Genomic DNA, 72,089 nt, shown 5'->3' on the forward strand with positions numbered 1-72,089 from the left:
TTCTATATACCATTTATAATGCACTCCCATTGATAGCAGTGATATAGGCAACTTTTTCTAAAACATAACTTCTCTATAACTAGACACTGCTTCTTTTAGTTTTATCTTCTGTGTCCTAGTGATTCTTAGAAATTCTTTTATCTATTTGCGGGTGTATATTAGTCAACACCTGAAATAATACAGAAGTCTTAATAAAATGTTTTATAGTTATAACGCTAATTTTATCTGTTTCCAGACCTTGTGGACTTTCAGAATTTTTTTATTGGGTTGGAAGCCGATAAATCAAAAGCGATTTTATTTTCCAACATAGCAAGCTTTAGCTCCTCCATGTTGCCTCTCCATTTTGCTTATGACATTAACAGTTCTATATCTAGCTTATCTCTCTCTTTCTGTATCTTACCATAGATAGTTAAACTCAAAAAAAAAAAAAAAAACACTTTACCTTTGGATTATAAATCAGCCTTACAAGTTCAGGTATTTTCTGTCTTCCAAGGTACAGCATAGGACACTTTCGTAAATTATTTTGGAATTGTATATCATGATTCATATTCTTCCATTTTTCCATAGCAAGGTACATGTCATTTTCCAGCCTTTTCCAATAATTCTTCTTCTACTTTCCAGGCTTTACCACTATCTGCTTTAGCATTTTGCTACCAATATCTGTAATTATCTGCATCTTTTTTTCACAAATTAAAAGCTTATTAGGCATGCCCTGGAGATTATAAATTCAGTTCCAGACCATTGCCGTGGAATGAATATTGAATAAAGTGAGTCACATGAAATTTTGAGTTTCCCAGTGCATATATAATTTATTTTTATGATATAGTATAGTCTATTAAATGTGTAATAGCATTATGCCTAAAACATGTACACACTTTAATTAAAACACTTTATTGCTTAAAAATATTAACCATCGTCTAGCCTTAGCAAGTCATAAACTTTTTGCAGCAGTAGCATCAAAGATTGCTAATCACAGATCTCCTTAACACATGTAATAATTATGAAAAACTCTGAAATATTATGAGAATTACCAAAATGTGAGACAGAGACACAAAGTGAGCAAATGCTCTTGAAAAATGGCCCAAACTTATTCAGTGCAGGGTGGCCACAAACATTCAATTTGTAAAAAAGGCAGGATCTTACATGCATAATAAATTGAAACACAATGAAATGAAATATGCCTATATTTACAATTGGAATTCTTCAACAAAAGGACAAAGCAAATGAGCCTGAAAGAAGAACTAAACTGTTGTCTAGAATATCCTCAGGCCATTTCAGTACTTCAGTATCTAAGGTGCCTTTGCACCTGGACAACATAACAGCAGTGACTCAACATATATAACAGTGCATTAACAGCAGCATAAATTTTCTCTTTAAAACTTGCCCAGAGAAAAGGAAGAGAACAAGAGGAGAGCATAAACTCTGCCTAAGTAAGTTTATTTGCATAATGCATGAAATTCTTAATAGCCTGAACCTTTCCCCTTTTTTTTTGGTAGTTGCAGATTGATGTAATAACTATCATTTAGCAAATTTAGCATGCGTGATGAATGCTATAGCACTTTGCTACCCATAATGTAAGTGTTAGTTTTTCCTGTGTAACCAATTACCCCCAAAAAGTCAGTTGGCTTAAAACAAAAGCCACTCATTCAGGTTGTGATTTTAAAGAACAGATTCTCTGGAATGGACTGGCCATAGATGAGCTCATTCAAGCTCAGACGTTGGTCACAAATGGTCTTCCTCTAGTGTCTCGTGGTAAGTTGCCTGTCAGCTGGGTCAGTGGACTGGGACCATATGTTTCTTATCAAACACCAGCTTTCGTGGCCTGTTCATGTCAGCTTTCTAAGAGCAATTAAAGCAAAATTAAGCTCCAAAAACAAGAATTTTCATATGTCTGTTTCATATTTGCAGCAGTGCTTTGAACTGAAATGCATTGCATGGTTAAGACTAGAGTCAATGTAGAAGTTACTGTCTAAGTATGTAGATGAAGGGAGGTATGAATGAGTTGACAGCTTTTCATTTAACAATATAAGTACAGGATTATCTCACCTTCCCCATTACACTTAATTTTTTTGTTACTGGTATCATCATTTTTAGTTCATTATTAAGTTATAACTTACCAGTCTAATGTTTCTCTGATTCTTGATTTTGAACATGAGACAATATTTTTTGTCTTTCTGTGTATGCCTAAGTCTAGGTGAAGTTATCCTGCAGTAATAATCAACATAAACATCTCTGTTAATTAAAAAAAAAGTTTATCTTTCACTTACTTAGAGCATGAGTCAATACATGGGGAAGGGTGAGGAAAAGCTTTTCCTTCATGTTGTTATTAGGGCAAGAGAGTACAGTTCTACCATGTGCCTGGGAGGGGAGTGAAGACTGATATATTAGCAAACATTAAGAATTATCACACTATGAAATGCAAGAAAATTGCAACCTATACATTTTTCTCTAGTTGAATTCCTTGAGTCCAACTTCTGTAATTAGCTATTTATTTTATATTAAGTATTTTATAGCAAATTATTATTAAGGTGATTATAAATCTTATTTACTACTTCAATGATAGGGAAACTAATTTGGAACATCCAGTCATGTTATCGTAGTTTTTTTAGCCTTTTACTGGACCCATTACTTCACTGATAGAAATTATCTATTTACCCAGTTTATCTTTATAGCTAATACAACCTCCCCAGTAATTGCTCCTGATATTACCACATCTTTCAAAGATCATTTTGTTAAAAATTATGCAAACATGTGTAGAGACTATTGAATATCTTGCCTGCCAGATATTTTGTATTCAGCTACAGAATATCCTTGGGTGGATAAATTCCTGATTTGGGGAATTTTCTTCCAGTGAATTGAAAAGAGAAATTTTGAATAGTTGACTATCTAAATCAGTTTTCCTCTACTTTTCCTGATTAAAATAATATCTGAAATTCTTCTTATGTATTCTGTGTTTTCATTCTTACTTCTCCAAAATATATTTTAAAGTCCATGGTGGGTCCCAGAAACTTATGTATTTTTAACAAGCACCCCAGGTAATCTGTCATATTAAAGAAACTGTTGACTAGATAATTTGGGAGATTTAATTCATTTTTAATAATGCCATTCTTGTACTTAATAAAGAATGAATTGCCTTTCAAATAGCACTGCAAGGTTAAGAGCAGTCTCTTTCTTAGTAAAGGTAAAAGCACTTTGGGATTATGCCTTTCAGAGTTTCTCATGTTGATGAAAGTTGAAAACTAAATTTTTAATATAGTGCACCACAAATAAACTCTGATCATAGCAGGGATGCTCCATAACCAACCTAGATATGTATTGGAGTGGTACTAATTTAGTTTTTCTTAAGAATATGTGCTCGTCCATGGGATATGTAAAGTTTTTGTATTTGCTTCATGGTACTTTAGTACAAGTATAACTGCTAGTGTGTAAGTGTAGAATCTAAAGCATGTTATGGCCGCTTATTTTGAGAAGTGCAAATTCTAGTTTCAAATAACTTTTCCTAGTCTATAAGATAAGATAGTGTAGTGTTTTTTAATTTCTTTAAAAGCAAATCTAAGACATAATGTACAATTTCCGCCTTCCTCAGAAGAGTGCCTCTTGCCAAATCCTGTTACTTTTTATTGAACTGATGTTATTGGTATACTAAATCTTATTAAGTAGGCCATTTTTGGTAAATTTTATGCAAATGTAATATTTACAGAGAAAACTTTACATATTCTAAGTGCAGGGCTTGTTGAATTTTCACACTGTGGAGCAGAACTGCATAATCAGTACCAACACCAAAAATTAGAATATTACCAGTACCCAAAGTTCCCCTTCAACCCTCTTCGAGTCAGTACATCTCAAGAAAAAAGCATATATTGTGACTTCTAACACAGTGTGTTAATAAAAATAAAATCATAAGATATTAAATTTAGCAAATTAGTTGAGGAATACTTTGGGAAGAGTTTTATTTAATATAAACCAACTATGATATAAATAACTGGATGAAAAATAACATGAAAGGAAAGCTGACATAAAGGGCAAGTTGAACTTGAAAAGAACAAAAAACCCCACAATATTTCTATTTATTCTCAGAGGGAGGTATATGATGTCAAATGACCAAATTACTTTTGAAAAAGTGGTCCATAGGTTAGGTTATAATAAGTGTGGTCTCATTTTTACAATGCCATTTATTTCCTCAGGGTAGTGCAAAACAAGGACAATTTTTAGCAAAACTAATAATGCTTAAGGAACAAATCCTTCCTGTTCAAGCTGTTAGGGGATACAGATGGCATGGTACAGATAAACACAATTTTAACCTTGCATTTTTCAAGGTTTTATCAGCTATTATACTCATCTATGCTTTGGGGGAGTTCATTTTCTAGGAGCATAATAGCAAAGATTTTCCTCCCTAATATTCTGGTCCATCTAATAGAGAAATTAGAGTCACCATTAGTCTGAAAAGAGCTTTGCACAGTGAGTCATTTAATGTCTAATAGCTGTAAAGCCTTTTGCCCAGATGGATGATGGGTATACATGTTGGCTAGCTTTCCAAAGTATGACTGATTAAGCTGGAACCTTTTCTGAGTGCTTTTCTTTCTATTTTAAATCTCAGCAGGAAGGTCATGCTTCCAGAGAAGAGTGTCTAATCTTAGTGATTCAGTCCGGATATGGGGATTGAGCAGGCCCAGGGCAAGGTTCTTTGTGATGCTGGTTGAGCATCTAGCCTGTATCCATGCAACACTGTGCTACTTCACTGAAATAGCTTTCAGTTAGTTTAAGATATTTTAGCAATATATGTTGATTGGATTTAACTTGTAATGCTCCAGTAAGCATCTCTGCTATTGTTCCTGTTGCTGAAGAATAATTTGGACATCACCATTTCAACTGGGACTGATTTCGTTGCCTCTTATCTTAGTAAGACTTTCTGACTTTGGAAGTGACAGAGATGGGGCTTTCAGAGTGACCTGTCTATACTGGAATGCTAGTTGTTCAATTTGAAAACTTGGGACTGGCTGACGAGTATAATAAGAGAGGCAGCAGACAGTTGCAGTGTTCTCCCTTGGTTTCCCAATGGCAAACGCCTGATTACCAATGACTCAGATGCCCTATAACATTATGGGAAGCCTTTCAGGATGGTGGCTAAAAGTAAGTGATCTGAAGTTAGACTGTCTGTGTTTGAATCTCAGTGCCAATATCTACTAAATTCATACTGTGGCCATTAATATCCTTATTCACAAATTAATAATAATAACAATATTGTCATAGAATACTATTAAAATAAATGAAGTGGTTAATTCGTGTATTTTGTTTACAGTGATGCTTGACATATGTTAAGCCCTGGAAGGTATTTTTCGTATGCTTCTTAATGTTATGTAGGACTCTGTGGTTATATTCGTCTATTTCTGACCTGGGATTGGATCTTGACTTGACTTACCCTTTCATCCTTCTCATGAAATACACTGATTCTACTCTCTGCTAGGTAAAAATTAGTAGATTGTCCATAGCATATTTCTCTATTCCCCAAAATAATGCCAGTAAATATACATATATATTTTAAAATATGTTTTGTAAATAAAATGAAAATTCACACAATACATCAGTGTGAAATTGACTTTAACTCGTGGCATTTTGATAACACTCGATTCTCACTATGTGTTTCTGTTAGCAATTCACAGGGGAGACCCTGAACAAAGTATTTGGATGAGAATTCTCTTTAATACAGTTTTAAATTCCTGTGTCTTTTAAGTGATTTTATTAGATTCAATTAATGATTCAAAAATTCTGAATAAAAGTGTGAATGTTTATCACAAGCTTGAAAACTGCATTCTTTACATGCTACACTACAAAAAAATTTCAATTATAGAAGGGAAACTTGATTGCCATCCATGATTTTCTTCCAGACCACTGCCTTTTCTAGCCAAAAAGAAGAGATAAACAATAAAAACAAAAAACAAGCTCAGGACAAGAAATTCTGTCAATAATGAAATGGTGAGGAATTCGCATACATTACCAGCTATACTCTATTGCAGCCAGTGGAGTCACAAAACTGCATTTTGCTGCTGTAGTGTCTAAGAAATAAAGTTTTCAGCTGTGTAGCTATATTTTAACCTTAAACTGAGGTGAGATTGTGAAGAGTAGAATCTATTATTGAAAGTCAAAATTATACCACGGTTCGTAAATGTATTTCAACTATTTTAACAGAACATCCTATAGATATATAAAACTGTATAAAACTGACTCAGCTAGTAGGGCAATAAGAGAAATACAAATAATATACTTTCTTAATATGTTAAACAATATGAATTTCATAGACTGTGAGGCAAAAAAAGCTTAAACAGTATAAAAAAGTATACTATATATATATATTTTTATTTCCAATTGAATTTCAAATAGAATTTTAATATATTAACTACTATATATATCCTTAACCTGCTGTGCCACAGTGGGAACTGCTGCCACAGTACATTTTGTGTAAAGTTTTATGATTCTAAGCCTTGTCCCTTTGTAAATGAACAGTTGAAGATGGTATGACCCTAAATTAAAATCTAGTCGAAATTTTGGATATTTCAAGATACCCAGTTATTCATTGACACATATTACAGATAAACATAACTATTTTAATTTTTATATCATATTTGGTGAAAACAAATATCATAGTAAACTATGATAACCTGTATTCATGTGAACTTCATTCAGAAGCTTTTCTATTGGATATTTCACTGAGAATGGAGATCAACTTTTAGTTGTAAGAAAGAAAAAGCATGGTATTTTAGTATAAAATTCTAATATAAACTATTTCTTAATTTTCTTAGTTATTTCTTAGTTGTCTTTGTTCTTCCCTTATTGCCTACTAGCTGAGTCAGTTTTATATATCTGTAGTATATTTCTGTTAAAATAGTTGAAATATATTTATGAACCATGGCATATATTTTTTGCTTTCAATTGAATTTCAAGTGGAGTTTTAATATATTTATTACTATATATATTATATATTTACATATATTTTAAATAATATATAAAATTATATAGGTTTTTAATTCTCATTTGGAAGACAAAAACTAAATTATCAACATTAAATTATTGCAAGGAATATTTGTCATTTTAACAGAAACATGACTCACATTTTGGGTTACTTTCTTAGTATCTTTGTGGAATGTGTTGGATTTTTTTGGTAAATATACAGCGTTTGAAGTAGTAATAAAATGTGTTTCATTTTTTGAAAAGCACCTTGAGTAAGTGTTGTCAATTTTTTATATGTGAGGCGTCAAATCATCAAATGGAATTTCAGTTATCATCTAATCATAATACGCATCTTAGTGAAAATGGATAGTCAATGCTCAATTTAACATGGCTTTACAGCTGATCTCTCATAAAAGTATTATGGCATAGTTCTAATTCTTTCTAAACCTAATATTTATTTTTAGAGATTATTCATTAAGAGCTCTACAGAGTATAAGCCTTTCTTTGGCAAAGTGTTATGACTGAAAGAATATCACAAATGAGAAGATTATTAAATGTATATCATTCTTTTTTTCCTGCTATCTACCTTATTCCTTAGTAAGTGAAATCATTAAAACATCATTTACATTTCCCAATTCAGATGCAAATTGTATGTTGGACATATGGTGTGATAGCAAATTTGGCAGTTAGTGCAGAGATGGAGTGTTACGGATTTTAGATTAAGTGCCTGAAATTTGTGTGGAAGGTCAACTAATACTATATTAAGTTTTCTCAAAACAAGTGAATAGTAAAATCTAATCAGAGATGCTTCTAGAGAAGAAAATTTTAAAAAGGTTATAGAAATGTCTTTCTCCTCATCATGAAAACAGAGATCATTTCTCTGTATATAAAATGTAGGTAATTGGACATTTTTACTGCTAATCTTGATTTTAAAACTTCTTTTAGCAATCTAAGAGAGATTTTACAAATTTTTGTTATAAAGAAGGTATTTCCTATATTAACACATTGGAAGGTAGGTAGAAATTAAAAGCAATTTTGAATAAGCTAGTATAAAAATAAATAAAGGCCTAAAAATCTTTCTTACATATTAAGTCATCTCCAACTGAATCAGAGTTAAATTGAACATTTTTAAAATAACAATTTTATACAGTTGTTTCCATTTCCGATAATAAGTCATAACCTTTAAAAAAAATTTTTATTGTTATTTCCCCGATGCATTTTTTTTCCTACTGTATAGCATGGTGACCCAGTTACACATACATGTATACATTCTTTTTCCTCTCATTATCATGCTCCATCATAAGTGACTAGACAGAGTTCTCAGTGCTACACAGCAGGATCTCATTGATAATCCATTCCAAAGGCAATAGTCTGCATCTATTAACCCCAAGCTCCCAATCCATCCTGCACCTTTCCCCTCCCTCTCCCCCTTGGCAACCACAAGATTATTCTCCAAGTCCATGATTTGCTTCTGTGGCTTGGATCCACAGCATTGCTGTGGCTATGGTGTAGGCTGGCAGCAGCAACTCTAATTCGACCCCTAGCCTGGGACCTTCCATATGCCGTGGTGCAGCCCTAGAAAGGACAAAAAGACCAAAAAAAAAAAGTATATAAAGTATATAAATTTTAAATATTTGTTGTTAAGTATTTGTTAATAAAATATACATATATAGTTGATGTTTATATATTTACTTTCCTTCCATCAAATTTGATACATTCAAATTATTAATTCAAACAGATTATTTAGATATTATTTTGGATTCCTGGATTCCAGAATGAAGCTATGATAGGAGAAAAAAAAAATCCCAGGCAACGGTGATAGGAAAAATACTATGCTAGATTGTTTTGATTTTAGAAATAAATCCCTACCTGATTCCTTCTAGTTTTTCATTATTCCATACTACCTTTTAATCAGAATGTTTATGCACTTTCCTGTCTGCTCTCCCTACTTGGACGTCTAACACCCATTCCATGTCTCAGACTTTCTGTCCCCCAACTTCATAGTAGGTATTAAAATATCTTTCTGTGAGAATTTATTATTTGAGATACTATCTCATGAACATTCACAAATTAACTGTTCAGAAATTTTCTATAAAGTCATTATCTTAGTCCTAATGAATGGTTCAAAGAGTGGAAATTTCTTTTTCTGGGCAGGATGGTGGGAGAGCTTTGGTTGAAGGGACTTCTTCAGGGTTTCTTTGATTATATATCTTTAACCGTCAATTGTTCTTCCTTTGCTAGACAAGATAAAAACTTTATCTTTTAACTTGTAAGTTATATCAAATAGAATATTTTATGACTGAAATTTAGCATAGAAGGTGCTGTCAATCATCTGCATTGGGAAGTTGTGAACATCTTTCACTGATTGGAAGAAAACAACAGGGGAAGAATATGAAACCACAAGAGATTACATGTATAGAATTTGAAAAATAGCTTTTTTCTGTTATATCCGTGAATGAACGTTTTTCAGCACATGACCATAATACCTTTGTTGAAATCCTCAGAATGTAGACAGAAGGCAAAATAGCAAATGCTGGTGAGGCCTAAGTCTGCTGTCATGACCAATTACCTGGTCTTCTCACTGATCATTATAGTTTCTCACTGTCTTCCACATCTTAACTATAGCTTGACATTCTTGATAAGAAAACTTCTAAGGCATAGTGGTTTACTAAATTGCATTGCTCCTTAGGTGTGCTTTTACTACAAAATGAAAAAAAAATGACTTTTCATAAATTATTCTAATAATGATTATCATTTATAGGTAATACCTTTATGTATTCAGATGGAAATTTAATAGTTTTATAAGCCTAATTTTAAGAAGTCAAGAATAAAAATTTAAAATAAATATTACATTTATTATGCAGTTATGTTTTTCATTGGCATTCAAAGGAAAGAACGAACCAAGTATTTTAGAGTAGTATGCTATTTCAGTATGTGCAACTGGGGCTGCAGATTATTTTTTGCAACTGCTCTTAAAGGTGTAGTGATATGAATTGATTTCTTTTGGCACCAGTACAGGAAAAAAAGTCTTGTTCAGGAAGATAATGTGATAGTCTATGGGTATATGAGAAAGCTGGAGTCTGGAAAAATAGGGTAAAACAGAGAAATTATAAATTTCTTTGAAATCAAAAGAAGGACATAGAGCAAAGATCCAAAAGTGAAGAGAGAATGAGGTTGTCTTTGGTGTGACAAAAATAAGAAAGTGAAAAATTAATAGTGGTAGGAGGGCTGAATTAACTTTAAGAAATAGTGAAGCTTATAATTAAAATTTAAGTTGCTAATTTTTCTATTGTTATTATCTTGCTAAACCTTCAGTGAAGTCTGATATACATAGAGAAACCTTGAGTGAAAGTGTATGTTTGTGCATTTGGGTCTGTGTTGGTTTATATGGGAATATAGAAGTATTTATGGATGTATTAAATAAATAGGTTACATGATTCTTTTGTTTATATCTAGCAATAAAAAAAAACTAGGAGAAAAATGGTTAATGCAGTGTCGTAAGTTTACAGATGCATGAACTTGAAGGTTGTTAATGAGCTTGGAGGTCGCCCAAGTGGCATAAGACCCTTAGATTTTTGTAGAAATTTTACGGTACTATATGGTTATTCACAAGCAAGGAAGCTTAAGCCAATTATATCAAGATGTTAATGGACATAGTGACCTCAGTTGACACGAAAGTGTTTGACTAATCCATTCAGCAATGTACTTGCACTTTGTTGTTTTTCCATTTATAACTTATTGACTTTAAATCCCTTAAAACTATCAAAGGAAATTTACACATGCAATTAAAAGAGAAAACTTTACATATATGGGAAGAAATGTTTCTGTTAAAGCAGCTTCATTTTTCTAACAGTTTTCTGGTAGCATCTTTAGGATTCTCTAGGTATAGTATTATGTCATCTTCAAATAGAGATGGTTTTACTTCTTCCTTTCCAATTTGGATTTCCTTTATCTCTTTTACTTCTCTAGTTGCTATGGCTAGAACTTCCAAAACCATGTTGGATAGTAGTGGTGAGAGCAGACATCCTTGTAATGTTCCTGATGTCAGCGGGAATTCGTTCAGGTTTTCACCATTGAGAATGATGTTAGGGAGTTCCCATCATGGCGCAGTGGTTAACGAATCTGACTAGGAACCAAGAAGTTGCGGGTTCGGTCCCTGCCCTTGCTCAGTGGGTTAACAATCCAGCATTGCTGTGAGCTATGGTGTTGGTTGCAGACGCGGCTTGGATCCCGCGTTGCTGTGGCTCTGGCATAGGCCAGTGGCTACAGCTCTGATTCGACCCCTAGCCTGGGAACCTCCATATGCCACAGGAGCAGCCCAAAGAAATAGCAAAAAGACCAAAAAAAAAAAAAAAAAAAGAGAGAGAGAGAGAGAATGATGTTAGCTATGGGTTTCTCAAAGTCACAGGATACAAAATTAATACACAGAAATCAACAGCATTTCTATATACTAACAATGAAAGATCAGAAAGAGAAACTAGGGAAGCAATCTCGTTTACCATCACATCCAAAAGAATAAAATACCTAGGAGTAAGCCTACCTAAAGAGGCAAAAGACCTGTACTCTGAAAACTATAAGACACTGATGAAAGAAATCAAAGAGGACACAAACAGATGGAAAGACATACCATGCTCTTGGATTGGAAGAGTCAATATTATCCAAATGACTATACTACCCGAGGCAATCTACAGATTCAGTGCAATCCCTATCAAATTACCAAGGACATTTTTCACAGAACTCGAACAAAACATTTTAAAGTTTGTTTGGAAGCACAAAAGACCCAGAATAGCCAAAGACATCCTGAAAAAGAAAAATGGAGCTGGAGGAATCAGGCTCCCGGACTTCAGACTACACTACAAAGCAACAATCATCAAAACTGTATGGCACTGGCACAAAGACAGAAATAGAGATCCATGGAACAGGATAGAAAGCCCAGAATTAAGCCAACGCACCTTCAGCCAACTAATCTATGACAAAGGAGGCAAGAATATACAGTCGAGAAAAGACAGCCTGTTCAATAAGTGATGCTGGGAAAACTGGACGGCCACATGGAAAAGAATGAAATTAGAACACTCCCTAACACCATACACAAAAATAAACTCCAAATGGATTAAAGACCTAGATATAAGACCAGACACTATAAAACTCTTAGAGGAAAACATAGGCCCAACACTCTCCGACATAAACGACAGCAGCATCTTCTCAGATCCACTTCTTAGAGTGACGACGGTAATAACAAAAATGAACAAATGGGACCTAATCAAACTTAAAAGTTTCTGCACAGCAAAGGAAACCCTAAACAAAACAAAAAGACAAACCCACGGAATGGGGGAAAATCTTTGCAAATGGAGTGACTGACAAGGGATTAATCTCCAAAACTTATAAACACTTCCTGCAGCTCAAGATCAAAAAAGCAAACAACCCCATCAAAAAAGATCTAAACAGACAGTTCTCCAAAGAAGACATAGGGATGGCCAAAAAACACATGAAAAGATGTCCAACATCACTCATCATTAGAGAAATGCAAATCAAAACCACTATGAGGTACCACCTTACACCAGCCAGAACGGCCATCATCAAAAAGTCTACAAACAGGTAAGTGCTGGAGAAGGTGTGGAGAAAAAGGAACCCTCATACACTGTTGGTGGGAATGTAAATTGATGCAACCACTGTGGAGAACAGTATGGAGATTCCTCAGAAAAGTAAACATAGAACTACCATTTGATCCAGCAATCCCACTCCTGGCCATCTAGCCAGAGACAACCATGACTCGCAAAGACACATGTACTCCGATGTTCATTGCAGCACTATTTTCAATAGCCAAGCCATGGAAACAACCTAAATGTCCATCGACAGAGGAGTGGATCAAGAAGATGTGGTACATATACACTATGGAATATTACTCAGCCACTGAAAGGAACAAAATACTGGCATTTTTAGCAACATGGATGGACCTAGAAATTACCATGCTAAGTGAAGTCGGTCATACAGTGAGACACCAACATCAAACGCTTTCACTGACATGTGGAATCTGAAAAAAAGGATAGAATGAACGTCTTTGCAGAACGGATACTGACTCAGGGACTTTGAAAAACTTATGTTTCCCAAAGGAGATAGTTTGGGGTGGTGGGGGGATGCGCTGGGGTTGTGGGAGGGACATCCTATAAAATTGGATTGTGATGATCATCGTACAACTATAAATGTAATAAATTCATTGAGTAATATAAGGAAAATATGATGCACACACACTAATATTATCTATGCAAAAAGAAAGAAATCTTAACATCTACCATAACGTGGATGGATCGTGAAGGCATCATGCAAATATAATAAGTCAGAGAAAAAAAGGCAGATACCATACGATCCCACTTTATATGTGAAATCTAAAGAGGAACAACCCCCCCCAACTTGAACTCATACATACAGTGAACATTTCTTATAGGTTAGACCTGAAAGGGTCTGATAGAATGTCTTATCATCAATTATATACTTCACCTAAATGTGAAGAATGTAAACAAGTTTACTGTTCAAGAGAAAAACAAAACAGACTCGGTGCAAGGAGAGCCTTGGCCACTATAGTTTTCTCTTTGTTCTCTAGATTACTATGTCACTTCTTTCAAACTGAAAAATACACCTCCTCCCAGAGACTGTCCAGTGTTTCCAAAGCTCACTGCTACTTGTGGAGGAGGACAGCAAGGGTAATTTTTATATACTATTAACATAACAGAGCTTTTATAAAAGCCAAGACAACTCACCAAAAAAGATATGCAGATGGAAAATAAGCATTTAAAAAGATTCTTCACAATGTAGTCATTAAGTAAATGCAAATTTAAGCAACAAGGAAAGAGTATTGCACACCTATTCAAATGGTTAAAACCTAAAACACTGACAGCACTAAATGCTGAGGAGGATGTGGAACATCAGAAACTCTTACTCATTGCTGGTGAGAATACAAAATGCTGGTTTGGAAGGCAGTTTGACAGTTTCTTACAAAGCTAAATTAACCATGGGCTTACCATAAGATCCAGCAGTGGAGCTTCTAGCTATTTACTCAAATGATTTGAAAGCATATGTTTACACAAAAGCCTGCACCTGAAATGTTTATAGCAGCTTTTTAAATAATTGTCAGAATTGGAAGCAAGAAATTTCTCCTTAAGTAGATGAGTGGATGAACAAATTGTAGTGCACCCACCATACAATTTGATATTATTTTAAACCAAAAAAAAAATCAGTTATCAAGTCACAACACACACACACACACACACACACACCAAAGAATCCTTAAATGCATACTGAGAAGTACAAGAAGCCAACCCAAAAGCACTATAAGTTGTGTGCTTCCAAATATATGATATTCTGGAAAAGGCAAATGTATGGAGATAGTCAAAAGATTAGTGGTTGCCAAGAATTCAGGAGAAAGAGAGAGTGGGTGAATAGATGGAGGGTATTTTTAGGGTGGCCATACTATTTTGTATGATATTCTAATGATGGATACATGGCATCATGTATTTGTATTTGTGAAAACCCACAGAATGTACAACAATGAGCCCTAATATAAATTATGTACTTTAATTAATAATTAATGTACCACTATTGGTTCATCACCTATAACACATGTTATCCTAATGCAAGATGTTATGAGGGAAATGTAGGGGATGCATGGAAATTCTCCCTATTGCTATCATCTAAGCAATTTTTCTGTAAAACTACAGCTGCTCTAAAAAATAAATGTTTTTAAAAATTAAAAAAAAAATTTAGACTGATTTAAACTTTCTGATAATTTACCAACAGACATTTTAAAACCTTCTTGAGAAAGGAAAGTTGATAACTAAGGTAGGATATGGGAGACATATTGCAGAGAATCCTTAGTGGAATTTGAAGTAAGAAGCCTCCCAATTATGCAGAATGAAAAAAAAAAAAACTTTCTGGGAAATAAGTAAAAACACAGAACACCTGTTCACAAAGTCTTCATCAGAAACTGCTTCATTCTTGTATAAATCATCAGCTGTTTTAAGCAGTTCTTGTCTTGTTGTGGAATCTCCAACACATGTCCCACTTTAAATGAAGCTTTTACCACCCTCGGTATCAAACCATTTATCTTCTCAACCATCTCGTATCTTTCACAATAAACATACAACCAAAATTCAGTTAAATAAACTAAACTATTGCCATGTAAAATGGATATCTCTGGATTTCCAACTCAGCATTTTTTTTTTTTTCTTTTGTGGGCATGAGGATTACTTGGTAGCCTTATAGGAAATAAGGTAGGCATTAATAAGTGACATTCCTTATGGTCTTAGAAAATTCTAGGCAATAAGGCTACTGATTAAATAAATTTGACTTTTAGCTCTCAATTATTTTCAGTTAAGCTCCTAAACAAAGACCTAGCTAGACTAGCGAGTAGTATTTGTGTGATGTTTCCTTTAATTGAAACTCCATTAGAACCATGTTTAAATTATTTATCCTTGCACCTAAAGCATTCCTTCAGAGTAGGAAGTTGGTACATATTTGTGAAGTAAATACAATCCAAGTGCATTAGAGACTGCCCCAAAATGTGTTTTATTCTTTCTTTGAAATGTCCATCCTAGATTTTGAACACTCTTGATATCAGTCTATAAGCATACCTGAGCATGGCTTTCCAACTTCTATGTTCACTGAGTTTCCCTCCTGAAGGAGACTCTCTGTCCTAATAACTGCACAGCCATATTTTAGATTAGCAGTAATTTTTCACCAGTTTCCATGTCATGAATTAGATGAGGATTTAAAGAGTTAGGCTTTCTTTTTACTGCATATACTGTGTGATACATTTGCTTTGCAAAGGCATTTTGGTACAAAAGTGGAAAGGCAAATGACATGATCTCTACTATAAATCAGTGAATATAGATGTTTTTATGTTCACTGCAAATATGTTTGATCATGAGACACTATCACTCAGTCCTTTGGCTTTAAGTATATGAAAAAAATAAATCAAACTCTTTAATCGTGGCATAAATTCATTCGATTTAGGGTATAAAGGGTAATACTATTATGGGGATTATGAATTGTTTCATACTTTATATTTTCTTTAGTTTTTTAAGCTATTACAACAAACTTCCATATATTTCTTCAATTCAGATTATGAGTATCCATAGAAGGCATGAATACAGATAAAGTAATAGTTATTTTATTAATTCTAGAAGTAACTTTAGAATTTTTTGTTAGAAAAAAAAACTGTTAAATAAACTAATGGATGTAATTGCCAACCTGAATGAAATACCATTCATTTTTTAGTTGTGATCTAATTGACACACAATATGTTAGTTTTGGGTGTACAACATGATGATTCTATATATACAGCCAAATGATTGCCACAATAAATATAGTTAACATCTATCACCAAAAATATTTTTTCTTATGAAGAGAATTTTAAGATCTATTCTCTTAGTAATTTTCAAATATAAAATACAATAAAATTAACTATAGACATTATGCTTTATATTACATACCTGTGACATTTATTTTAAAATTGAAGTTTGTACCTTTTGACCACTTCCACCCATTTTGCCTACTTTCTGCCTCTTATAACCACCACTAATTTCTCTGTATGTATGAGTTCAAGTTGGGGGGGGGTTGTTCCTCTTTAGATTTCACATATAAAGTGGGATCGTATGGTATCTGCCTTTTTTTCTCTGACTTATTATATTTGCATGATGCCTTCACGATCCATCCACGTTATGGTAGATGTTAAGATTTCTTTCTTTTTGCATAGATAATATTAGTGTGTGTGCATCATATTTTCCTTATATTACTCAATGAATTTATTACATTTATAGTTGTACGATGATCATCACAATCCAATTTTATAGGATGTCCCTCCCACAACCCCAGCGCATCCCCCCACCACCCCAAACTATCTCCTTTGGGAAACATAAGTTTTTCAAAGTCCCTGAGTCAGTATCCGTTCTGCAAAGACGTTCATTCTATCCTTTTTTTCAGATTCCACATGTCAGTGAAAGCGTTTGATGTTGGTGTCTCACTGTATGACCGACTTCACTTAGCATGGTAATTTCTAGGTCCATCCATGTTGCTAAAAATGCCAGTATTTTGTTCCTTTCAGTGGCTGAGTAATATTCCATAGTGTATATGTACCACATCTTCTTGATCCACTCCTCTGTCGATGGACATTTAGGTTGTTTCCATGGCTTGGCTATTGAAAATAGTGCTGCAATGAACATCGGAGTACATGTGTCTTTGCGAGTCATGGTTGTCTCTGGCTAGATGGCCAGGAGTGGGATTGCTGGATCAAATGGTAGTTCTATGTTTACTTTTCTGAGGAATCTCCATACTGTTCTCCACAGTGGTTGCATCAATTTACATTCCCACCAACAGTGTATGAGGGTTCCTTTTTCTCCACACCTTCTCCAGCACTTACCTGTTTGTAGACTTTTTGATGATGGCCGTTCTGGCTGGTGTAAGGTGGTACCTCATAGTGGTTTTGATTTGCATTTCTCTAATGATGAGTGATGTTGGACATCTTTTCATGTGTTTTTTGGCCATCCCTATGTCTTCTTTGGAGAACTGTCTGTTTAGATCTTTTTTGATGGGGTTGTTTGCTTTTTTGATCTTGAGCTGCAGGAAGTGTTTATAAGTTTTGGAGATTAATCCCTTGTCAGTCACTCCATTTGCAAAGATTTTCCCCCATTCCGTGGGTTTGTCTTTTTGTTTTGTTTAGGGTTTCCTTTGCTGTGCAGAAACTTTTAAGTTTGATTAGGTCCCATTTGTTCATTTTTGTTATTACCGTCGTCACTCTAAGAAGTGGATCTGAGAAGATGCTGCTGTCGTTTATGTCGGAGAGTGTTGGGCCTATGTTTTCCTCTAAGAGTTTTATAGTGTCTGGTCTTATATCTAGGTCTTTAATCCATTTGGAGTTTATTTTTGTGTATGGTGTTAGGGAGTGTTCTAATTTCATTCTTTTCCATGTGGCCGTCCAGTTTTCCCAGCATCACTTATTGAACAGGCTGTCTTTTCTCGACTGTATATTCTTGCCTCCTTTGTCATAGATTAGTTGGCTGAAGGTGCGTTGGCTTAATTCTGGGCTTTCTATCCTGTTCCATGGATCTCTATTTCTGTCTTTGTGCCAGTGCCATACAGTTTTGATGATTGTTGCTTTGTAGTGTAGTCTGAAGTCCGGGAGCCTGATTCCTCCAGCTCCATTTTTCTTTTTCAGGATGTCTTTGGCTATTCTGGGTCTTTTGTGCTTCCAAACAAACTTTAAAATGTTTTGTTCGAGTTCTGTGAAAAATGTCCTTGGTAATTTGATAGGGATTGCACTGAATCTGTAGATTGCCTCGGGTAGTATAGTCATTTGGATAATATTGACTCTTCCAATCCAAGAGCATGGTATGTCTTTCCATCTGTTTGTGTCCTCTTTGATTTCTTTCATCAGTGTCTTATAGTTTTCAGAGTACAGGTCTTTTGCCTCTTTAGGTAGGCTTACTCCTAGGTATTTTATTCTTTTGGATGTGATGGTAAACGAGATTGCTTCCCTAGTTTCTCTTTCCGATCTTTCATTGTTAGTATATAGAAATGCTGTTGATTTCTGTGTATTAATTTTGTATCCTGCAACTTTGTCAAATTCATGGATGAGCTCTAACAGTTTTCTGGTAGAACATTTAGGATTCTTTAGATATATTATCATGTCATCTGCAAATAGTGATAGTTTTACTTCTTCCTTTCCAATTTGAATTTCTTTTATTTCTTTTCCTTCTCTGATTGCTGTTGCTAGGACTACCAAAACTATGTTGAATAGTAGTGGCGAGGGCAGATATCCTTGTCTTGTTCCTGAACTCAGAGGGAATTCTTTCAACTTTTCACCATTGAGAATGATGTTAGCTGTGTTTCTAGGAGGTACACATTTATTTCTAGAAGATTTTTTGGGGAGGGACACATTTATTTCTAGAAGATTTTTTGGGAGACACTGCAGATAAGGAGTCCCACCATAAAATTATGAATGATAAATATACATTTGATCTCTATCTCAGCAATTCTAAATATGTTCTCTTAGAAGTGTAACTTACCCCTTGATGGCTATATAAATGGATAAATACATAAGGGACTTAATTTTGGCATGAAATATTCATATGGAAATATGCATGGCATGCAAATAATACCCAAATCAGTGATAGTCATTGAGGTTTGGTAATTATTTTCGTCTAATTCCTGTGTTGGATATTCCTGTTGTTATTTATTCTTTTAATTTATCTCTTCATTTTTTTCTATTTTGTTCTTTTTATTGGTATAGAGATTCATTTGATATCTGCAAATTATTTGCTCTCTTCTGTAATAGCATATTAACACATATTCTATAGATATAATATCATTTCCATATAACTCAGACATTTGCTTAAGTAAATTACATCTCATAATCTATAATATGTTGCTTTTGACCTGTTATCACTTAATATCAAAGAACATTCATTGTGGAGTTTCTGCTGTGGTGCAACAATATTGGCATCATCTCTGCAGTGTCAGCACACAAGCAGTTTCAATCCCCAGCCTAGAACAGTGTGTTAAAGTAACCAGATCTGTGATAACTGCAGTATGGGAGCTCCATATACTCTGGGGCAGGCAAAAAAGAAAAGAAAGAAAGGAAAAGAACCTTTATGGTTGAACAGGTGAGAGACCCTGTTCAACCATAAAGATATTACTAGATATTGCTAACTGGTTTATCCATGTGAAAATCATACACAACTGAAACTTCATGAATCATATTAAAACACATATATACATATGTGAATATATACACATATAAATCTGTGAAATCTAGTATTGCCTTAAAGTATATTATTAACCATCAATATTTGAAAAAATATGATCAGATTATTGAGTCTCCACCTAAATACCCATAGCTTCCTCAGGTCTATCACAAAGGTATAGAAAGTATATTTTTAAAAGCTTCAGAAGTTTTTATTATTAGTAAAGATTTTATATTCAAAACACATTTCATTTTGTTTCCAACTCAGTAACTATACTGTATCTCAAGCACCTAATGATGACTCACATGCGGTTGAGATTCCGTGTTTTTTGTTTTGTTTTTGTTTTTTTTTTAATGAAAGCAAAAGTAAATGACCATAGTTAAGTTGTCAATGCTTTTTGACTGGCTGTAAGTTCTTTTTTTTTTTTTTTTTTTTTTTCAGGGCTATACTTGTAGCACGTGGAAATTCCCAGCCTAGCGTCCAGTGGAGCTGTAGCTGATGGTCTACGCCATAGCCACAGCAGCACAGGATCTGAGTCATGTCTGTGACCTACACCACAGTTCACAGCAACACTAGATCCTCAACCCATTGAGCAAGGCCAGGGATCAAACCTGAGTTCTCATGGATACTAGTCAGGTTCATTTCCACTGAGCCAAGATGGGAGCTCCAGAACAGTTCATAATTGTAGACCCTGGCTTACATGCATATTTTTGGCATTTCCGATGTTGACTGTAATTTCCATTTGCAGAATAGACTTGTGGTTGCCAAAGTGGAGTGGGAGGGAGTGGGGTGGTTGAGGAGCTTGGGGTTGATAGATACAAACTATTGCCTTTGGAATGGATTAACAATGAGATCCTACTGTGTAGCACTGGGAACTATGTCTAGTCACTTATGATGGAGCATGATAATGTGCAAAAATAGAATGTATACATGTATGTGTAACTGGGTCAACATGCTGTACAGTAGAAAAAAATGTATTGGGTAAATAACTGTTAAAAAATTATTCAAACAACTATTTAAAAATAAAAAAATACTATTAACTGATTTGGCATTGAAGCAAAAAGTTATTGAGAATGTAGACAGTCATGGAAAATAATAGGTTATGCATTATAAAAATGAAACAAGCAACTACAGAGTAGTTTATGAGACCTAAAAGTAGAAGATATGAGTAGTTGAAACTATGTATATTTTGTTATTGAAATGAAATTGAAGGCATCAGAAATTTCAAATCTCCCAGAAGAGAGAGAAGACTTTTCAAAGCAAGTAGAAACTAATGAGACCAAATGGATTGCGCTTATATATTAGTGTCATTGTTTACTTGCCTTTCTTTAGAATAATGTGTCTTACAAATTGTTGTCTTGCATTCAGTGAAATTAAATTTAAAATTTATGCTAAACAATCTATGGCATTATTTATTTGTTTCAGGAGAGATTTAAGGTAACTGTAAACATTATATTTAATTGTCATGCCATGACTAAAATAGGTCTTAACCCTATCCATTTTATGTTTAGGTAGAAAAGGAGTCCATGAACAAAGTATATAAAAAGTATACACTAGAAGAAGGGATGGAATCTAGGGCTTTTTGACTTAAACTCATCTTATTTCTACCATATTCCACTACCTCTTTGAGAAAATCATGCAATACATTTATTCTAATTGAACTTAATGCCAACATATTATATATTATTCTAGTGGCTAAATGTTAAATTTAACTAGAGTTTGAATTTTACTTATATATACAAATGCACAAATACAAGAAAACATACATATTCACACTCTTTCATATACACAGGCATTCAACATTTTCCAAAAAAAAAAAAATCTTATTATTTGGCATATCATTGTTTTGAGTTTTTACTCTCTTCACTGATTTGTTTATGTAGGAACAACATATCATCAATTTAATCAGTTAAGTAAATTTTAATGATTTTAAAATTTTCAGAAGAAAATACATGACTGCATAGTTGTTTAAGATTTCCAAAACTAAGTTTTTCCTTATCTTCCTGGATTCTGGAAAAGTCAATGTATTTTCTAAAAACATTAAATGCATCCAAATGAATCTCATTTAGGTTCAGAAAGAGAGTACTCATGTTAGATTAAATAGCAGTGCCACTCAGAGAACTGGGAAGTTTTGTAGATTGGGACTTTCCACAAAAGAAAACTTATTTCCATGAATTTTTACTTCTGATTATAACCCATTAGAAATCCCTTAGGGCTTCCATCTGAAGTGAACAAAAATTCCATGAAAGCCCTATGCTTAAAAACTCTCAACACAATTAGATTTCTTGTGTACAATCCACTCCTCTTTTATGGAGAGTGATGACATTAGTTTATCTAAGTGTGTGGTGGAAAAGCTCATTTAAGGCCAAGGGATATTTACTGGTTTGTAGTTTAGCACTTGTCCTTTAATATAGAATTTTGTGCTATTAAGATGAAAATATTTTCATCCCAAAATAACTGTCATCAAATATATTATGTTGCATTCTTATTTTAGGATTCCATGGTTCTCAATTACACAAGTTTTATTTTGCATACTAGTTCAGGATTCCAGATTAATTAAACTTAGTAGAAGAAAGAACTGATTTCTTAAGCCATAGACATGAAAGAACTACAATTTGTTCTAATGGTTTATCTTTGTTTCTAACAATTCTTACTTGTGTATATTTCCACCTGTTAAATTACTCTATAATTTACTATTTCCTGCTATGTGACAAAAAAAATTACAATCACAATAAAAAGTAATTTAAGGCTATTACCAATCAATGAAATATGTCTAAATCTAAAATGAGATGGAAATAATTTATGGGAATTTTACAGTCAAATTAGAATGGAGATTACTCCACAGGGGGGAATCAACTTGTGCAAAACTGCAAGCATCACATGTTTCCTAATAAGTTCTCACAGCTGAAACAATGTCATTATTCAAAGACAGCACAGGAAATTCAGTGCAATCAGATGAATCTTACAAATAAATGCTGGCAAAAAAAAAAAAAAAAGGATATTTGAGGACCCATAATTCATTAATGGATTTGAAGTTAATGCAAAATGAAGTTAACACAACATTAAACGTAGGAGGCACATTGGGTTTAGTACCATTAGATAACTCAACACAAATATTCTTTGTTGACTGACATATTATACTTTTAAACCTAGGAAAACTTTTCTAACAGTAGTTGGCAACTTAACACCGGTACCACCTATCTCCACTGCCTACTAACACACAGGACTGAAATGTCCTAGAGAGGAAGCGTTTTATTTCACTTTTGAAAAGCAGCTACATTCAGTTCCCCTTTTTTTGACAAATGTAACTTCTGAGTTTGAAGCCTTTATGAGCAATGACAAGATTTGAATGTATTTGCTTTTTGTTTCATGCTGAGATTTTGTGTGTTGAATTTTACTTATTTATAAATCAACTTATTGTTATCAAAAAAAGGGAAATATTTGGAAAAGACAAAAATTTTAAGACAATGAATACTTAGGAACAAGTTGGTCCAATAGACATATTGGGAAAATGAGCAAATCTATTATACTATTATTTTGTTTTCCTAACAAAAAAACACAAAATACTTTATTCTCTACTCACCTTCTCCTTTCCCTCTTCCTCTGCTTTCACCTTCCACCTTTTAACTGCCTGATGTTTTCTTCATTACTGTATTAAGAGTAAAGGGTTTAATTCTCCAAATAATGTAGACTAAATTATTGAGGGTGGGAGTAAAAGATTGTTAACTAATCATATTCCTTGAATGCGGATTTACTAAATTCACTCATTTTTTCAACTTAAAACTGGGCTTTTCCTACTTTTTATAAGATATGTTAAAAAGAAGAAGTGAAGAAGCGAGAATTAGTGGAATAAGGTAGGGAATGATACTTAAATGTCAAAAGGAGTCATGGAACTTCTTAAGAGAATACAAGTTGTATCAAGTAGGCAATTATGTTAAGCAGTTGCTTTTAAACTAATTTTCACTCTCTTGAGGAAATACTGTGATTCAATTATTTGTATTTACATTAAGAAAACTCTTTCTGCACACACACACCAAAAATCTAAAATTAGTTATTTCTAAATATACACAATGTCTGTTGCTTTATATTCCTGTACACTAACCAGGGTACTTATACCATTTAAAATTTTTTAAAAATCCAGTTATACTCTGGGAAAAGTGAACATTAATTTATTTGTTCTTTAACTGAGAAGACATTTATAGTGCTGCTAAAGAGTAGTAGACAAAAAGACAAAGTGTGGTTTCCACCTTCAAGAAAATGCTAAGAGAGGAGTTTCCTTTACGGCTCAGCAGGTTAAGGACCCAATGTTGTCTGTGTGAATATTCAGGTTCCAGCCCTGGCCTTGTTCAGTGGGTTAAGAATGCAGTATTACTGCATGTTGCAGCTGTGGCTCAGATCCGCTGTTACCATGGCTGTGGCATAGACTTGCAGCTGCGGCTCCAATTCCACCCCTTCCCAGTAACTTTCATATGCTGCAGAAATAGCCATAAAAAGAAAAAAAAAAATGCTAAGTGATAAGAATGCAATGATACAGTGAACATAAAAATGTACAAGATCTGTTTTATGTTTTCCTATGGAGTGATCTGAACTCTCAACTCTCTTTGCTTGATGTTTGAACAAACATGCTTTGGCAGGTTACACCTTTGTATTTTCTGATTTGCACATTAGTAGCTAAACTGTTGAGTAATTCCTTTATAATCATATGGACACAGACTGTTAGAAAAGATTAGATTTGTCATCATTTTTTTTCAGTTCAGTAGAGTTATCTGTGCAATTATTAGAAGATAAAGATTGCCTGAGAGGATGTAGCCTGAAGCCGCTTTCAATTTGCCACAGGATTCGCAAAGAGAGCCCCACATAAATGACTCCAGAGTGCTTCCTAACGCATTGATTGTGACGAAAATTAATGAAGCTCACAAGTTCAGAACTGTTGAAGGAGAAAAAGTTTATTACAATTCTGCAACCATAAATAAAGGCTTCCATCCTCCTTTCTTATGACCTAAATATCAAGAAATTATATTCCTTTATGCTAAGCATCTCAAACCCACTAGTGACAGATTTTAGTTGCCTATAAATGCTATTTTATTGTCTATATTTTGTGAGTGGAATATTTATAAAATAATAATGATATATTCTGTTTATTATTTGCCAAAAATTACATCTATTTTTCCTTTAATTCTCACAAGAGCACTACCAACCACGTATTAGTGTTATTCCCAATCTATACATGAGAAAAACGGGATATACAATTAAGAAAATTGTCCATACTCATATATTCAATAAATGGATGAATTAGTGTTGTTGCAAATTCCCCAAATCCATATGTTGAAATCCTAACCCCACAATGTGCTGATATTAGGAGGCAGGGCCTTTAGAAGGAAATTACAGTTGACCTTGAACAACACAGGTTTGAAGTGAAGTGCAGCAGATCCACTTACATGAGGATGTTTTTTCAATAGATGCATACAGTACTACATCTGGGGTTAGTTGAATCTGAGGATGTGGAACCATATAGAAGGCCTGCTGTAAATCTATACTCAGATTTTGGAATATGCCCCTAACCCCTATGCTATTCAAGGGTCAACTGTAGATCATGAGGGGTGAATCTTTAATGAACAAAATTTATATCCTTCTAAGAAGAGACGTGACAGATGATCTCTGTCTTGGCCATGTAAAGATAAAATTAAAAGAAAACCAACTGCAACCCAGGAGGAGTGTTCTTACCAGATACCATGTCTTCCAATACTTTCATGTGGGAGTTCCCAGCCTCCAGAACAGTAGGGAGAAATAAATGTTTTTTGTGCCACACAGTCCATGGTATTCTATTATAGCAGCCTAAGCTCACTAAAACAAGGTCTGTGCTCTAAAAACAATGTTGTATGCTGCCTCATATTAAGCTTTATTAAGTCATGTGTAAAGTGGATAACACTTCTGTAACATAAAATCCAAATTGTTTTACCTGAAACATTTTGTAATACTTTTCAATTCCTTGGAACCTTGGATTTCTATGTTATACTTTGGAGTTCTTTCTCAGGAATGCAGTACATATTCAAGAAATTGAGAATGATTCTATAAAGATCCTATAGGCACTAACAAAAGCTATCCTATTCAATACTTCTAATTGGGTTTTGTTTCCCTTCTGATATATAAAATATATGGGTTATATAAGATCAAGTAAGACACTTACTAGATCAAGTTAACATATTTCCCTAGACAGAGAAGGCATTTAATAAATTCCTCTAAGTTGAACTGCATGTTTTATATTTTTCAATGTAATCATGAGAGAATGCAATTCAATTCCTTGTTTTAAAGAAGATGAAAATATAATACACTCAAGTAAAAACTGCTGTTTATGATAGGAAAATCCAAATATTGTATTCCAATTACACTGCAATTCACTGCTTGTGTCTAAAGATTTGATCTGCCATTTATTCACTATTACCTTGGGCAAATTACTTTTCTCTGCTTAATCTCCTTATCTAATAAATGAGAAAAATTGTAGCTTACATCTCATAGCACTGTTCTAGTAAATTAAATAAGGTAATATATTTAAATGATTTAGGATTGTATCACAGAAAAAATAGGAAGTATGCATTGCAACAGCTTGTACATCTCTTACTACTAGTAGTACTACCTACTCTGTTCAACCCAGCCTCTATTGATTAATTTTATTTTCTCTTTTTCACAATAGCCATGTAAAGTTCAAACTTATTTTTAGAATATTTGAGATATTTACAGAGTATTAAATAGCCCCAGTTCCATTAATTTTTAAGAAAATGCATAAACATGTTTTTAATGTATGGCAATCTTTTCTTCACACATGTGTGTGTGTATATATATATATATATACATTCTGATTTGACAAAACATGATTTTGAGAAGATATTTGAAAAAAGAAAGAGATTAATGTATATTATAATATTTTATATATTTTTTTGCTTAATATTCACCATTATTTCATTTATTTATACACACAGATGTCACTTTTTTTAAATTTTTTTTTTATTTTCCCACTGTACAGCAAGGGGGTCAGGTTATCCTTACATGTATACATTACAATTACATTTTTCCCCCACCCTTTCTTCTGTTGCAACATGAGTATCTAGACATAGTTCTCAATGCTATTCAGCAGGATCTCCTTGTAAATCTATTCTAGGTTGTGTCTGATAAGCCCAAGCTCCTGATCCCTCCCACTCCCTCCCCCTCCCATCAGGCAACCACAAGTCTTTTCTCCAAGTCCATGATTTTCTTTTCTGAGGAGATGTTCATTTGTGCTGGATATTAGATTCCAGTTATAAGTGATATCGTATGGTATTTGTCTTTGTCTTTCTGGCTCACTTCACTCAGTATGAGATTCTCTAGTTCCATCCATGTTGATGCAAATGGCATGATGTCATTCTTTTTTATGGCTGAGTAGTATTCCATTGTGTATATATACCACCTCTTCCGAATCCAATCCTCTATCGATGGACATTTGAGTTGTTTCCATGTCTTGGCTGTTGTGAATAGTGCTGCAATGAACATGCGGGTGCATGTGTCTCCTTTAAGGAGAGCTTTGTCCGGATAGATGCCCAAGAGTGGGGTTGATGGGTCATATGGAAGTTCTATGTATAGATTTCTAAGGTATCTCCAAACTGTTCTCCATAGTGGCTGTACCAGTTTACATTCCCACCAACAGTGCAGGAGGGTTCCCTTTTCTCCACAGCCCCTCCAGCACTTGTTATTTGTGGATTTATTAATGATGGCCATTCTGACTGGTGTGAGGTGGTATCTCATGGTAGTTTTGATGTGCATTTCTCTTATAATCAGTGATGTTGAGCATTTTTTCATGTGTTTGTTGGCCATCTGTATATCTTCTCTGGAGAAGTGTCTATTCAGGTCTTTTGCCCATTTTTCCATTGATTGATTGGTTTTTTTGCTGTTGGGTTGTATAAGTTGTTTATATATTCTAGAGATTAAGCCCTTGTCAGTTGCATCCTTTGAAACTGTTTTCTCCCATTCTGTAAGTTGTGTTTTTGTTTTCTTTTGGGTTTCCTTTGCTGTGCAAAAGCTTTTCAGTTTGATGAGGTCCCATGGGTTTATTTTTGCTCTAATTTCTATTGCTTTGGGAGACTGACCTGAGAAAATATTCATGATGTTGATGTCAGAGAGTGTTTTGCCTGTGTTTTCTTCTAGGAGTTTGATGGTGTCCTGTCGTATATTTAAGTCTTTCAGCCATTTGGAGTTTATTTTTGTGCATGGTGTGAGGGTGTGTTCTAGTTTCATTGCTTTGCATGCAGCTGTCCAGGTTTCCCAGCAATGCTTGCTGAATAGACTTTCTTTTTCCCATTTGATGTTCTTGCCTCCCTTGTCAAAGATTAATTGACCATAGGTGTCAGGGTTTTTTTTCCGGGTTCTCTATTCTGTTCCATTGGTCTGTCTGTCTGTTTTGGTACCAGTACCACACTGTTTTGATGACTGTGGCTTTGTAGTATTTCTTGAAGTCTGGGAGAGTGATGCCTCCTGCTTGGTTTTTGTTTCTCAGGATTGCTTTGGCGATTCTGGGTCTTTTGTGGTTCCATATAAATGTTTGGATTGTTTGTTCTAGTTCTGTGAAAAATGTCCTGGGTAATTTGATAGGGATTGCATTGAATCTGTAGATTGCTTTGGGTAGTATGACCATGTTTACAATGTTGATTTTTCCAATCCAGGAACATGGAATATCTTTCCATTTCTTTCCATCTTCTTTGATTTCTTTGATTAAAGTTTTATAGTTCTCGGCATATAGGTCCTTTACCTCCTTGGTCAGGTGTTTTCCGAGGTATTTGATTTTGTGAGGTACAATTTTAAAAGGTATCATATTTTTGTATTCCTTTTCTAATGTTTCATTGCTGGTATGCAGAAATGCAACTGACTTCTGAATGTTAATCTTATATCCTGCTACTTTGCTGAATTTATGAATCAGTTCAAGGAGTTTTGGGGTTGAGTCTTTAGGGTTTTCTATGTATAGTATCATGTCATCTGCATACAGTGACAGTTTGATCTCTTCTCTTCCTATATGGATGCCTTTGATTTCTTTTGTTTGTCTAATTGCTGTGGCTAGGACTTCCAAAACTATGTTGAAGAGCAGTGGTGGGAGTGGGCATCCCTGTCTTGTTCCAGATTTGAGTGAGAAGGCTTTCAGTTTTTCCCCATGGAGTATTATATTTGCTGTGGGTTTATCATAAATGGCTTTGATTATATTCAGGAATGTTCCCTCTATACCCACTTTGGCAAGGGTCTTGATCATGAATGGATGTTGGACTTTGTCAAATGCTTTTTCTGCGTCTATTGAGATGATCATATGATTTTTGACTTTTTTTTTTGTTAATGTGGTGTATGATGCTGATTGATTTGCGTATGTTGAACCATCCTTGTGAACCTGGGATGAACCCAACCTGGTCATGGTGTATAATTTTTTTGATATGTTGTTGGATTCGGTTGGCTAAGATTTTGTTGAGGATTTTTGCATCTATATTCATCAATGATATTGGGCGATAGTTTTCTTTTTTGGTGGTATCTCTGCCTGGTTTTGGAATGAGGGTGATGGTGGCCTCATAGAATGTCTTTGGGAGTATTCCTTCTTCAACCTTTTGAAAGAGTTTAAGGAGGATGGGCACCAATTCCTCTTTATATGTTTGATAGAATTCACCTGTGAAGCCATCTGGTCCTGGACTTTTATTTGTAGGGAGTGATTTTATGACCTCTTCAATTTCATTTCTAGTGATTGGTCTGTTCAGTTGGTCTGTTTCTGCTTGATTCAGTTTTGGCAGGCTGTAAGATTCTAGAAAATTGTCCATTTCTTCCAGATTGTCAAACTTGTTGCCGTATAGTTGTTCATAGTATTCTCTTATGGTTTTTTGTATTTCTGCTGTATCCGTTGTGATTTCTCCTTTTTCATTTATACTTTTGGTTATTTGGGTTCTTTTTCTCCTCTTTTTAGTGAGTCTGGCCACGGGTTTGTCAATTTTGTTCACCTTTTCAAAAGAACCAGCTCTTGGTTTTATTAATTTTCTCTATTGGTTTTTGAGTCTCTATTTTATTGATTTCTTCTTTGATCTTTATAATTTCCTTCCTTCTGCTGACTCTAGGAATTTTTTTGTTCTTCTTTTTCTAATTCATTTAGGTGGAGGGTTAAGTTGTCAATTTGGGATCTTTCTTCTTTTTTGAGAAAGGTCTATATTGCTATAAATTTCCCTCTGAGCACTGCTTTCGCAGCATCCCATAGATTTTGAGAGGTTGTGTCTTCATTATCATTTGTTTCAAGGTAGTTTTTAATTTCCTTTTTGATTTCCTCATTGACCCATTGGTTTTTTAGTAGCATGTTGTTTAGTCTCCATGGAGTAGGTTTTTTCTCTTTGCTTTTCCCATGGTTGATTTCTAATTTCATGGCATTGTGGTCAGAGAAGATACTTGAGATAATTTCTATGCTCCTAAATTTATTGAGATTCGCTTTGTGACCCAATATGTAGTCAATTCTTGAGAATGTTCCATGAGCATTTGAGAAGAATGTGTACTCTGCTTTTTTTGGATGTAGTGTCCTGAAGATATCAATGAAGTCTAACTTTTCTATTGTTTCCTTTAGGATCTCTGTTGTTTTATTGGTTTTCTGTCTAGAGGATCTGTCCATTGATGTGAGGGGGGTATTAAGGTCTCCTACTATGATTGTATTCTCATCAATATCTCCCTTTATGTCTGTTAATATTTGTTGTATGTATCTGGGTGCTCCTATATTTGGGGCATATATGTTGATGATAGTAACATCCTCTCCTTGGATGGATCCCTTAATCATTAAATAGTGTCCTTCTTTGTCTTTCTTTATGTCTTTTGTTTTAAAGTCTATTTTGTCTGATATGAGCGTTGCAACTCCTGCATTTCTGTCATGTATGTTGGCGTGAAATATTTTTCCCCACCCTTTCACTTTCAATCTATATGTATCTTTTGCCCTGAGGTGAGTTTCTTGTAGGTAGCATATTGAAGGTTTTTGCCTTTTTATCCACTCAGCCACTCTGTGTCTTTTGATTGGGGCATTCAGTCCATTGACATTTAAGGTGATAATTGATAGATGATTATTTATTGCCATTTGAACCTCGTGTTCCAGTTGATTCTATGGTTCTCCATTCTTCCTTTCTTTTTTTTTTTTTTTTTTTTTTTTTTGGTTGGATGGTCTCCTGTTATTATATGCTTGAGTGTTTTTTTTTTTTTATTTTTTTTTTTTGCAAATGCAATATTTGGTTTTGGCTTGTGGTTGCCCTGTTTTTTAAGTATGCTAACCCCTTCCCATAATTGTGTGTTTTAGCCTGATGGTCCTGTAAGTTCAAACACTTCATTACTATATTAAAATTAAGAAGTGAGACATACAAACAAACAAAAAGGGTTATTTACTTCCTAACATCCCTTGCCCACATTTTATGGTTTTGATGACTCTTTTTTATTTTTTCTTTTTAATTTTATTTTGTTTGAAGCATGTTCATGATTCAATCTGTATTGTGGCTTATTTGAGTGACTGCTCTCTGACTGTGGTTTCCTCAGTCCTAGTTCTTCCTCTTCTTCTTCTTTTTTTTTTTCTTTTCTTTTTTCTTCCCTTTCCTTCCTTTCTTTTTGGTTTAGAGAAGCCCTTTCAGTATTTCCTTTAACCTGGGTTTTGTGTTGCTGTATTCTTTAAGTTTTTGTTTGTTGGGAAAAATTTTTATTTCCCCTTCTATTTTAAATGATATTCTTGCTGGATAGAGTATTCTAGATTGCATATTTTTTCCTTTGAGCACTTTAAATATCTCTTGCCATTCCCTCCTGGCCTGTAGTGTTTCTGTAGAGAAGTCAGCTGATATTCTTATGGGGGTTCCCTTGTAGGTAACATTCTGTTTTTCTCTTGCTGCCTTTAGGATCCTCTCTTTATCACTAACTTTTGCCATTTTTATTATGATGTGTCTTGGTGTGGGTCTGTTTGGGTTCAGTTTGTTTGGGCCCCTCTGTGCTTCTTGTATCTTGAACCCAGTATCCTTTAAATTTGGGAAGTTTCCATCGATAATTTCTTCAAATATATTTTCCATCCCCTTATCTTTTTCTACTCCTTCTGGAATTCCTATATGCATAGGTTGGCCCACTTTATATTATCCCATAGGTCTCTTATATTGCTTTCCAGTTTTTTGATTTGGTTTTCTGTCTGTTGACCGGATTGAGTGATTTCCATTATTCTATCTTCCATATCACTGATTCATTCTTCTGCATTATTCATTCTGGTTTTTACTGCCCTTAGTTCAGTTTGCATCTCTGCAAATGAATGTTGTAGTTTTTCTTGGCTCCTCCTTATATTTTCTAGTTCCTTTCTGAGGGTATCTGCATTACTGTTCATATCTTCTCTTAATTCCTTCAGTATTTTCACTATTTCTCTTTTGAACTCCAGGTCTGTTTCATTGTTGACTGTATTAGTGAGTTCTCCTGTTGGTTTGACTGGGGGTGGTTTCTCAGCTTCTTCATATTGCTTGTTGTTTTCTTTCTTCTGAGGGAGTTGTACTCTCCGTGATCGGGCAGTGTTTGCCTTGTCACTGCCTTGGAATATTTCCTGAGGGCTGGCATTGTTGGTCAATCTTTTTTGAGGCAGTGTGGCTTTTCTGGAGTGTTGATGGGGCTAACAGTGTTTCTTTGAAGCAAAGGAGGACTTCCTGGAGGGCAGACAGGACTGGGAGGTCCACACCACGATGGTAGCAGATTTCACTTGGTCATGCAGAGCTTGCTCTGGTGTTTTTAGGCTGTGGGGTTCTTGCAGGGGGTTGGTGGTGTTGGGCAGCTGCTCCTCAGGAGTGCAGCACCCCCTGGGGGCTGGAGCAACTATCTGGGTCACTGAGAACCTAAGAGGCTCTTCCCTAGGGCAGCCCAACTTAGAAGGACAGCCTGAGAATGTAGGCGGATCTTTTCACAGTCTGGCCGAGCTTGTTGCAGCTTTTCTGGGCTGCAGGGGCTCTTCCAGGGGGCTGGTGGTGCTGAGCAGCTATTCTGCTGGAGTGGGGAACCCCCTGGGGGCTTGGGCGTGTAGCAGGGCCGCTGGAAACCCAAGAGGCTCCTCCCCAGGGCAGCCCGACTCAGAAAGACCGTTTGAGATCTTTTCCCGACTCGGCCAGGCTTGTTGCAGCTTTTCTGGGCTGCAGGGGGTCCTGCCTGGAGCTGGCAGTCCTATGCAGCTGATCCACTAGGGCACCCCCTGGGGGCTTGGGCGGGTAGCAGGGCCGTTGGAAACCCAAGAGGCTCCTCCCCAGGGCAACCCAACTCAGAAAAACCATCCGAGAATTAGGCTGATCTATTCACTGCCTGGCTAGGCTTGTTCTAGCTTTTCTGGGCTGCAGGCCTTTTCTCGGGGGCTGGTGGTGTTTGGTGATGCTCTGTGGAAGTGTAGCCCCTCCAAAGGGCAAGCAGGCCTGTGCAGGGACAGCCCCTGCGGTGGTAGGCTTCAGACAATTGTTGAGGCCAGCCCTCCTGGATGGCAGGCAGCCCCAGGTCCGGTGAGAGCATAGGGGGTGGTGGGGGTAGGGGGAGGGGATGCACTGGGAAGCACAGCTTTCAGCTAGCTAGTGGGCCTGTAAGCTTGCTGTGGCGTGGGGGGTATTCTATGGGGACCCACCCCTTCTTCTCTCCCCTCCCCAGCACGGGCGAAGACCAGGCTCTTCTCCCAGGTTCCCTCTGATGCGGCTTTCCTCTTCCCCGCCCCTAGAGTATTGCTCCCTTCCTCTGCGACAGCTTTGTTTTCTAGTCTCCCAGGCAGTCTCTGCCCCATCAAATGGTTTCTAGACCTCCCAAGCAGTTTCCGCTCCACCCCGCCCCCCCAGCCTGGGGACTAAACTCTGGAGCCGAGGTCTCGGTGCCCAGCCCCCACCCAGGCGTCTCAATTTTTGGTGACTGTGCCCGTAGTTCAGATGGTCCGTTCAGTTCTTGATCGGCTTTTCCGTACTCCAACTTACTGCTACACTCTTCTCTGCATCTGGAGATTCCTCCAGTTCGTTTGATCTTTCGCCCGGTAGGTGACTTTCCAGGGTGCGGGATCCCTTTCTCCTCCACAGTTCCCTTTCGGGAGCCCCCGTCTCGCTCGGATTCACCTTCTCTCACTCTCCTCTTTTCTCCCGTTCTGCCCAGTAATGTCACGAACTTCTTGCCGTTATTGGAGTTTAGGTTCCTCTGCCAGCGATTGGTTGCTGTTCTGTGCGAGTCATTTATTCTGTAGATGTGCTTTTTTTTGTTGTGTTTGTAGGAGAGGGCAAGCGTGTCCCCCTACTCCTCCGCCATCTTGTCCTCTCCTCCAGATGTCACTTCTTATTGTGTTAAGGTATTTATGTCTCACCACACAGATTTCTTTACCTGAAGTTAAGAGAAAGCATATATAGTTACTTATACCTTTATGAATTTTGTAATTATTTTAAATTATAATTGGTCACTCACTATTTTTTTCAGTAGCAGTATTATAAGCTCTTAGCAATTTTAAATTTAGTATACTATAAAAATTTAATGGGCATGTTACCACCTCTTGTACCAAATAAAGATGGAAATATTGAATAGCCTTATCTAAAGATATTCCAATAACTTGGAATAACTACTTTGTGGATTAGCTAACACTTAAAACCAAGATCATGCATTCCCTGTTTAATAAGGATGCTGTATTTTAAAACTAATTAACATTCATATAACCAAAACCAATTGTATCTTTTATATGCCTGTATATGTTTCATACTATTCTATATTAAACAGCACATAAAGTGATGTGAATTAGCCTTCCATTATATGATTATATTGGTAGATTTAAATTCTAAAGATGTGCTTAATCAGCAAAGGAAGTATAAGATTCCTTCAGTAGCTGCAGGAGACAGATTCCAGGATCAGTCCTTAGGTACCAAAATCTGTAAATGCTCAAGTTCCTTACATAAAATGACATAGTATTTGAATATAACCTACCTACATCCTCCTGTGTATATATATATATTTTGTCTTTTTGCCATTTCTTGGGCCACTCCCACACATACGGAGGTTCCCAGGCTAGGGGTCGAATCAGAGCTGTAGCCTTCTGCCTACGCCAGAGCCACAGCAGTGCGGGATCTGAGCCAAGCCTGCAACTTACACCACAGTTCATGGCAACGCCGGATCCTTAACCTGCTGAGCAAGGCCAGGGAGCAAACCTGCAACCTCATGGTTCCTAGTCAGATTCGTTAACCACTGTGCCATGATGGGAACTCCCATCCTCCTGTATATTTTAAACCATCTCATGATTACTTATAATATATAATGCAATGTAAACGTTGTGTAAATAGTTTCCATTGTGCAAAAAAATCAAGATTTTCTTTTTAGGACTTTCTGAAATTATTTTTACCAGATATTTTTTCTTCCTTCCTTCCTTCCCTCCTTCCCTCCCTCCCTCCCTCCCTCCCTCCCTCCCTCCTTCCTTCCTTCCTTCCCTCCCTCCCTCTTTTTTATTTAGGGCCACACCTGCAACATAGGGAAATTTCCAGGCTAGGGGTTGAAATGGGCTACAGCTGCAGGCCAACACCACAACCACAGCAAAGTGGGATCTGAGCCACATGTGCAACCTACACCACAGTTCATGGCAACTCTGGATAATTAACCCATCAAGCAAGGCTAGGAGTTGAACCCACATCCTCATGGACACTAGTCAGGTTTGTTTCCATTTAGCCCCCATGGGAATTCCATTTTCCAGATATTTTCTTTCTTTTCTTTTCTTTTTTTTTTTTTGTCTTTTTAGGGCCACATCTGTGGCATATGAAGGTTCCCAGGCTAGGGGTCTAATTGGAGCTGTAGCCGCTGGCCTACACCACAGCCACAGCAACACAGGATCCAAGCCTTGTCTGCCACCTACACTCCAGCTCTCAGCAACGCCAGATCCTTAACCCACTGATCAAGGCCAGAGATCAGACCCGCATCCTCTTGGATGCTAGTCGGGTTCAGTAGCCACTGAGCCATGATGGGAAATCCTCCAGATATTTTCAATCCACAGTTGGTTACATCTGGAGATGCAAAAACTGCAGATAGGGAGGGGAACTGTATTAGTTGTTACTGTGTATCTTAGTAATGATTATTTATATTCCTAGTTCTAGAATTTGCTTTTAAATGAACTTTTAATGTCATTATAATGGAATAATCATATTTAAAATTTGAATTTTAAAACTTCAAATTATCTTGCCCTGTATGTGTTACCAGTGTATGTAATGAAAGCTTCAGTTTTCATTCTTCCTGTTATTTTCTGGTATGTAATGTGTCCTTTCATTTGGCATTTTTAAGATTTTTTTCTCTTTATGGTTAATTTTTGGCAGTCAAACTGTGACATACCTTGGTCTTCTCTTCATTACATTCATTCTGCTTAAAGTGTTCTGAGATTCTTGGACCAGTTTGATATTTTTAATTCAATTTGGAAAGTTTCAGCCAATATCTCTTAGAAATTTTTCAGCTCCATTTTATCTCTCCTTTTCTTCTGGCATTCTAATTACATGTATGATTGCCTACTTGATACCCACAGACCACAGAGCTTTGTTCATTTGTTAAATCAATTTAGTTTGGATAATTTATATTGACTTATCTCCAAATTCATTGATTCTTTCCTGTATTGTTCCCAATACTGATATATCTTCATTCAATTAATGTTTAATTTTAGATATTGTAGGTCTTAGTTTTAGAATTTTCCTTAGGTTTATTTTAAGAGATTTTATATTTTCTCAGATTTCCCCAAATCTTCCAATTCTTTTTCCCTTTTTTCCTACAGGTTCTTTAATGTATTTATTATAATAACTTTAAAATCTCTGTATGCTAATTCTTCTATTTGGATTGTCTGTTAGCCTGTTTCTACTGACTTTTTTCCTCTATTTAATATAGGTTATGTTTTACTTTTTAAAAAATTTCTAGTATATTTTTGTTGTATATTGGACATTACAGATGATCTATGTAGCAAATCTGGATTCTATTAACTTTATCTATAGAATGTTGAGTTGCATTAAATTACACACGGCTAACCTTGACCTTGGAGAATCTTGGTTTTGAGTTTTCTTAGAGAGAATAGATTGTAATTTTGCCCATATTCCTCAAGTGAAAAATCTTAGTCTTAGGAAATAGTTCTTATTCCTAAACTGTGGCCAAATTTAGTGTTTTAATGGATTATTAAGTCAAACACCTCTAATTTCTCAAGAACTGAATTATAAAAATTTCAGATTCCTAATGTTAAGCAGCTGTTTAAATTATTTCTCGACTTTAAACCATTTATTTGTTTTTTCCCTGAGTGGGACTCTCAACCTCACCCATACAGTTTAGACTGAGCAGAGTGTATATACAAATATGGAAAGTTCTACTCTTTGCTTCCCTTCTTGATTGAATACTTGCTTCTCTTTATTTTTCAACTATTTTGGCAGGCTGAAATTCTGACCTCTGATTCTCCCACATCAGTAAGACTGCTCCTTTCTTATTACACTCTCTTTTCTCTATGCCTTAGGCTAAATAGTTCCCTTTAGGTAAAAAATGAATTAATGTATTGACATCATCCAGTATGTTTCCTTTCTTGCATGGGGTGAAGTTTCCCTAGTTTGTAATGCTTTTGGTTTCTCTTAAGGGCCTTCAATATTGATGCCTTTGTATTTTTCCTTCTCTTTTTATTCTGAAAATATATATTCATTTTCCTGCATTTCCCACTTACTTATCTTTTAATGCTAAATTCTGGATAACTTCTTCAGATTTTTTTTTTTTGTTGTTCAGTAAATCTTGCTTCATTGTATCTAAAATTTTGTTTATTTTTAAAAATTTCTTGCCTGTTACTAATGGTAGTAATCTTATTTTATTTTTACACATAATTATTATCTATTCTGAATCTAGCAATTCAGTTATCTAAAATTTTTGCAGGTCTAATTCTGTTTTCATTTAAATTTTATGGCTCTCATTAATGATTAAATTTTATGGCTCTCATTAATGATCTCATTAACGTGTGGATATTTTTTTCTCTTTTTGATTTGCAGCTGTGAGCTTCTGATTATTGAAGTAATTTTTGTGGAAATATTCTAAGGCCATGGTTGAAGAAATGTTTTGCATATACTTGTTGCTTGGACTTTTAAAAACACTCAGATAGTGAGAATTTATGTTTATAAATTGCCAGTGACATTTTCCTCTGCTTAATCTGATACCAAGTTTCAAAGCATACATATTTTGAATGCATTTGGCCTCCAAATAGTCCTAACTTTTTATTGGATCATAGATACATTTATTGTATTTTTATGTAGGCTATTTAGCTGTTTTAATCTGTGGGGTCTGTTAAATAGAATATATAGTCAAATGTTGCTATTAGAAAGAAAAGCTTTAATTCCATACTCCAAATTCTTCCATATTACATGTAAGTTAACAAAGAAATAAGCAGAAACATTTCCAAATGCTAGAGCCCCTAGATTCCAATAATAGTTTCATCCTACAAAGCTATAAATCATACTGATTTTTTTTTTCTTTTTCTGGGCAACCTGTAACATATGGAGTTCCTGGGCCAGGGATCAGATCCAAGCCAAAGTTGTGACCTACTGTGCCAGGCAGAGGATCAAACTGTATCCTGGCACTGCAAAGACAGCTCTGATCCCATTGCTCCACAGCAGGAACTCCCATACTGATTTTTTCATAAAGATTTTTGAAAAATACTTAAACTCAAGAAATGGAAGAATAGAAGAGAGATAAAACAATCTTTTTTCATAAACAGAATATGTGTGTTTTGTACTTGTTGATTAGCATCAGTGCATATAGAGTGATTTGTGATAAGATCAAGCTGTAGGGATTAACTACCTAAAATAGTGCTAATTCATGGCCAAATATCTAAAACTTAAGAATTAGGTGAAATTCAAGAGATATAGGTGGCTGCATTATAAATAGGTGTATTAAAATAGACATTCTTCCTTTATTTTTTGAAGCATAGTTGATTGCTGTCTGACAGACAACCAAAAAATCTGAAGAAATAACCTGATTTAAGTAATCTATGAGAAGATACATGATAATGGTTTTAGATGGCAACAACATGATTTTTTTTTTTGGCTCTGCGTGTGGCACATGGAAGTTTCTGGGAGCAAACCTGTACCACAGCAGTGACCCCAGCTGTTGCAGTGACAATGCTGGCTCCTTAACCCACTACCACCACAAGAGAAGTCCTGAATTTATTATTTTTTTAAATGTAAAATGAGTTACAGGGCCTTGGAAACGTCTGCAGAAGATAAGGTAGTAGGTACTGCCATTATTATCATTATATAATGGAGGAGACTGCTGGGGAGGTAAAGAGAGGTTAAGAATCTTGGTCAAGGTTAAGGTTTGGATATGCTGGTAAAGCTGTGCTGGGTAGGAGCTGCATCTAGGGCTGGATGGCAGGGGTCCAGCTGGGTTTTCCCCACAGGTGTCTTGCCTGCCACCTCATCCCTTCCTTCCTTCAATACTAAATCAGGGTTACATGAATTCCAGAAAACAGATTATGGTGGGGCTGTCTCATGGGGTCATTTTTAAAAAGATCCTGATTAAAAAGTTCTCTGTCAGAGACAAACAATACCAATTGTAAATCAAAAGTTCAAAAGCTCAGAAGCTGTGCTGTGATTAGATAATGAAGAAACACTAACCTCTATATGCAAGTTACAGAGTGAACATTTGATTGGCCTCAAAGCGTGATTGTTATATGTCTGAGAGACCAAAGAACATCAGGTCACTTCGTGATATTATCAGTCTTGGAATACCAGTGTATATCACACCCTCTGTCCTCTTCACTGCAACATAGGAAGCACCGGAAACTTAAGTAAGCAAGACAAGAAAAAGAAGAGAAATGCCAAAGATGGATTGCTACTCTAGATAGTATGCAGGAGATAGAAGGATGGAGAATGCTAAGAAAGATGATTATTACCATGGTAGAAAATCAACATAGATTTTTTTTTTCTAAGTCATATTTTCCTGCACAGCTAATAAAGAATGGTAGATGTCAGGAAATTTCAACAGCCTGAATTATAGACAGAAAGGAGGCCTTATAAGTGGGAGAGAGCTACAGCAGTTTCTACACTGTATGTGGGTACTTAGCCTGGTCAAGGTTAAATGCCGAAGCAGACTTGCCCTAGACGGAGAGACTTTGCAGGCATAAGGAGAAATCAGCCAAGTCACTGAGGCTCCAGAAAGTCACCTTCCTCTAAAATAGTAACATTCTGAAAGTGGTAAGAACACAGAAAATTAGGTATTGGTATCAGATAAATTTAAAGTAATTATAGCTGAAGGCACAGAATCAGTTCATTTTCTTATTCTTGGAGCATCTGAGTGACCACCACTGCAGACAATATATGGAGAAAGAAATTTTGCTTTTTGGGAAATTATCAAAAGAACAGAAAATTTAATTTATTCACTACTGTTCTTTTATACAGTGTATGGAATATAATTTAAAAATATAACATATGCAAAGAAGCAAGTAAATTGGAACCATAACCAAGAGAAAACATGGCCAATGGAAGCAGATGTTCAGATCATTCAATAACAGAACTAACAAAGAGGACATTAAATAAAAGAACCAAAGGGAATTGAGAACAACAAATATATATATATTGTATTAAAAGTTAACACAGTGGGTCCTGTGGAAGAACACAAAAATGCTAATTCAAGCAAAAAAAAAAAAGATATTAAAAAAATCAGTGACCTGTGGAATGTCCATAATATCAAGTATTGTGCAATTAGAAATCCAGAAGAAAGGATTAGAAATACCTAGAAAACCATACATAAGCTCACTATTGTGAAAATGCTGAGGAAAAAAAGGAGCACAAATTCTTAAAGAATCAAGAATAAAAATATATAATTATACAGGGGAATAGCAGAATCAGAGGTTGGTATCTCTGCAGATATCTTGCATTTAGAAGATTTTGAAATTACATATTTAAAGAGCTAAGAGGAAAATGACCAATTCAAAACTCTGTTTTCTTCATTTTCTCAAAAAAAAAATAAATTCAGGTAAAATCAAGATAGTCTTATTTTTAATAAAGCTAAGAAAAATTGTTGCCATTACAGTCTCATTGCAAGAAATGTGAGAGAAGTTTCTTTATATTAAAAGGGAACAGTCACAGTGTGGAAGGTCTACAGGAAAGAATTAAGATTTTCAGAAGGGGTAAAAATATATAAAAACATGAATTTTTATCCATTAAAAAGTGTTTACTTAACATTTAAATAATGACATGTACTCTGTTGTTTGCAATTTTTATAAAAGTAAAAACTTCACTACAATAAGGCTATCAAGTATGAGAGGTTAAACTTATACATACTGTTGTAGGGTTCTTCAAACCTGAAGCTTCATAATCTTACTTGACGTTATATTGAATAAGTTAAAAATTAATGGTAAAATCCACACAGCAAGCACTAAATACATATAACAAAGATTTAAATCTGAAAATCTGGTCAATGAAATAAAATGAAATGCTTAAAAATCCCTTGATTAATCCAGGATAATGCAGGAAAAATGGAACAAGAAAACAACAGATTGGACAAATAATAAAAAAATGGCAAAATGGTTGACTTAAGCCTAAATACCTTAATAAACATGAAAAGGTAAATTTACTAAACATTCCAAATAAAAGCAGATTGTATGATTAGATTAAAAAGTAAAGCAAGGAGTATCTGACATTGTCGTGAGCTGTGGTGTATGTCAAAGATGTGTCTAGGATCCTGCACTGCTGTGGCTGTGGTGTAGGCTGGCAGCTACAGCTCTGATTTGACCCCTAGCCTGGGAACCTCCATATGCCATGAGTATGGACCTAAAAAGAGAATTTAAAAAAAAAAAGCACGGCCAATCTATGTTCTCACTACAAAAGAAATGGTTTACGTATAAAGCTAGAGGTAGAATGAATTTGAAAAAGATGGGAAATACCTTACATAAGCTCTAATCATAAGAATGTTGTCTGTAAATATCAGGTGAAATAGCTTTCAAGACAAGGAATGCTACCGGAGAAAAAGAGTTAAACATCCCAAAGATGAAAAGAGTCAATTCATCAAGAAAATATAATAATCCTTAAAGATCATCCAGTGATAACTGAACTTAAATGTACGTAAAGAAAACATTGGCAGAACTAAAGGAACAAAAATACAAGTAAAATTAAGATTTAAACACTTTCAGGAATTAAAATAAGGAGACATATCAATGAAAATACAAAAATTCTGACATTATCAACCACTTTGACCTAATTAACTATCCTGTCCACAACTATGCAACACAATACTCAGTTTATGCAGATATCCTTTGCTTTTCTAAAACACAGAAAACTAAATAATATAGACAATATACAAGATCCTAAAACAAATCTATTTAGACAGTTTAAAGGCTTTAAAGCATACAGAATATATTCTCTGACTGTAACTGAATTAAAGTAGAAAAAAAATACAAAAGATAGCTGGTTTACCAATTATGTGAAAATAAAGTTAATTCTAAATAATCAATAGATCCAATAAAAAATAACAAGGTAAATTAGAAAACAATTCAAATTGAATGATAATGAAAGCACAGCATAGCAAAGCCTATAGTTAGTATATCTATCTATGCATTTATGTATCTATCTATTGTCAACCAAAAATTATGTACAACCTGGACTTCCCTTTGTGGCTCAGCAGGATTCATGAGGACTCTGGTGTGATCCCTGACCTCATTCTGTGGGTTAAGGATCCAGCATTGCCATGAGCTGTGTTGTAGGTCAAAGACATGGCTCAGTTCCTGTGTTGCTGTGGCTGTGGTGTAGGCCCGCAACTACAGCTCTGATTCGATCCCTAGCCTGGAAACATCCATATAACATAACCTAAAAGTTGAGAATTATGTTTTATTTGGGTAGACAAAACTGAGGACTTAGGCCTGGGAGGCAGCACATGAAGTAACCCTGAGAAAACTGCCGTGAGGACGTGAGGGTGGAGCTAGAATATATAGGAGTTTTGCAACAAAAGACAGGCAGGTAGTAGGAACAAAATATTATTGCTAATAACGTAAAACTAGATATCTCAAATTAAGGAATTTAGTGCTTTTCAATGTATAGAAAGATGCAAAATACTGGGCTGACTGAAATCATTCCTTTCATAAGCACCTCAGCTATCTAGGTCCAGTACACTCTATTTTCATGTCCTGAGTTTCCTCTGGGCTCGCCGTCAGGAGTGGCTGCAGTCTGATGGCTTCTAGATGGCAAGTATTTGTTTTCTTCCTAAGTTGCCTCAGGGCTCGCCTGCTTACCCTGGGAGGTAACTGCCATCTCTGATGACTATGACATCTTTTGCTTACTGATATAGCAGGCAATATTTTATTTCTCAATATGTATCTGTCTAAACCAGTGTCTAGAAAACAAGGTAATGGAGTGCCTGATGTGGCTCAACAGAAACGAATCTATTATCCACGAAGATGTAGGTTCAACCTGGCCTCTCTCAGTGGGTTAAGGATCCAGTGTTTCTGTGAGCTGTGGTATAGGTCATAGATGTGGCTCAGATCTGGTGCTGTGGCTGCGGCGCAGGCTGGCGGCGACAGCTCTGATTCAACCCTAGCCTGGGAACCTCCAAATTCTGCGGGTGCAGCCCTAAAAAAACAAAAAAAGGTAAATTTTAGCTTTAAATCTTATAATTAAAATGCTCATCCCGGAAAATAACTATCTTAAGATTCCAAAATAAGATGCTAGAAATGAAAGATCAAATTAAATTCAAAATAAGTCAAAGGGAGGAAATGATAAAATAAGAGTGCAAATCAGTAAATTATGCAATAACACACAAAAATCAAAAAGCTATAATCTGATTTTTTAAGAAAAATTTATTCACATATACCAAGGATAATTAAGATGAGAGAAACACCAGACACTAGAAGCAGCTCAAAATGACCCCCTCTTCTTGGGGCAAGTTGCTTAGTTCTTGCAGACCTCAGATTATTGGATTGAGAATCTTGACTCTAAATTCATGAATTAATTTCAGGGGCAAGTGTTTTAATTATTAAGGCTTGATTTAAGTTGACAATAGAACTTGATGAGTTGCCAAAAAATTTTAGTAATATAATCATGGGATTTTCCCAAGTTCTCTTTTAGGACCAAGGTAAGTATTCCATGAGCAGTTTGAATGAGACAGGGATAAGCTCAAGATTTTTTTCTTACATATTGTTTCCTATTGACTTAAAAAAAAATTCACAACCTAAAAGTTGAGAATTATATTTTATTTGATAGACTTGAGGACTTAGCCCAGAAGGCTGCGTCTCAGAGAGCTCTGAAGAGCTGCTCCAAAGAGGTAAGGGAAGAACCAGGATATATAAGAGTTTTGCAAAAATAAAACAAACAAAGCAAACAACAATTAAAAAAAAAACACAGGTAGTAAAACATCAAAAGACTAATAGGAATTAAATAAAAAGACATCCCAAGTTAATGAATTTAGCAATTTTCTACATATGGGAAGATGCAAGGGTCTGACCTCATTGAAACCATTCTTTTCATATACATCTTATCTGTCTAGGGCCAGTATACAGCTTTTCTCCATCCTAAATCCCTTCAGGGTGCACAGTTCGGGGTGGCTTCAGTGGCTGAAGTCTTATTCACCTCAGTATCCTTTGTTTACTGATATGGCAGGTGACGTTTTTTATCTGCAGTCCATGAGCTCTTAGGACTTAGTTTCAAGTAATAGCGTTTTTCAGAGTAAAAGTCATATACACGGGGAATTTTGACTTTTCCATGTAGAAAATGTTTAAGTTAAAAACAACTTAGATTCAGATTTTCTTTTTTTGTAATTTGCTTGTTTCTCAGGTAAAATGTCTAGAAAAATTTGTACAGATTTCTTTGTCCTGTGTTCCAAAAGCTACCGAGATGACATTGCTTAATTTGAATTTTTTTCTTTCCATAACTGGTTCCAGTCACTAGACATTGAGTTTCTTCTGACTTTTATACTTCTTAATAATCCTTTCAGCTCTTCCCTTCCATAAAGTTGACATTTTTGCTTGAGTTTAAGCTTTCTCATGCATTCAGTCTCCATTGAAAGAAATGTAGAACTTCTAGGGAAAGTATGATTATAGTTAAGAAAAATTAGTTGCAAAAATTTGATTAAAAGACCAGCATAAGAGAAGAGAAATGATTCTAAATCAGAAATGTTAGTCGTTCAGAGTTTCTTTCCCCTGATCCCCCAGGTTTATGCTTGAATCTTTAAGGCCTGTAATTTACAATTGAGTAAAGGCTTGAACATCTTGGGACAGTGAAATCACAAAGCAGTCTGCAGCTTTTGCAGCAATACAAAATATTGCCAGCAACTTTGAGGCATGAAACAAAGCCTCAAGGCAGATATCAGCACCCTCCACATTAAGAATTGTCAGCCTCAGAGTTGGGCAGGTGCTAGCAAAATGCCCTGGAGGAAGGATTAACAGTGTGTTAAAAATGTGAGCAGAGGCGGTTCACTTGCCAATAGGATTCCAACAAGAGTGCTCCAGTAGGCACAGGTGAACCACCTCCCAAGGAGTCCTAGAATTTTATGGGAGACATTTGAGACCAGGCTAAAGTTACAGATTAGCAGAAAGGCTTGAGCCAAGGGAATAGTTCTTGTTAATATTGTTGAAATTTTTTAAAATTTTACTTTATTTAATGATTTTTTTTTTCTCTTATAGCCGGTTTACAGTGTTCTGTCAGTTTTCTACTATACAGCTAGGTGACACAGTCACACATACATATATATACATTCCTTTTTCTCACATTATCATGCTCCATCATAAGTGAGTAGATATAGTTCCCAGTGCTATACAGCAGGATCTCATTTTTTCCTCTCTTAATGCCTGTGTTTTTATTCCCTTGATATTGTGGCTCAGAAACTGTCAAGTTTTCCAGTCCTCTGGCCAATGATTTACAGCCACAGGATTTTCTTTCTAGTCGCAAGGACAAAATTACACAGTCTTTGAAGAACTCTTTTCCCACCAGTAATTGAGCTGCTTCCTATTTAATGGCTTATGATTAATGAAAAAGGTTTTCTAGGAAATAAATGTTGCCTTAAAGTTTCATTCTTGTTTTTTTGTTTGTTTGTTTTTGTTTTTGCTTTTTAGGGCTGCATCTACAACATATGGAAGTTCCCAGGCTAGGGGTCAAACTGGAGCTACTGCTACTGGCCTGTGCCACAGCCAAAGCAATGCAGGATCTGAGCCCCATCTGCAACCTACACCACAGCTCACAGCAACACCAGACTCTTTTTTTTTTTTTTTTTTTTTTGTCTTTTTGCCTTTTCTAGGGCCATTCCTGCAGCATATGGAGATTCCCAGGCTAGGGGTCTAATCAGAGCCGTAGCCACCAGCCTATGCCAGAGCCACAGCAACGCAGGATCCGAGCAGCGTCTGCAACCTATACCACAGCTCATGGCAACGCTGGATCCTTAACCCACTGAGCAAGGGCAGGGATCGAACCCGCAACCTCATGGTTCCTAGTTGGATTCGTTAACCACTGCGCCATGCCGTGAACTCCAAAGCAACATCAGATCTTTAAACCACTGAGGGAGGCCAGGGATCATACCTGCATCCTCATGAATACTAGTTGGGTACATTACATCTGAGCCAAGACAGGAACTCCCTCATTCTTTTTTAATAGAATTAAAGTTTATTTTTTAACCAAAGCAAAACTTAAAAAAAAAAAAAAGGTGATACACAGCATTTGAAAAGGAAAACCTCAGGAATTTTTGCAATAGTTTCACAGCATCTCCACAATTCATTCACCTCAAATCAGAGTCTGGATGACTTTGCATTGAGAAGTTGTGTCTAATACTGAAGAAAACCAGGGAGTAGGACAAGCTAATGCAAATCCTAAACCAGCACATCATTCTTACTCCTATGTTGCTGTTATAATTATGGGCTGAGTTTTCTGTTCATACCAGTATGCATATAGTGGATATGATTACTTAATAGTTTAAAGAAATTTAACACAAATGTTATTGATTTCAGTGATTCTTAAACTGGCCATTTAACCACAGAAGGAAACAAAATGCATTCACATGTATTTGAAATATTTTCACTAAAGGGCCAGTTATACAATGACTTAATCGCATAAACATCTGAAAGACAACTTTAATATCTGTTCCCACCCCCCCCAGATTTTGAGGAAGGTAACAGAATGGCTTAGAATTTCAAAGTTGTTTCTGATATTTCAAGGTCATTTAGTGATGCAGAAATTAAGCAGCACTTTTATTTCAAACATTAAGTCCCTCCAAGAATATGCATAAGTGTGAGGTACAGGATTGATATATTTTCCCAAGCAAATAAATAGAAAATTCTTCTGCAGTTAAGGAGGAAAAGGATAATGTTTCCACAGAAAGTTCAAAGATCTCTATCTAGACTTTGCATTATTTTTCAATGATATTTAAGTTCTGAAAAAAGTTCCTCCTTTAAAAGTAAAGGGATTCAGATGGAAGAAATGATATGGCTGAAAGCGAAAATTTACTCTGTGTGCATTTTGAGTACTTTTCAAGGAACTTATTTTTCACACCCCCCCTTTTTAATCTCACCCAAATTGTGTGTTTGGAGCATTCCTTTAATTTTATGCTTCATCTCTGTGACATTCCAAGGCAGATGTTCCTGTTTTCCCCACTGTCCTCAGTAGGACTTATGTCCTTTGTAAATTATTCTTACTTAATTCCTTAGATTTGTCATCTTGATAATTTTTTGGTGATTCAGCATAGCCCATGTATTTCTTCTTCGTCTTAGGCTAACTCTACCATAGCAGTCAGATTCTTTATCCTCTGATGTTAGCACTGTTTCCTAAACAAAAATTTACTGATAATTATGTCTTATCCAGAGAACCAGCTTGTCTTAGGTGAGTGAAGAGTTGTAGAGAATAATTATTATTCATCTGTGCAAGAATTCACATTCCTCATTGCTGAAGTTTGAGAAAGTCTTGAGGTTTGCCCAACATATGCAATGTTAACTTAAAGAGTATATTGACTTGAAACATCCTGTCAGCTCCTATGTAAGGCTGGGCTATCTCTCTCAAGTAAATCTTATTTAAACAGCTGAAATGTAAACACATATGATTTACTGGGTTAGGTTTGAGGATACTATTAAGAGGATCAGTTTTGCTGATAAATCAAGAACTTATGAGTATATGGCATGGTGCATATTTTTTTTCTTAATAATAAATTGAAGGTGTTTTCACATAATAGTTATTCCTGTAAATTTTACATTACTTTGGAGAAAAACCATTGTTTTACTAGTCTTTGTATTCCCTAATCAATTGATATCTATGGTGTTGTAGATGAAAGATGCATAAGTGAAAACCAAGGAATCTGACCTTTGCTCTGCCAGTACCTAGCCATCTGTCCTTGGTTAGGTCATTTCACCTCTCTGGGATTTGTTTTTCTCATCTGTAAATTGAACATCAAATTTGGATGCAATCCATCGTTTCTTTCCTCTAAAAAATCTTTTTTTTCTATAATTAAATGGGTAACCAGAGCAATAGATTTGCTAATAGAAGTTCTCTTTTCTCTCAATGCTGCATGAAGCCCCTACATACATACCCCCTGTGTCTATGTACATTGAATGAGTATTGATCTAAGGCATCATCTAAATAATTATGAATACACGCATCATAATAATTCTTACATGCATGAATACACACATAGGAACATAGATTTGTATAAATAGTCTTATATTCATCTCTCCTTCTATGTTATGGACCTCATATATTAATAATATATTCCTCATTCAGCTATTCTAGCCACACTGTCTTCCTGGCTATTATTCCTTCACACTGTGCCCACATCAATCCCAAGAGCTTTTAACTTGAATTTCCCACTTCTGGAAATATCCTTTTTTCTGTATATCTATGTTCTTTTTCCCTCTCTCCCTTTAGGTCCCTGCTCTAATCTCTCCTTATTCAAAACGGCATCCTAATTCATCTTGTATAAAAATACATCCACACAATATACATAGATTAAAGAGAAAAAAATAGGTCAAGGACTTGCAAAATATTATTTGGACATCTTGAGGTAATACACACAGGAAGGAATTGAAGACCAGCTTCATCTTCTGTGTTTTAACTGCACAACTGTTGCACCAACCAAGCATATTGTGTTTTGGTGGAAGGAGCATTTATGTGAATCTTCATTATTGTGATGAGTTCAACTATATAAATTCATTATATTTTAATTTCCCCATCTGCTAAACCATGAAGTGATAGAAAATATGTAAGTGGCAGCTGTAGCAGAGGGCTAGAATAAATCACCAGGGAGGGCTTGGAATGGCAGAGTCTCCAAGAGGTTTTTAGTGGCCAGGGCATGTGCAGCTCTTGGTGGAAATTCTGGGATGCAAGAACACCCTGTGCACCCCCTAAGGTAAATGGAGGTTAGTGTCCCTGGTGCTTGGGTTCTTATCTTTAGGAAAGTCATTTCAAGTGTCAATTTAAAATACTACTATTTTATAGTATAATAGTATAAATACTATTTATAGCCGTGCAAAGGGCTATAAATGTTAACATCAAAGGGAAAAAAATAGAAAGATTATTGTAGGAAGAAAGTTGATCTTTTTAAACAAATGCACTTTTCAATAAACTTTATTGCAAACGTTGAAGACAATGTGTCTATGTGGAAATGAATCACATCTCAACTGTGGCATCTCACCCATCATGATGATGTATCCAGGTTGCAGGCTTTCTGAAAGCACATCAGTTGAAATCATGACATAAAAGCAATCTCTCTCAAAAGTCACAGTAAGATTGCCTCTGTTCTTTAAACAGAAACTTGTAAGGTTTAAAAGTCTGTTCCTTCCCCATATTTCCTTTTGCAGAAATATAAATGATTGGCAATATAAAAAAACCCAAACTCCAAGAAAGTACATAGGCACTAAATACAAACATAAAACAAATCTTGAAGCTGTAAGAGATTAGGAAATCTCTGAGACATATGAAGAAGAAAAAAAGTGTAAGTCACAAATCACATTTTTACAAGTATTTGCATATAATCAAAAGATAGAAGGATAATGAATTGTGAGTTCAATCAAGAGGTATGAATTTTCACGTATTCATATGTTTATGTATATTTATGTGAATGTATACTTGATCCAAATTAGGTTACTAATTCAATATTCAGAGAAACAAAATATATTTTTCTAATTTATGGCATCGTGCTCATAGGCAAGAAATTTGGGAGTTAGAAAGGACTTTTGAATTCATCCTTCCTAATCTCCCTTTAATCAACCAACCTATTAACAAATATGTGCATGAGTGTGCATTTGCACATCTATATCTATAGTTTAACCACCTCTTTTCACCCCTTTCCCTATGCTCATCTAGTCGAAGCCATGATCATGTTTCTATAATTTAAAGCAGTTTTCTACATAACATCTCTGGTATTAATATTAACACATCAAGGTGTTCCCATTGTGGCTCAATGGAGATGAACCCAACTAGTATCCATGAGGAAAGAAGTTCTATTCCTGGCCTTGCTCAGTGGGTTAAGGATCTGGTGTTGCTGTTGAGTTGTGGTGTAAGTCGCAGACACAGCTCAGACCTGGCGTTGCTGTGTGGCTGTGGTGTAGACCTGCAGCTGCAGCTCCAATTCAATCCCTAGCCTGGGAACTTGCATATGCTATGAATGCGACCCTAAAAAGCAAAAAAAAAAAAAAAAAAAAAAAAAAAAATTAACCCATGGAGGAGACATTCCTCACAGAGAGATCCCTTTAAATTGTCAGTAAGTTATGATTACTTTTCTCAAATTCTCTAGTGGCTTCTCCTTTCACTCATAATAATACTCATGAGCTTAGAATTGACAGAACATTGTAAATCAACTATAATAGAAAAAATAAAAATCTTTAAAAAAGAAAAATAGAATGTTATAAATGGTCCTAATATCCTCCTTTCCACTTTGTTTTCCACCTCACATCTTAACACTCTCCTCTTTCAGCTACTCAAGCCACAGGGCCCCTTTGGTTATTATTCAATAAAACTGAGCCTGCTTCAGCCCCAGAAATGTGGACCTTGTATTTCTCACTTCCTAAAATGTTCTTTTTCCAGATATCCAGACACCTTTCCCCCTCTTTTCTCTTACCTCTCTGCTCTAATATCACCTTATCTGACAAACAATCTTAATTCATTCACATAAAAAATACAACCATCTCCCTCAGACCCATATCGTTATACCCTATCATTATATTGTTATACCATTTTTTGTAACACCAATTCCCACCTATTAATTATTATATGTTTTTATTTCTTTATTTAACTACAAGGGCAAGTGGTGTATTAGTTTACATTTATAGATGGCAGATTGAATATTCAGTAGCTTCAGTAGTTAGGTAAACTTTGGTTGGAAGGATCCCAAGCTGTTGAACCAATGCCTATACTTCATCCCTTTGACAACTGATTCACTTTTAAAGGGATCATCACACAAGCAATGGTAAGGATGAGAGGTAATGATCCTTTCTTTAAAGTAAAGATTCTCTAGTCCACCTGGCTGGTGAAGTGCTTTTATGTGCAGTAAATTAACTCCGCTAGGCCTTAAATGAGATGCAATTAATGCACATGATTGTTGCCTGCCTCTCTAGGTCCATTCGTATCTCTTTTCTGATCTCCTTTTATCAGATTTTCCAAGGTCCCTGACCAATCATTCAAGCCATTTGTTACTGCCAAGGCATTTATGTACATTTTTACCATGGGTTAATTCTCCCTCTATATAAAATGAAATAATCAAATATATCACTCATAACTCAGAATATCTCAGAGAAGGGTTGTAGAGCAACAGCAATCCATTTTTTTCAGAGTTGATGTATTCCGGTCTATTCCAGATCACTGAGACAAGAATCTTTTTAAACATTGCCATGCAGAACTTCTGGATTTCATAGCATTCCCTGAGTTAATACTTGATTGAATAGGACTTGTCCTTTCTATTTATTCTTGACTTCTAAAAAGTTAACAAAGCAATGAATGAAATTATCAAAGCAGTTACTTATGCAAAGACAATTTTTTAAGAATGTAAGTGCGTAATACAGGGATATCCTTCCACCTGTACTTTACCCCAAATCCATTATAAATGAGTGTCTTAACGATTGTGCCAGGGATTATCATAATCTTGGTGCCTACCAGCTCGGAGGTCTTTCTTTACCTCCCAGTGAGTAAAACAGTTATAGAATCCCAAGTTAGGGTTGCTAGGGTTGCTGCAATTAATAATACCTTAGCTTGTATTCCTTTGAATGCACAGCTTGAAACAAAGTCTTGGGTGAAATTTGTGCATTCCATTATCTCAGAGAGTAAGAATTGCAGAGAATAGAGGGTGAGATTAGGAAGGAGAAAAAGTGGAGAATTAGTCAGTTCATCACCAAGAAAGGCTCGTTTGAGCTGGGATTTCCAGTGAAGCACACAGAATGCTTTTAAATGCTGTTTGCCCTTCCATCAGCTCTTCTTTTCCACTAGGTGAAAATTGCTCCTAAATGACAACTTCCCTGTGTTTGAGGCCCTCCTCCTATTGCAAGTGTCCACTCCCAGGGCAGAAAGCAAAGTGGGGGCATGAACTTGAAGGAAGGCCCTGCCAGCTTAAAGTACATCTTGAACTGGGAAGTCTGCACTGGTACCCAAGCCCTGGATAGAATCAGAGATAAGGCCAAGATGATGTGACTGAGCAACTGATGCTACTGTTAACCTTAGCCCTCATAAATCAACTATTTAACAATTTATTCAAAATTTTTATGAGCTACTAAATTCATGCACATAAATGTAGTTTTGAGAATTACTTTAACCCCCTCTTTAGTAAAAAAATATCTAGGCAACACATCCTGTCTGTAAACAAATGAGTCAGTGATTCTACATGATCACAAAAAAATTTTAACACATTGTGGAAAAAACAAGGTAGAAGATTTAAGTCATAATCTTCAAGTTAAAGAAAAAATACACTTTTCAGTTTTAACAGAGGTGTGAATATCAATTTCCAGATCCTCAGTCCCATAGATAGACTTTTCCAAGATTGATATGACTAAGAATCAGTCTATTAGCCATTGATCTCTACCTCCCCTTCCATAGCTACCTTTCTCCTGTTTTGCAAAGACATTTATTTCATTGGCTTCTTACTATGGTGTAAATCAGGAATACACAGTAAGAAAGGTACTGCCTTGAAAAATGAGACTCATAAAAGTAAAATCAGAGAAGCTTGCTAAGAAGGTTGGCATTTTTTTTTCTGCTTTAAGCTTACCATTTAGAAGGAGAAAGTTTTCACAAGATACTTATTAACCTATTTATTAGAGTTAAAAAATAAAATTAGATTTTTCTGAGATAAATTACTTCTGATTTGGTTGATTGGTTTGATTATATGAATGGACTTTGTCAACCCTTTTATATGGCAGATAATTTCCAGAAATAAAATGAACTGAATCTCCAGGTTCAGTGTTTAATAAGTATATATTTAATGAAATGTTACTTCAGAATACATTGGAATACCAGCTACAAAACTGTTCAAACTTAGGTTAAAATTCCATATTTCAGTGTTTGTGTGAGAAATAGATTAGTTAAAAAACATGGGATTAAAGAATAAAGATTTTGAGCATAACTTAGTTTGGAAGAGGATTGCTGATTATTAAATTTGTGTTTATTAAAATATCATTAATAAATACTTTAGTAATACTGGAGGAAATACTCACCTTCCAAGTTATAAAACGTTAAGTAGTTTAAAATGAAACTACAGTGTCAGAGGCATAAACAGGAAGTGAGTTGAGGTGGAAGCCTCACTTAATTCCTATAATAACTCAGGAAAACAGGCCATGGATCAGAGTGAAGAACCTATTGATTGAGAATCTGCCCCTTCCCCCACAAGGAGCAGATGGTTGAGGCAAAGCATTTATCCTCATCAGCGCCTTTGTTGATAGCTTCATACCATGGTGCACAATTTTAATTAAATGCTTAGATAGTAATCAGTGCCTGGCTTGGACTTCTTTGTTTTCTTGAATCTTGTCCATGGAAACAACGAAAACAATAAACTGACTTCTTTTAGCTTTGTTCGTGTCTAATCTCTCTCACGATAGATGGCTTCCAGCTGATTTTGTTTCCATGTGTCTGAAAATAAAATTACTGAAGCAGAATGGTCTATGTAGCCAATTACAACTCCATTATGATTTACTATACAGATCTCTGTCTCTCTCTTTGTCTAGAATATAAAAATCATCATCATCATTATTCCTATAAGATATTAAAAATTTCTCCCAGAGGTATTTGATAATGTAATCTAATATGTATTTATGGGCATCTCTGAGTATACATTTCTGGTAAATTCCTATATGCAAATGAGAATTATGTTAAAATTTGGTTTTATTGATATAGTCGTGTAGGTAAGTGAAACGTTCACTTCAGATAACATAATACATAGTCCTTTGTGCCTGTAAAACTTCAGAAGACATGGTAGATGTTTATATCAAACAATGATATTAAGAATAACTTCCTATAACATAGCTCTTACCATGCATTAAGTTTTGTGCTACATTCTGCATACATTAGTTTATTTATCCTACAATAATCTAATGAAGTGGGTTCTGTTAGAATTATTTTAAACTTGTAGAAACTGGGGGTATTAAGTGAAATCATTTATCCCTATCTTACAAAAAATGAGAGAAGCAGAATTTAAATGCTTTTCTGCTTGATTCCAAACCTTGTGTTCTTAACTAGTGTATTTTATAGGGTTTTCTCTCATATCCTTTAACTTACTCTCAGTTTCACTCACAAAAATGGCCCCTATCACCACATTTCCTTGCCAATAAGAATTAAAAGAATCACTGGGTATGGTCTTCCTTCTTTAAAAGTTTGGTCTGAGAAAAGCAAAAATCTCATTTTTTTCTTCTGAGCACTATTGATTTTGGTTGGAGTTTTATTTTTTTTCTTAATGTGTAGTTGATTTATAATGTTGTACATCAATTTCTGCTGTACAGTAAAGTAACTCAGTCATTCATACACACACACACACACACACACACACACACATACATATACATTCTTTTAAAATATTATTTTCCTTGATCTATCCCAGGAAATTGGATATATATCTTTGTGCTATACAGTAGGACCTTATTTTTATGTGTTCTAAATGTAATAGTTTTCATCTACTAACCGTAAAATCCTAGTCCATCTCATTCCTTCCTCCCTCCCCCTTGGCAGCCATAAATTTGTTCTCCATATCTGTGAGTCTCTTTCTGTCTTACAGTTAAGTTCATTTGTGCCATAGTTTAGATTCCACATATAAGTGATATCATATGCCACACTACCCAAAGTAATCTACAGATTTAATGTAATCCCTATCAAATAACACAAGACATTTTTCACAGAACTAGAACAAATAATCCAAAACTTTATATGGAACCATAAACGTGCCAGAATTGCAAAGGCAATTCTGAGGAAAGAAGGCAAAGCAGGAGGCATAACTCACCCAGAATTCAGACAATATTACAAAGCTACAGTAATCAAAGCAGCATGCTATTGGTACAGAAATTGACATACAGATCAGTGGAACAGAATAGGCCTAGAAATAAACCCAGACAACTATAGCCAGTTAATCTTTGACAAAGGAGGCAAGAATAAAAAATGGGAAAAAGTCTCTTCAGCAAGGGGTTCTGGGAAAACTGGACAGCTGCATGTAAATCAATGAAACTAGAACACACCCTCACACCATGCTCAAAAATAAACTCAAAATGGCTTAAAGACTTAATCATAAGACATGACATGATAAAACTCCTAAAAGAGAACATAGGGAAAACCTTCTTTGACATAAACCAGACAAATATTATATTAGGTAAATCTCCCAAAGCAATAGAAACAAACAGACAAACAAATAGGAGCTGATCAAACTCAAGCATTTGCATAGCAAAGAAACAAAAAAAAATGAAAAGACAACCAGTGGAATGGGAGAAAATAGTTGCAAACTGGCTCAAGTCTTCTACATGAAGTTTCTAAGCAGAGAATGAGAAGACATGCACACACAGGCATGAGAAGCATCACTCTACCAATCTTTGTACAGCCACACCCATGGCACATGGAAGTCCCCAGGCTAGGGGTCAAATTGGAGCTGCAGATGCAGTCTGTACCTCAGCAATGGCAATGCCAGATCTGAGCCACATCTTCAACCTAAGCCATAGCTTGTGGTATTGCTAGACCCTTAACTCACTGAGTGAGGCCAGGGATCGAACCCACATCCTAAGAGATTCTGGCTCAAGTTCTTAACCTGCTGAACCACAGTGGGAACTCCAATATCTATATTCTTAAGTTAGATTTCATCCAATTTTACAAGGTGAAGTGGAGGGTGAAACAATGTCAGGAGTTTCTTTAGTGACTAAATGTATGTATATCTTAATAAAAAATAAAAATAGTAATTTTTCTAAATGGCTTCTTTGCATATGGGATAGAACTGAAGAAAAATATGTACAGAATAACATTTCAAGTATGCATATACTAGAAAGAGAATATGGAAGCTAAAGCCTTATCCTGACACTGCACTTTGTTAGTATTGATAATCAAGAGAAGACTTATTATCAATCTGCTGACATTGTGCCAATTATCTATATACTCCTTTGCTACTGTTCTCTAAAACTTGCTGGCTGAACTTTTTACGTTTTCAGATTTGACTCAGCTTGTTTTTCCTTTTATTTAGTCTCATTACATACATTTAATTTACTTTGTGAGACATATGTGTATGTATGTGTGGTATGTATAGGTGCTTGGAGATATAATAATACATGTGTTAACTTATTCATTTAACCAATAAATATTTTATTGAGTATATACTATGAGATACACACTATTCAGGGTTACTGAGAATATTCTAGTGGTGAATAATGACAAAGTCTCTGCCCCTTGGAAGTAAATATTCTTCTGGGAAATATATTTACAAAGTAAAAAATAAAATGTAATTCTTAACTTATTTATCTATATCTTTTATTTATTTTTGGCAATACCCTTGGCCTACAGAAGTTTCCATGCCAGGGATCAAACCTGTGCCACAGCAGCAACCTGAACCACTGCAGTGATAATGCTAGGTCCTCAACCCGCTGGCCTACATGGGGTTTTCTTTTTTATACAATGCAATTTAAATGAATTAACAAAGGTAACAAAAATAAAGCAGGATGAATGGATGGAATGTGATAAAAGTTGGTGATTAGTAGTTTAGGTAACTGTGATGTGATGATTAATTTTAAGTGTCAACCTGACTGGACACAAGATGCTCAGATAGAGTCTGTATGAAGGTGTTTTCAGAGGAGCCTGGCACTTGAGTCAGTTGATGAATAAAGCAGGTTGCCTTCCCTAATGTGGGTGCACATAATCTAATCCATTAAGGGTCTAAATAAAACAAAAAGTTAAAGAAAGCTGGATTTTCCATCTCTTTCCTTTTCTAACTGAGCTGGAACGTAATCTCCTGCCTTCAGACTGAGACTTATATCATCAGCTCTCCTGGTTCTCCAGCTTGCAGAGAGGGTCATGAGGTTTCCTAGCCACCATAACCACTATGTGAAGCAACTCTCAATAGTAAATCTCTCTCTCTACACACACACATACACACACACACACACACACACACACACACACACACACACAAGGTTTAGTGCTCTCTGTCTTTCTCACTATATATAAATTTTAAATATGTGTACATTTATACATATATAACCAATAGGATATATAAATAAGCATGCACACACATATACACACATATATGAGCACAATTATATGTATATAATTAGTTGTGTTTCTCTGGAGAACCCTGATTAATACAGGGGATCAGGGAAGCCCTCTGCAAAGGTCCTGAGGAGAGAAGAAATTTGGTGTGTGAGGAGCAGTAAGAACGGTGAGGCTGAGCCAAGTCTTACAGGGGGGTGGAGAGTAAGAGAAGGTAAGGTCAGATAACGGACAAGGTTTAGCTCATGCAGGTACTAAACTATTAAATTTTATTCTAAAAGTGTTGAAAGGTCAATAGATATATATTATAAATATCACTGAGGTGATCGTGTGACAAATGAACTCCTGAAGGGAAGGATTATTATAAATGGTCCAAGAATTATTATGGTGGCTTGGACTTGAGAGACTATGAAAAAAAGGACAGATTAGGGGTATGAATTTGAAGGTATAATTGATAGCTGGGTATAAAGCATTTTAATAAGTGTATAAAGAAAAAGGGGATTAATGATAACTTGCAGAATTGTTGTATTCAATCTCCAAAGAAGGAAGACCACCACTCAAAATTATTCAAACTGATGATGCCAAATACATACAAAGAGAGTATGAAAAGTTTCCTTACTTGCATAATTGAGGTCATTGGAGGGAGTGGAGTGAGCCTCTCAAGTCAGACCAAAGTGGCTCAGGGTGTTATTGTGGTTAGACCTGGGGTTAGAGATTTCCCCAGCATAGTTTGAATCTCCTGTCTGTGCCAAAGGAGAGGGCACCCAAGGTTTCTTATCAGCTTGCTGAGAAGTGTGGCATAAGAGGAAAGGGGTGGAAAGCTGTCAGCCATCCAACATCAATGGAGTTAGACTCTTTGTTACAAACGTCTCTATCTGGACAAATGAGTGAACGGCGGTGCCATTTCAGGAGACAAGGAGATCCGAGAGAGCAGCAGTATTGTCAGGACCTAGGGAGCCAGATGTTCTGCTGTGCACTTATGTCTGAGATGTCCATTAGTTTTATCACCTACCTCTTCCCATCTCTTTGCTCTCATTTATTCATGCTTTTCCCCTCCATCTATTATAAATAAAGACATTGCCACTTATAATTAAAGATGTCTGGTAGAAGTATATTATATGCTTAAGGATCTCATGGCCCAGTGTGTTGAGCAGTTAAGAAAGGAGGCAACATTCATAGAGTTCCAGAGGTTCCTCGAAAATTGGCACCTAGTATGACTTGGTCACATGGGAAAAGGTTCTGTGGGGAAAGAAACATTTAAAGCTGAGTCCTAGAGGAGTCAGACCCCTGGAAAGGGTGGAAGCTGGATAAAGCTTTTAAATGAAGAGCAAATAGGAGTTCCTGTAATGGCTCAGTGGGTTAAGAACCAGACTAGTATCCATGAAGATCTGAATTTGATCCCTGGCCTCATTTAGTGGGTTAAGGATCCTGCGTTGCAGTGAGCTGTGGTATAGGTCACATCCCTGGCTATGATCCTGCATTGCTGTGGCTGTGGCATAGGCTGTCAGATGCAGATCCAATTCTATTCCTAGCCTGGGAACTTTCATCCGCCACATGTGTGGTCCCAAAAAGAAATAAAGAAAGAAAGGAAGGAAGACCAAATAGCATCTGTAAAGACATGAGTCTTTATGTACAGCATATTGATTCTACCAGCAAGAGTAAATAATTCTTGTTTTAATAAATATAGTTTGCTTACTTTTGAGGAGTACCATTTGGTCTGTATCCTGTTGTTCATAAGAGGCCTTTTTGAAGTTTGCCTAACATTAATTTGGAAATCAGTGAACAGTACATAAAATCTTTTAAAAATCTTAAGATTCAGAACAAGTGGAAAACTCTAGCATTCTTTATAAAAGTAAGAGATATCTGATCCTTTGCTATGTAAACTCCAGGATATCTGGGGCATATCTGTGCATTCTTTGCTATCATATACAAAGCCTGGTATTAATAAGATTATTATTTTGGTAGCTCTGTACTATTCAGTCCTATTTCTAGTCTACTAATCAGTAATACTGCCCTACTGATTTAAGCCAGAGTTTTTTGGTATACGTTTGTTTTGTTTTTCTATTTCTTGTTATCTGTTGAATGTTAGGCCAATTAAATTGATTTCAATTCATTCTGAACTATATTGAACCACAAAATATCAAGAGTTCTAAATCATTCTAGTTTGATGAAATAAAAGCCTTTGGACAACCAGAAGTGCCTGCCATAGCTGGAGGGTTAGGGTTGCAGGTTTCTTGTATTCCAAATTTACCATTCCTGATTTAAATGGAAGGGTAAAGTAAGTAAAATTTATCATTTCACTTTGTTCTCCTATTCCAATGCCGCTATTCTAAGCTATTCTTCTCCCCATGCCAAGTACCTAAGATATATCCATTCAGTGCTGCTACAAGCTGACTTCAAATAATTTTTAAACTCTCAAAAACTTTAAATGTGGGAGTTCCCTGCTGGCCTAGTGGCTAAGGATCTGGCATTGTCACTTCTATGGCTTGGAGCACTGCTGTGGCATGGGTTTAATCCTTAGCCTGAGGAATTCTACATGTAGGTGTGGGCAAAAATAAATAAATAAGTAAAAATTTAAAATTCTAGGGTACCACTATCCAGAGAGTGTTTGCCTTATGAAGAAGTCTATAATTGTAAAAATAACTTTGTATGTTATCTGAATAATGGGATTTTAAAATCTTTCCATTAGTGCTTGGCACAGTGAATCCTTTATAATACCTCCAGTTTCTAATATGGCTGTATGTGCCTCCTTGGACTTATTTTAAGAGTCAAATTGTCTCATTTCTGGTTTGGTTTTCCCTGTTCCCGTCTTTCCATTTTACTGACCCAGTGTTTAGCTTCTATAGGTCTTCTCCAGCTTTCATAACTCTTGTAGCTATTATTTCTATTAATTCTATATAGTAATTAGCTCATTCCGTGGACCAAGATAGATGCTACTCAATATTTGTTGTGAAACTAGGAAGAGTTAATACTTTTCAGAAGCATAGTAGAGTTCAAATTATGCAGATCTGACTGTCCAAGCAGAATGATACTATTTGAAATCTGTTGCTAAATAGTTGGTGTAATTAGTGTTCATTAAACACATCAAATATATTCCTTATCAGCACTCACTACTAGATAGAAATGGCTGTAATCCAGAGTACAATCTGTTTCTATAGTTACAGTGGAAGTAACTTCCTTTGCCATCAAAGCAAATGTCAAAAGCACAATCTTAGATAATGAGTGCATAATGTTAGCTTTTCATCCTTCATGTGGCCTTCATTTCATTTTTAGTTAAAAATGAATGACTAAGAGAAAGTATTTATGGTGAAGATAATTGCTTAAAATTATTTTTTCATATATCAACTTTTATTAAAGTGATATACAGAAATAACCTAGATAAGTCAGAAACCACCATGATGTTGACTGAATAAAAGAAAAAAGGCAATAAAGAAGGACAGATTTAATGTAGCTATGAAAGAGGTAATAATAAATATAACAGTCAAAATTATAGACAAACACAGAATATAAATTACTTTAAATTACAAAATTTATTCTTGTTGCTTTTGGATTGATTTCACTTTCTCCTAAAACCAGATTAAAAAATAGTTTTCTTCTGTATATTGACATTATTATAAGCTGATATTTTAATGCATTATTATTAAAATGATAGCTATGCAGAATAAATATGATTATTACCTGCTTCACACAAACATAGGTATTTATTTCTTGAATAATATTGTTTGAGGAACAAGACAAAAATTTTTTTAAGTAAAAATCTTTTCCTTGAGCACATTTTTGTATTAACTTTTGATTGGCTCCTCAGAACCTTTCCTGAGGTTACATTCTTACACTTGCAAATTTGTGAAAATCTCGTTTCAAGAAACAACCAAGGATATATTGGTTTTATGATCTGGTAATAGAATGTCTAGTTTTACATGCTCGATTTTAATGAAAATGTGGTGAATGTAAAAAGCCTTTCAAACTGTCACTATGTATGTCAAACACATGCAGCTACTGTTTGTGTATTAAAATCCCTTCTGGTCTGACAGCATGCCTCCACATTTTTTTAATTAGAATATCCACGTCTCTCACTCTTTTTCTGTATCACAGAGGGAACAACACTTAGTGCCTAGGAACTCTAACCAGTTATGGACACTACTAGATCTTTTGAATTATCCAATTAGAAGATGCTTTCATAGATATTTTCCCTGTTCTCTTTCAGACTCAGTTGCATGTTCCGTAACAAAGTAAAAGGAAAGGCATTATCATCTCTGCCCAGTGTACTTCTGAAACAGTCAGGCAATAAGTGGAAGCAGCTGCTGCTTTCCTAATTGTGACTAGATCAGAGAAAATAAGAAAAAGAATATTGAGGGAGAGCTTTTAAGGTCCCATTTCCCAAGTCAGGCACAGAGCATCTGGGCTGAGATTACCTTGCAAGCAAGCAATTTGTGATTTCTAATGGCAGCATTAGGACCAAAAATATATACATATTAATAACCTTAAGAAGAAACTGATGTGTAAATTTTCCTGCTTTAGAGTTTAAGCAAGTGAGCATTGTTCATATGTTTGGAGAAGATGTTGCAGTAGGCCGTTATCTAAAGACAATGACATGCCTCTCAGTACTAATTTCATACTATTTGGTGGCTCCATTAATTCTCTAAAGTAACAAAATTGAACTGTTAAAGTTATGATAGTGGTGCTTGTTGGAAATTAGTTCTGTTACAGGGAAATGAATGGATATCTTTGGCTGCAAAGCACAGAAATCTATTTTGACTTGCTTAAGCCCAGAGGAGATTTTTTTTTTTAATTGGATAAGTTTAGACAATGAAAATCTGAAAAGGATATTGACAGATTCAATTTTTGTGCTTTTCCTCCAGAGTGCTGTTGTTGAGCTTCCTGCAAGCTAGATTTGCATTTTATATGAAAGTCTTAAATGTTTAGAAAATAAATTCAGAGTTTAAATGGTAAAGGAAATTGTTGAAGTACGCCATGGAAAATTAGACTAATTAGATTCCAAACTTATAATGTCTAAATTAGTAAGCCAAAGAAAAAAGTGATCTGGAAACATATACCCAAAATGTTCTTTGGAAGAACAAGATTAGAAGATGGGAGAGAAAGTGAATGTAAGCAGTACAGGAATGGAAAATAAAATATAATACACAGAATATATGGCTACTGCAGGTGTGGGATAGAATGAGTTGGGATAGTATAATCCTGATATTATCTCCCTTCAGTCAGAGATCCAAAGCCTCTGGAATTTAGAGCAATTCATAAAATAGAGTTCTAAGATGTGACTAGTTCGTTTTTGGAGACTGAATGAAGGCTACTAATTGTAACTTGCCTAAATCTATAGATCATGATATAATTTAATGGAACTGAAAATATTGTTAATGGGAGAGAAAATATGTCATGCTGGAGAAGAGAAGAAAGTGAGAAAAGTTAGTGTAAGTACAGACATGGCTCTATCAGAGAGAGTATTCTGGCTCTCCTGATAAAACAGTAGCATAAGAGGCTTCTAAAATCAAACTGCTGCATTTGGAGTGGATGGGCAATGGAATCCTGCTATATAGCAAGAGAAACTGTAACTAATCATTTGTGATGGAACAGGATGGAGGATAACGTAAGAAAAAGAATGTGCAGTCACTCTGCTGTACTGATGAAATTGGCAGAATGTTGTAAGTCAAATATAACAGAAAGTTTTAAAATTTGAAAAATAAAATAAAACCTGGGGATGGGAAGAAGCACTGCTTTTACTTGCAGCATGTTCCAAAAGAGACTTTGATAACATCACCACTCTGGGCCCTCAAGGCTATCACATGAGGAAAGAATCATATCACTTTGTGCCAAAGCTTCAGAAAGAATCTCATTTCAATAGAGTTTGTGTTGATAAAGTTTTTAAAGTTTATTGCCTTGTGTAAAGGAAGGGTCTTTTTTTTTAGTGTAGCCAATACAAACAGTATGTCAAGTATACAACAAGAAAATACCAAGTAATTCTTAATTATATATACTGTATTACATCGCTAAGAATAAGGCATTTTCTAGAAGACTATAACTGTGTCATCACTTAATAGGCAATAGATTCTTAGATATGGTATCAAAAGCACAAGCAACTTTCTTGTGATGTCTGTGTTTGGTTTTGATATCAGTAAAATATAGGCCTTATAGAATAAGTTGGAAAGTATCACTTCCTATTTTGTTTTGGGGAACGTTCTCTCCAGAGAGTGAGCATGGAGGGAAGCTACCTCAACATAATAAAAACCATATATGAAAAACTCACAGCTAATATCATTCTCAGTGGTGAAAATTGAAAACATTTCCACAAAGATCAGGAACAAGACAAGGATGTCTAATTCTTTTCTTCTTCTTCTTTTTTTTTTTTTTTTTTTTTTTAGGTCTTTTGTCTTTTTAGGGCTGTGCCCACAGCATATAGTGGTTCCCAGGCTAGGGACTGAATAGGAGATGTAACCACTGGCCTATGCCACAGCCACAGCAACACAAGATCTGAGCCGCATCGGCAACCTACACCACAGCTCACACCAACACTGGAACCTTAACCCACTGAGTAAGGCCAGGGATTGAATCCACGTCCTCATAGATACTAGTTGGGTTTGTTAACCACTGAGACATGGCCGAAAATCCTCCACTTTCATCACTAATATTCAACATAGTTTTGGAAGTGCTAACCACAGCAATCAGAAAAGAAAAAGAAATAAAAGGAATCCAAATTGGAAAAGAAGAAATAAACTGTCACTCTTTGTGGATGACATGATACTATACCTAGAAAACCCTAAAGACAGCACTGGAAAACTGTTAGAACTCATCAAGGAATTTGGCAAAGTTGCAGACTACAAGATTAATACACAAATTAATTGGATTTCTATATACTAACAATGAAAGATCAGAAGGAGAAATCAGAGAAACCATCCCATTTACCATCACATCAAAAAGAATAAACCTACCTAAAGGGACAAAAGACCTATACTCTGAAAACTATAAGACACTGATGAAAGAGATCAAAGATGACACAATCAGATAGAAAGGTATTCCATGCTCTTGGATTAGAAACATCAGTATTGTCAAAATGACTGTACTACCCAAGGCAATCTACAGATTCATTGAAATCCCGATAAAATTACCAAGGACATTCTTTATAGAACTAGTACAGAATATTTTAAAATTTGGATGGAAACACAAGAGACCCCCAAATAGCCAAAGCAATATTGATATTGAAAAAGGAAAAGCAAAAATGGAGGAATCAAGCTCCTGACTTCAGACAATACTATAAAGCTGCTTTAATCAAAACAATATGGTACTGGAACAAAAACAAATATAGATCAATGGATTAGGATAGAAAGTCAAGAAATAAACCCAAGCACCTGTGGTCAACTAATCTATGATAAAGAGGCAAGAGCATACAGTGGAAGAAAGACAGTCTCTTTAATAAATGGTGCTGGGAAAACTGGAAAGCTTCATGTAAAAGAATGAAAATAGAACACTATCCAACACCATACACAAAAATAAACTCAAAATGGGTTAAAGACCTAAATATATAAGGCCAGTACTATAAAATTCCTAAAGGAAAACATAGGCAGAAATCTTCTCTGACATAAATCACAGCAATATCTTGTTTCATTCACCTCGTAGAATGACAATGAAGACACAAATAAACCAGTGGGACCTAATTAAACTCAAAAGCTTTTGCATGGCAAAGGAAACCATCAAAACAGTGAAAAGACAACCCACAGAATGGGAGAGTCTTTGCAAATGATGCAACAGACAAGGGCCTAATCTCCAAAATATACAAACAACTCATACAGCTCAACAACAACAACAAAAAAACCCAATTAAAAAATGGGCAGAAGACCTAAATAGACAATTTTCCAAAGAAGACATAAGGATGGCCAATAGGCACATGAAAAAAAAATGCCCAACATAGCTAACTATTAAAGAAATGTAAATCAAAACTACAATGAGGTACCACCTCACACCAGTCAGAATGCGCCAAAAGATATATGCACCCATGCATTCATCACAGCTCTGTTCATAATAGCCAAGAGATGGAAACAACCTAAATGTCCATCGACAGATGAATGTATTAAGATGTGGTACATATTTACAATGGAATACTACTCAGCCATAAAAAGATAAGCTAATACCATTTGCAGCAACATGGATGGAACTAGAGAGTCTCATACTAAGTGAAGTAAGCCAGAAAGAAAAATAAATAAATACCATATGATATCACTTATTTGTGGAATCTGAAATATGGCACAGATAATCCTATCTACAAAACAGAAACAGAGCATGGCCAAGGAGAGCAGATTTGTGGTTCCCATGAAAGAGGGAGGAGGGAGTGGGATGGATGGACAATTTGGAGTTTTGGGATGCAAACTGTTATATTTGGAATGGTTGGGCAATGGTGCCCTGTTATATAGCACAGGGAACTGTGCCTGATTGGATTGCTTTGCTATACAACAAAAATTGAAGAAACACTGCAAATCAACTATACTTTAATTAAAGGAAAAAGACTATTATGAATTAACTTCTGTTATTGATTTCTAAATTAATTCCATTGTGATCAGAAAACATATTTTGCACTATTTCAATTCATTTAAATATGTTTAGGCTTGCTTTACATAATAGCATATATTTCTTTCTGGAGAGTGTTCATAGGCACTTGAGAAGAATGTGTATACTTTTGTTGTATAGAGTATTCCATAGATACTAGTTAGGTCTATTTGTTTTTTAATGTTGATCAAATGTTCTATTTCCTTGTTGACCTTCTTCCTACTTGTTCTGTTAATTATTGAAAATACTGCATTAACATCTTTAACTACTGTTATGGAACTCTATTCTCTTTATTCTGTCAGTTTTTGCTTCATGAAATTTACCGTGTTTGAGAGAACATCATCATTTGATAAGTGCCATAAAATAAATATATTTCCTCTAATAGGAACATTTACTCTTATCTTATGCCTAGCTCACTCAACCAAGTCTCCCCACAGAAGGAGAAAAAAAAAAAAAAGAAAATCTTGAAAATGCACCTGGGAAATGTAGGAAAAAATTAGCTATTAGACCAAAAAAGACATCCAATCTTTTTATGGTGCACTTGCCAAAAACATTAGAAGACACAGGAGAGAATGTACCTGAGTATTTCTAAAATTATTCAACTGGAACAAAAAGTGACCTTGTTGTAATGCTATGGGTAATTCCTATTAATAACTTTGAACAGTTTCGAACAAACATAATAGAATTAATTAAGCAAAAATGATTTTAGGAAAGCACAATGACTAATTTTATTGGCAATCCCTCTAAGGTACACAAACCTTTTCTGATTATGTGCTCCATCATTCTTATAAAACAGGGATAAAAATGAGTATTCAAAATACGAGATTGTTTGACAACATTGACAATTACTTGCCCAGTGTTTCTGGTTTTGACAATAGTCAAGGAGGTCAGAGAACAAAGATAAAGAATTATGCAAAGAGAAAGAAAAGTTTGTCACTGAGGGAAAAAAAATCAACTGGTACAGGTGTTTTGATTCTCTTCATCAAAGAAGCATTGTATTCAGTGCTCTCTCTCTCTGGTCACCAATAACATTGAGAACTAAACTTTTCATATATTATTATTGACTTGTTCTCATAGATATGCTATTATGAGACAAACTCTGAAATATAATACTAAGGAATGTATTGAAAAAAGGATTATGTCATTATTTTCTGAACAGAAATTCAAAAACTATCAAATGTTCTGTAGAATATAACACTTCATTCTTTTTTTTTTTTTTTTTTTTCTTTTTTTTTTTTTTTGTCTTTTTGCCTTTACATGAGCCACTCCGCGGCATATGGAGGTTCCCAGGCTAGGGAACTAATCGGAGGTCTAATCGGAGCTGTAGCTGCCAGCCTACGCCAGAGCCACAGCAACTCGGGATCCGAGCCGCGTCTGCAATCTACACCACATCTCACGGCAACGACGGATCGTTAACCTACTGAGCAAGGGCAGGGACCGAACCCGCAACCTCATGGTTCCCAGTCGGATTCGTTAACCACTGCGCCAAGACGGGAACTCCTAACACTTCATTCTACCTTGACTGTCTATTTTACGCCATTTCTCCACTCAGAAGACACCATATGAAGCATAAAACTTGGTTATGCTTATAAGTACTACTTGACCTGTTGCATCTGAAACAGATTTCTTCAAAAGTGCTAAGAAGAGTGATTTTCTTCAAGATGAGGGAAGGGCAGAGTTGAAAATAACGGCCTTCAAGCTAAAACTAATATTTCCTTTCATATTTGAGCAAATAACATTCATCCAGAGATCATAAAATTAGACTCATTTGGATTAAATCAGTAAGCGATATTCAAGACAGTTAAGGTTTCTTTCTTTATCTGGAATGACAGAACATAAATTATCCAGTATTTAGCAAGGACAATGTATTTGCATAATCCTTCTGGACAATAAATAGGAATAGAAATATAAGTCGTATTAGATTGCTGAAAAAGATTAGAAGACATTACTTTGGGTGGATTGTGGAAACCCAATAGAAATATGTAAAATCTGAGAAAATGGATTTTTGCAATAAACAGTGAGAATGAGGAAATCATAGGAATTGGAAATGTACTAGAAAAAGGTTTTTTGAGAACAGGGTGTAGTTTTAGTTCTTCCAACTAGCATACAAGTCTAACTTTGTGATGTCAGGGACAGACTTCCCATTGTAGCTGATGAGATTTCCTAAGCTGTCAGGGAGGGCTTCCTGTAACTAAGCAAATTAATGCAATCATGTTTGTCTTGGAGCAGTTCACAGGTTGGATTAGGGCAGCTTGGAGACCAGAGGACCAGTGAACATTTTATAGGAAAATATTAGTGAAGTTCAAAGATAAATTTCATAGGTAACCAAGGTTTATCTATCTATCTATCTATCTATCTATCTATCTATCTATCTATCTATCTATCATCTATCTTTCTATCTATATATATGTCAGTGAAGGAATGAAAGAAAAAAAAGGAAGATACAAATTTTTCAAATAAAATGTATTTGGGCAATGGAATTAATCTTAGTTATCAGCTTGATAAAATAATTTTAGATAGGGACAGATAGATTTTAATAGTTTAGAAAATATTGTGTGTTTAGCATGTCTGTTTTTCAGTCTAACCACACCACTTCCCAGAATTAAATACACTAGTCTCTCATTTCCTCATGGCTAAAACAGCATAACAACAATAGTATCTACTTCAAAGTGTTTTTGCACATATTGTATAAAAGTTCATGTAAACTGTATATGTTGGTTCCCTGAGGATAAAAAAGTACTCAGGAAAAGCTAGCTTATATAATCATGATTATTAATAAACTCATAACGTGTAGAAATCGGAATTTGGTTTTGGAATTTTCAGCTTCAGTATTTTTCAACACAAAAACTGAGGCTTACTTGAAGTACTAAATAAAATATATTTTGCTAAAGCAATTTCACTCATATTTTTTTAACCACATTGCATTGCTCACTGTTAATATAATCTTTTTTTAATATAAAAACAAATAGAGGAATTGTGCCTCCAATTCAAAGTAATACATTTGGGAGGCTAATATCTCATTTATTTTATTTAATTTCCTGTAGGGCACATCCAAGTAGACTTTGTTTAAAGTTAATTTAAAAATTTAACAGCTAATATTGATAATTTTGGTATGTTGGGCTTGGTGTTTAACTGCAATAGTGAGGATCTTGAATTTAGCCTTTCATTAAGTTATAAATCTCACTTAGGCTCATTGGGCTAGAAGAGGTTTTTTAGATAAATATTCCTTTTTAAAGTGGAGAAAATATAACTGCCTAAAGGAAAGACAATTAGTCAACTATGTTAGCAGTGCAAAGTCTTTGACAGGATAAAGGTTTCTATCAGATTACTTGTAGAGAGATGACTAAGGGGAAACAGATGGATAGATTTATCTATCACCTGGAAGATAAATGGATGCCTATGATTTGGTAACTGTTTCAATATGGAGGGATAAGAGAGCCATAAGTCTAAACACCTTAAAGGAAGCCCAAGTATATCCTTGAATGACATTCAGACATTCACAGTTACACAGGGATTGCTGAGTATGTGTACAACCTCAGCTTAGAAGAGCCAGCTCAGGGGCTCTTTCCACTGATACATGGATATAGCCCCTGAAAGTGTACATGGCAGTGCCCATTCTTTTGTGCTTCTGCAGCTCATTAATGTTGGTCACGTATTACTCCAGAAGAGCTTCAACAGTAGATGCAGGAATTTAATCTATTGCATTGTGCTCAGCTGAACTTTCATATATCTTGAAATTAGTATGAATAATTTCCTAAAAATTATCTTGAGTTAATGCTATAGGGACATTTAATCAAGGATTAAATTCTCAGGCTTCTTTAAGGGTAGAGAAAGGCCATATAACAAACCATTCACTTCTTTCCTTCACTAGTTCACTTTCCAGTTTTCAGCATTTTTTAAAGTCTCTAGATCATTGGCTTGAATACATTAATTACTTCATCTTCCTGAAGCTAATATTTAGATCATATAGGTTTGCATGTAATACCTTTCTGTCACCTAATTATACCACTTATTATATTCTTACTTTAAACAAACAAGTTTGAATGTAATGGTGATCATCATTTCGGATTATTTAGGTTGCATTATTTCAGAAGTCAGCTACTACTCCTAATATGTTAAGATCAGTTAATTCTTCCTCAAATGTGTGTGTGTGTGTGTGTGTGTGTGTGTGTGTGTGTGTGTAGGAAGAGATGGGTAGGGTGGGGAGAGAAATAGAGAAATACATTCTCTTGAGATATCACCTGTATGAAGATCAAAGACCCCTCTCAGAGATCAGGCCAAAGGAACCTCCTCAATTATTTCTAATATTTTGTAGAATACAGGTCAGGTATATTATAAAATGCTCATCCTTCTAAGTCTGTCTCAAATTTTTTCATTGCTACTCCTGATAGTTTGACTTAATCCATATATATTTAATTAGTTTTCAGTATTTCCTAAGCAGACTAATATGGGTGAACATTAGTTATAAAAACTGGTTTTGCATATATAACCAAGAGGCTATACTTGCACTTCACTTTGAATACAGTGATTAATTCTCCCATTAAAGAGTAAGTGGAGAGAAGAGAAGGAAGTAGTGAGGCAGGACTTAGGAGAATCTGGCAAACCCTTAACATCTTTACTTTTTTCTCTTTACTCTGTCTCTTGGAGGTGACTAAGAAGGACCTGAAATGTAGGTACATTTTTCTCTTTCTCTCCCTTTTCACAGTCTGCATAACTACCATTTACTGATTTACTGAATGCCTTCCTATAGTGGAGATTTTCACCTTCACGGTAGCTGAGGAGAGCACTATCCTCAAAAAACAGAAGTAGCTTGTCCAGGTTGCATAGCTAGTAAGTGGCGGGGCCACAGGAGTGAACCTAATATGTAGACTTCCTAGGCTATCAGTGGTTTCTACTGATTTTTAACTCAGAACAAAACAATTCAAATGTATAAGAGAAAAAAAAATAATTTATGACTAAAGGTCAGCACTAAAAGCTACTTAGAAGAAAGGAAATCCTAATGAAATATCCCAAATGCTAACAACTGCTGCTTTTTTTTTTTTCTTTTCTTTTCTTTTTTTTTTTTTTTTTTTTTCTCTAAAAGGAAAAGTGTTTTGGTAGACTCACGGTATTTACAAACTGTGATTTGTTTGCCTTGGATTTTTTTGAAGGGGAGCAGCAAGAGGAGATAGGATAGAGGTTAAAGATAAAAATCTCAGTGCGGGCATAGCTAGAGAGGGGAACCAGAAGAAGCAGCATCTATGAAAAGAGCAGAGGTTGGCAACCTCAGGACCAGGTCTTGGAAAGTAAAGGAGTCTTTGACTGAGAGCAGTGAAAGGTTCTGAGGCTTTGGATGAGGGGAAAAGATAGTGAACTCCTAGGCCCAAGAAACATTGCGGATAGGAGAGTATGCTAGGACTACAATCTGTATTTCAAAAGATGAAAGGCATGAAACATTTCCATCAGTCTAGTGCGCAGCCCGGGGAGCAGGGCAGACATTTTCTGGGTACACGAGCATAGTGACTCATCCCTAAATCCTTTATACTGCTCTTTGCTTCACATCCAGGGAGGGTGGTTCAGATGTAGCTGCCATTTAACTGGTGTACATGATATAGATGTAACAGTTTTTTAAATGCTGGAAAAATCTCTATCCTGAATGTAGGAACTTCCTTGGGTCCTATGAGCACCCAGCTACCCTTCCTTTCCCACAGGACTCTGCTTCAGCACTACACACAGTGCCTGTTTGATAGGTGGATACCATCATATTTTGATTTCTTTTTTTCTTCTAGGTTTATTAAAGTATAGATGACAAATAAAAATCTTATATATGTAAGGTGTACAACATAATGGCTTGAAATACAGTTGACCTTTGAACAACACAGGTTTGAACTGCATGGTTCTACTTATGGGAGGATTTTTTAAAATAAATTCATATTACAGTACTACATAATCCACTGTTTGTTGTATTCGAGGATGCAAAATTATGGATATTGGGGGCCAACTATAAAGTTACACATAGATTTTCAACTACACAGAGGGTCCATGCCCCAACCCTGAGTTGTTCAAGAGTCAACTATATATATAGTGAAATCTAGTTAATTTATGTGTACATTTCCTCATATATTTACTTTTATGCCTTTTGTGTGGGTATAGTCTCTTTATATTCTGAGTATCACTCTTGCCAAGCTTTGCAGAATTTTGTTATTACAGGACAGTTCTCCTATTTGTCCACTTTTCAATTTAACTCACAAATTTTTCTTTT

Source organism: Sus scrofa, chromosome 13 (assembly GCF_054392235.1).
Source record: "Sus scrofa isolate SSC_HxYL_T2T_F1_AM1 chromosome 13, Sscrofa_HxYL_maternal_Yorkshire_Landrace_v2.0, whole genome shotgun sequence".
Lineage (NCBI taxonomy): Eukaryota > Metazoa > Chordata > Mammalia > Artiodactyla > Suidae > Sus > Sus scrofa.